This window comes from Dipodomys spectabilis, unplaced genomic scaffold (assembly GCF_019054845.1).
Source record: "Dipodomys spectabilis isolate Male_0828 unplaced genomic scaffold, ASM1905484v1 ptg000053l, whole genome shotgun sequence".
Lineage (NCBI taxonomy): Eukaryota > Metazoa > Chordata > Mammalia > Rodentia > Heteromyidae > Dipodomys > Dipodomys spectabilis.
The window spans coordinates 13,848,064-13,920,152 of NW_024870730.1; the positions used below are offsets into that span (position 1 = coordinate 13,848,064).

At 39.3% G+C, this 72,089-nt stretch overlaps 1 protein-coding gene across 1 annotated transcript; it reads left to right on the forward strand.

Moving 5' to 3' along the window:
* Window positions 1–37,889: 37,889 nt before the first annotated feature.
* Window positions 37,890–60,570, forward strand: Cnr1 (cannabinoid receptor 1). The gene is made up of 2 exons (XM_042679508.1): window positions 37,890–38,420; window positions 58,974–60,570. Exon 2 carries the CDS (start codon window positions 59,036–59,038, stop codon window positions 60,449–60,451), a length of 1,416 nt encoding a protein of 471 aa, XP_042535442.1. The 5' UTR covers window positions 37,890–38,420; window positions 58,974–59,035; the 3' UTR covers window positions 60,452–60,570.
* Window positions 60,571–72,089: the final 11,519 nt, after the last annotated feature.

The following is a 72,089-nucleotide window of genomic DNA, read 5'->3' on the forward strand; positions in this document are numbered from 1 at the left end:
AGACAAGCAGTTTAAACAGATCAAAGAAATAAAATAGTGTAGATCATGAAAGTCAATGTAAGACATGAAAAAAGATTTCAATAATGTTACAGAAATCCTCGGGGGAAAATCCAACTAAAAGGGAGTCTGGAGGAAGATGGAAGAGGAGAATCTGGGGGCTAAACAAGCTCTCATGTAAAAACCAGTTTTAGTGTTCCAGTGAAAAGTCCAAGGCTAGAGAATCATACCAAGTGTGCCATAATAGTACAGAGAGTTTGGCCAGAGAAGAAAAATCCAGGCAACTTAATTAAGGAGACAGATTTGAGCACTCACTGGTGTCCATGCTGGTGGCAGCAACAGCTGCTGTTGCAGCCGCCATATCAACAGAGAAAGCCAGGGAATCATTGTTTTTTTGCTTTACTTAATTGCTGTTCTGTTCATCCCTGGATATACCTGTCTTCGATTATTAGACTTTATTAGAGGCAATGTGCCAGTGGATTCTACTACCCACCAGCAAGGATCAGAAATAATCCTGCTGACCACAGACAGTCACAGACCATGGACAGCCAGGAAACTAAGGGAAAGGCATGAGTACCACACAAGACATCATCACTCCTTCTCAAGGAGCAGCAGTGGGAAAGTAGCACCTCCCCCACCATCAGAGAAGAACTACATCTTTGATATTGACAAAGACGAGGTCAGAGCAGCTAGCCCGAAACTCAGGCAATGGAAAAGACAATAGGAGCCATTCAACAGGACAAAGGAACCTGACCTGCAGGGCTCAGCTCCACCTTGAGGGAAAGTTGCCCTTCCCAGGCAAAGGAAGCTCCATCCATGGAAGAGTGACTTTCTTCACTGTCCCACCATACTGTAGCACAGGCAGCAGACCCAGCTTCAGAAGGGGTAAAAGAAAAACAATTGGAAACTCAGTAAACGTAAATCCTGAGAATGGCTCCAGGCTGGGCAGTGTGAGTTTCTCAGGAACTAGCCCCTTAGGGAAAAGCTACTGGTTGCAGACAGGCCTCAGCCCTACCCACAACCTAGCCCCATCACAGCAACTCCAAGCTAGAGGAAACATACATCTCCCTCTTTTGTGATACTCAAACCAGATCACCCTCAAACTTACCTAGCCTGGGAGAATGGTCATAAAGTCCCTGGTAAGGCAGAGATTGTCATTCTGCCTATTCAAACTGATTTTAAAAAACCAGTCAAGCTACAGGAAAACCAAACACCACAAGCAAACCAGAGCTCCACCAAGAGACTGGTTATAGACACAGGGAGACACAAGATTCCCTCTCCTCTCAAGACAAATGAAGAACTCTTTTTTCTATGTATTTTTAATTTTTTTTAAAATTTGATTTCTATTTTTTTCATCATTTTAATTTTAGGGTTTTTTTGTTTAATTCTCTTTTTACTTTTTTTCCTTTTGGTTCTTGTTTTTTTGCTTTACTTAATTGCTGTTCTGTTCATCCCTGGATATATACCCATTTTCAATTATTAGACTTTTTCTTTCATTTTGTGCATACTTAATTCAGATATTGATTACTCAATTAAAAAAATTTCAGCCATAACTCCTTTAATTATAGTATTATTTCTTTAAGCTTATATAATTTTTAAGTGTTCCAGTTTTTAATTCTTAATTTTTCATTTTTCATTATCTCTCCTTTCCTTCTATCCTTTTCCTCTCCCTAAATTTAGGTCTTTGGTTATATTCCCTCTTTCCTTTTCCCTTCCCACATTCCTCTAACCTTATTTTCTCCTCACAATTCTCCCTAAACCTATTAATTTCTGGTCTGCTGACTCCTCCTTTGATTTTTGTAGTCCATTGATCCCTAGTTGTTTGTTCTTGAACTAGATTGTATCTGTAGAGCTAGATTGTATCTGTATTCATTTTGACTATGTCAAACAACCTGTGCAATTACCAGGGCTCTGGTTGATGCTAGCCTTAAAATACTGTTCTAGCATGGAATTGGTTTTGCTTTCATACCCAAATGGGCAGAACAAGCTGGAGAAACACAAGAAAAATGACAAGTCCAGGTATCTCAACTCCCACTCATGATAATCAGGCAACAGAGCAGTTAATGAATAATCTAGAGGAGAGTTCCCAAAATGCTCTACAAACACTTCTGGTAAACATGCTGAATGAAAAGATTGAAAGCCTGCAAAGGACTCTGTATGAGCATGATAGGGAAATCCATGAACTTGATGAGGCTAAACAAAGATTAATACAGGAATTTTGTGAGCAAGAGGAGGCTAATCGAATATTAATAGAGGAATTGCATGAGTGGGATGAGAATAAACAAAGATTAATACAGGCATTCATGGAATCTACAAACAAAAAGTTGGAGGAATCCATGAAGGCCACAAAGGGAATGCTGAATGAAGCCCAACAGAAGGAAAAGGAGTCCAATGAAATTATAACCAACCAACTAAAGGATTTGAGAATGAACACTGAAAACCAAATTAAAGAGGTAAAGAAGTCCATACAAAATCTAAAACAAGCTCCATCAAATAACTTGAAGCCATCAAATCTGACCAATTAGAAGGAAAGGAAATAAAATGTCTTGACAGTAGATCTTGAAGAATGATTGAATGTCTTGAAGAAGATCGACTCTCTGGAATTGAAGACAGCCTAGACATTATAGAGAAAGAACATATAAGTATTCAAGAAAATTCAAAGAAATATGATAGATCTATGCAACATTTAGACAACACCATCAGAAGGCCTAATCCAAGGCTAATGGGTGTAGAGGAGGGCCTAGAGACAGAAATTAAAGATGTAAGAAAGTTATTAAACAGGATTCTAGCAGAGAACTTCTGAAACTTGCAAAAAGATAGGCCCATTCAAATACAAGAAGCCTTTATTTTTATATTTTTTATTGTAAAGATACTGTACATAGGAGTTACAGTTACATGAGTAAGGTAATGAGTACATTTCCTATCGAGCATTGTTACCTCCTCCTTTGTTTTTCCCCTACCATCCCTTCCATCCTCACCTCCCCAAATTCCTCCCAATACCCCCCGCCCATGCCTGAAGTTGTAAAGTTCATTTTCAACATAGTGTCTTGTACATCTCATTGTTACAAAGGGTCAACCCAAATTAGAGAAGTGTATATACAAGACTCAGGACACTGGAAACAAATATAGTGAAAACAGTGGTTGTACCATGGGGGAGGAACATACCAAAGAAACTGAAAAATCACATAATACATTACAAATAGGTTAAAAACAATAGCAAGAAAGAAAAAACGACTTGTGTCCCTATCTTGGGGTTCATTTCACGCAACATCATCTCATATGGTCATATGTACATAGCTTTTGACCTCCTAGACATATGCTAATTACTGCACATAAAGGAAACCATGGGAACTATGTTTCTTTGGGCCTGGCTTAATATAATTTTTTTCCAAGTCTTTCCATTTCCTAACAAATAGGAGGATGCCATTCTTTCTGATGGAGGCACAGAATTCCACTATATATATATATCTCACATTTTTCTTGATCCATTCTTTAATGAGGGGCATCTGAGTTGGTGTCATATCTTAGCTATGGTAAATAATATTGCGATAGACATAGCTGTGCTGGTAGCCTTAGTATGGCCTTGTTTGTGATTGTTTGGATAAATGCCCAAAAGTGGAATTTCTGGGTCATAGGGGAGCTCTATATGGAGTCTTTTGAGGAACCTCCACATTGCTTTCCAGAGTGTTTGAACAAGTTTATACAAGTTGAGCATTTCTTCATGTGTCCATTGACCATTCTTATTTCCTTTTCAGAAAAGTCTCTCTTTAAATCTTTAGCCCACTTACTTATTGGGCAGTTGTTTCTTTGAAGATTTGCTGTTGGGAGATTTAATTTTTTTCACTTCGAAGTATATTTTAGATATGAGACCCTTGTCCGTTGTATGGTTAGTGAATATCTTCTCCCAATCCGTTGGCTTTCTATTCACCTTGCTAGCTATGGACTTTGCCTTGCAGAAGCTCTGCAGTTTCATGAAATCCCATTTGTCCAGTCTTTCTTTGATTTGTTGTTTCTAGGTCTTTATTAAGAAAATTTTGACCTGCTCCAAGGAGACCTAAGGTTTCTCCTATTCCTTCCTATAATGTTTTTGGGGTGTCTGCTTTGACTTCGAGGTCTTTGATCCATTTGGAGTTGATTCTGGTGCAGGGTGATATATAAGGATCTAGATTTAGTTTTCTACAGGTGTTTAACCAATTTTGCCAGCACCATTTACTGAAGAGGGTGTCTTTCTGCCACTGTATTTTTTAGCTCTCTTATCAAAGATTAGGTGGCTTTAGATTTGTGGGTTCATTTCTGAGTCTTCAGTTCTATTCCATTGGTTCTCAGGTCTGTTCTTGTGCCAGTACCAAGCTATTTTGATTGCTATGGACAAGAAGTCTTTAGAACCCCAAATAGACCAGACCAGAACAGGACATCTCACCATCACATTGTAATCTGTACAGAATCAATTGAGACCAAGGAAAGGCTCTTTACAGCTGTCGGAGAAAAAAAGATCAATCACATATAAAGGGAAACCAATCAGAATAACTTCAGATTTCTCAGCAGAGGCCATGAAAGCAAGAAGAGCCTGGAATGATGTATGACATGCTCGAAAGACAAACAACTACCAACCAAGAATACTGTACACAGCTAAACTCTCCTTTATAACAGAAGGACAAAAAAACACCTTGTTGGGTGTTGGTGGTTCACGCCTGTAATTATAGCCACTCAGGAGGCTGAGATCTGAGGATTGTGGTTCAAAGCCAGTCTGGGCAAGAAAGACCGTGAAACTCTTGTCTCCAATAAACCACCAGAAAACCAGAAGTGGCGCTGTAGATCAAGTGGTAGAACGCTAGCCTTGAGCTGAAGAGCTGAGGGACAGTGCTCAGGCCTAGAGTTCAAGCCCTACAACCAACAAAAAATAAACAAACAAACAAAAAGAACACCTTGCACAGCAAAGAAAAAGTGAAACAATATATCGCCACCAAACCAGCCCTACACTTTTGTATCTTACACACAGAAAACCAACAAGAGCACAATAAAGGCCAAGAACCGCACCCAAACTGAGAATCCAAGAATCATAGGAAGAACCCCGTTGGCACAGCCCCCAAGAAGGTGGATTACATAGCAGGAACTACCAAAAACCTCTCAGTCCTAATTCTCAATATGAATGGACTTAACTCTCCAATTAAGGACATAGATTGTCTAGTTGAATAAAAAAAAAAAAGATCCTTCAATCTGCTGCCTTTAAGAGACATACTTTGCCCACAAAAACATATTCTGAAAGTGAAACACTAGAATCAAATCTACCAAGCAAACTACCCTCATAAACAGTGGGAGTTGCAATATGAATATCAGATAAAATAGACTTCAAATTAAAATTAGTGAGAAGAGATAGAGAAGGTCATTACATACTAATTAAGGGATCTCTCCTTCAGAATATTACAATTCTAAATATCTATTTATCTAATAGCAGAGCGCACAAATTTATCCAAGAAACACTACTTTCCCTCAAATCTCAAATAGATCCAAAGACAATTGTTGGGGCGTTTAACACACCAATATCCTTGCTGGATAGATCAACCGGGCAAAAACTCAATAGAGAAACCTTGGATCCAATCAACTGCATAGATCAACTAGATTTAACAGACATCTACCTAATATTTCACCCAGTAGCATCAGAATACATGTTCTTCTCAGCAGCACACAGAACATCCTCCAAAATAGACCAATTTTAGGTCATTAAGCAAATTTGTCTAAATTCAGAAACATTGAAATTAGGCCCTGCATTTTCTCAAACCACAAGAGAATAAAATTAGAATTCAACACCAAAAGCTACCAAAGAAAATCCTGTAACACACTGAGGCTGAACAACACACTTTTGACCCACTAGTAGGTCATGGAAGAGATAAGAAAGGAAATTCAAATGTTCATGAAATTTAACAAAAATGTACACACAAATTACTAGTTCTTCCAGGAGACAGCAAGGCAGTACTCAGCGGCAAGTTTATAGCTCTGAGTTCCTACATCAACAAATTGCAGATGTCTGAAACCAACAATTTAACAAGGTACCTGAAGTTACTTGAAAAAGAACAAGCTAAACCCCAATCTAATAGATGGAAATAAATAATTAACATTAAATCAGAATTAATTGAATTAGAGTCCAAAATTAACAAAATTAACAGACATTTAGCAAATTTTATCAGAAAGAGAACACACTCAAATAAACAAACTCAGAGATGAGAATACAAACCATCACAGAAACAACCCAGATTCAGAACATTATAAGGGAATACTTCTTAAACCTGTATATTAATAAATTTGAGAATCTGGAATAAATGGAAGAATCTCTAGCAAATATTGACATGCCCAAACTAAACCAAGATGAGTTCAACCAACTTCACAGACCCATATCAAGCATCAAAATAGAAACAGCAATTAAGAGACCTCCCACTGAAGAAAAGCCCAAGACTGCATGGATTTACAGCTGAATCCTACAAAGCCTTCAAAGCAGAACTCACACCAATACCCCTGCAACTCTTCAATGAATTTGAAAGTGAAATTTCACTACCAAACTCCTTCTATGAAGCCATCATAACCCTTATCCCAAAACCAGGCAAGGACTTATCAAAGAAAGAGTACTATAACCTCATTTCTTTGATAAATATTGAAGTAAAACTTCTCAACAAAATTTTGGACAATTGAGTTCAGCAACTCATCAAAAAAATCATACACCATGAACAAACAGGATTCATTTCAAGGCTGCAAAACTGGTTCAATATATGCAAATCAATGACTATAATTCATCACATCAACAAGAGCAAGAATAAGAACCACATGATTATCTCAATAGATGTAGAAAAAGCATTTGATGAGATCTAACACCCCTTATGATGAAAGCTCTGGAAAAAGTAGGAATCCATGGACCATTCCTCAATATAATAAAGGCCAGCATAATACTAAATGGCAAAAAGCTAAAGCCATTTCCTCTAAATTCAGGAACGAGACAAGGATGTCTATTCTCTCCACTTTTCTTCAATGCCTAATTACAGCAACCCCAAGATAGGGACACAAGAGGTTTTATCCTTGTTGCTGTTGTTTTTAAATGTACTTATAATGTATTGTGTAATTTTTTTTTGTTTCTTTTGTATGCTCTCCTCCCATGGTATAAGGGAAACCAGGGGACCTATGTTCTTTTGGGCCTGGCTTACTGAACTTAAAGACTTTTTTCAAATCTTTTCATTTCCTAACAAATGTATTTGATTCCAGTGCCCTGCATCACGTATATACATTTTTCTAATTTGGGGAGGGGAAGGGAAATAACAAAATGCTGAAATAAGAATACAGATTGACCCATTGTAACAATGAGATGTACAAGACACTATGTTGAAAATTAACTTAACAGGTTTGTGGGGGGAGGGAGAAGCTGGGGGGGGTGGGGAAGAAAGGGATGGTAGGAGAAAAACAAAGAGAGGGTTACAATGCTCGATAGGAAATGTACTCATCATCTTACTCATGTAACTGTAACCCCTTTGTACAGTATCTTTACAGTAAAAATATATATTAAAAAATAAAAAATATAGAACTGAATTCCTAGAGATGAAAAATATAATGGAAAGCCTCTCTAGCAGAGCAGTGAAGTAGATGATAGAATTTCAGAGATTTAAGGTAGAGTAGGCAGAGCAGAAGAAAATTCAGAAGAAAGATTAAAGAAATATGGATGGAATGGAGTTTTATGAATGGAATTTAAAAAACAACAACAACAACTTGGGCTGGGAAGGTGGCTCAGTGGTAGAGCACTTGTCTTGCATGCATGAGGCCCTGGGTTCGATTCCTCAGCACCACATAAGCAAAAAGAAAAAAAGCCGGAAAGTGGTGCTGTGGCTCAAGTGGAAGAGGGCTAGCCTTGAGCTGAAGAGCTGAGGGACAGTGCCCAGGCCCAGAGTTCAGGCCCCACGACCGGACCCAAAAACAAAAACTCTAGGATGCTATTAAAAGACCAAATAAAATGTAGGTATTGAGAAAGTGAGGCAGTGGTAGGTAAGAGGATTGGAACTCTTTTCCATAAATCTCAGATAACCTCTGAAATTTGACAAAGAAAACTCATCCAGGTACTACTGGTTTTTATTTTTATTCATTTCATTTAAAAATTATCTTTAAGTAGTTGTTCAAAAGTTTCAATTCAACATGCACAGATACAATGATTGTCTTGATAAAAGATGTCAAATTACTCTTGAAAATTTCAGTGACCTCAAATAAAGAGGAGACGGGAGAATGCAGTCAATAATTCAGTGTATTATACTACAAAATTAGGAGTAGTAAGGGGAGGGGTGAGATAGGAGGGATGGGTGAGCACGTTGTAGAAAGAGGCAACATTGACCTAGGTATTTTGCATTCATGAGCTGCTTATCAGAGCTCCATGAGAAAGTCAGAGGTTGTACATGGGTGCCTTATGTACAGCTGTTGACTACCTTAGTGATTTTCCAGTGTTTCTGCACATTATTCAGGGGACCTCAGTATTAAATCTTAAGCAGTTCCACAAGTGTTTGGAATACTATGTTAAGATTTCTGTTCTATTATAAGATATATGCAAATATTCCATTAAGAAAAGAACATTTCAGTGACAAAAATTTCCCATTTAATTTGTTAATTAATTAATTAGACATCAAGTGTTACCTCTGCCTAGGCTGACCTTGAACTCAACATCCCCTTGCCTTTACCTCTTGAAGAGGGGGAATGCAGACATTTGCTTCGATCTCTGGCTTAGCTCCGGATATTCTGGATATTAATCTTTCTTCATATGAATTTCTCCATTCTGTCACTTATTTTTTCATTCTGGTAATTGTTTCTTTTGATGTGCAGCTGATATTTAATCTAAAGCAATTCCATTTGTTAATACTTGCTGTTACTTCCTGAGCTATTAGAGTCCTATTCAGAAAAGCCATTGCCTATACTCATAGCTTCAAATGTTTTCTCTATGTTTCCTATAGTAGTTTCAAAGTTTCTCCCCTTACATTAAGATCTTTAATCCATTTTAAATTGACTTTTGTTCAGGATGAGAGATAGGACCAAATTTTAGTCTTCTACATGTGAATATCCAGTTTTCCTGGCACTATTTGTTGAAGACATATGTTTTTAGTTCCTTGGTGGAGAATCAGATGGCTGCAGATATGTGGGTTTGTTTTAAATCCTCTATTCTATTTCACTACCCTATAAACTACAAAAAGCCCTGTATTTTTGGTGGATATTTTAGAGATGGAATCTACTGAACTTTCCTGCTTGGTTGGACCTCTACCCACAATTTTGTAGATCTCAGTCTCCTTAGTAGTGAGGATTACACGCATGAGCCATTAGTGTCCAGCCAAGCCCATTTTTGTGCTAGTAGTATGCTGTTTATTACCAGGGTTCTATAGTATAATTTGAAATCAGACATTATGAAACTTCTGGCATTGATGTTTTTGCCAGGTTTGCTTTGACCATTCAGAAACTTTTTTGCTTTTATGTGCAATTGTTTTGATTGTTAGTAACCAGGATAGACTCTGGACACTATGATAGAAGTTGTTGCTCAGGACAGAAGATGTGAGAAAATCTGAGAACTCTATTTAGTAAGTTATAACAGAAATCTTGCCATGTTTTCCTTCCTTAATGTTTGCTAAAATCTAGGTTCAATTCGGAGTTTCCTTATGCTGCGAAACACTTTCAATTGGTAGTTTTCTCAGAGACATTGCAAAACTAATATCTGTCAGACAATATCAGAGTGACACCTCATGAATATTTAAATATCATTTGAGACTCTCCTTCTGCATTTGCTGGTTTTAAATTGGGTAAGAAAGCTGTGTTAGACCTACAGTTAAAACAACACAGTGATCTATTGTTGGTTTAAAAGTTCTTCTTATACAGTTAAAACTGTGGTGCTGCCTTTCTTCATACTAAGAATTTCACTTTAGCTATGTTCTGTTTTGCCCTATGTAAGTTAATTTAAAAATGACACGTTCCTGCCCTTTCCTGTGTTATGTGCCTTAGGAAGACTTTTGGTCAAATTTAATCAAGTTCTCCTCTGTTACAGCTTCCTTTTTTTTACCTCTATGATGCATCTCAAGTTCCTTGTCTACAAAAGTTGCTGCTGTAGCCATCTGCACTCTGGTCACGTTTTCCTTTCTGGTTTGGGAAGTAAAATCCTGAGCCTTAGCGGATCCAGTGTGGGGGCGGAAGGAGACGACACTCCAATGCCAGCTTAGCTAATTCCTTAGAGAAGGCAATGACACAAACTTACAACTGGGTCCCAGCCTTGGTATGTAGAATGCCTTCCACTTTCCATGTTTGTTTGACAGTTTCCAATTCTTCAGCTCTGTTTATTTTGCCAGTACTTGCATACAGGGAAGGAGATCTATCAGCCACAACCACATGAGATCATCACATTCGATTTCTCCAATTCTTTCTGCTGTACCTAAATTTGTGACTAGTTTTCACTAGAATGCCACTATGTGGCTTAGTATGTCCTAATAGTCAACTTTCTGTGCTCCTTAATAAGAAATTGTTGGGCCCTGAAGACACAGCGCATGTGAAGTGGATATAGGTCCCCTATAAAGCAAGTCTAGCAAGAGGAAGGAAAACAATGGAAACTCAAGGCATAAATATACATTATAAGTATAATATACATTATAAGTTATTATTATTATAAGTTACCTCTAGGGTGTTCTTGAGAAGGCATGGATGTAGAAGAATGACAGGAGAAAGGTGGGAGATGCCGGAGAACAAGATATAGCGGGTTTCACACAAGAGTGAATAGTCAACTAGTGTGGAACAAAATCCAGCAGTTATCACTCTCTATATGTGCGACCTTGAATACGTCATTTGATCCTTCCAATTCTTAATTTTATCATCCACAAAATAGATAATAATGTCCTCAGCTCTAAACATACAGCGATTGGACTAACATGTAAAACCTCTGGCACAAAGAAAGTGCTTAGTAAATATTAACTATTACTTATTACTATTCAGCTGAAGTGTGAAGGCCAAGTAGGGTGGATACCATGCTTACAGTCTAGAGGTAAAACATCTCAAGACAGAACAGTAGTTTCAAAGATGGTGATCTTATAGCATCTATCAGAAGACCAATGTTGCTAGAACTGCATGAGTGAGGGAGTCAGCTGGAATATGTGGTGGGTGGTACCATATGGTTGCTGTGGGCTTTCTCCAGCCGTACTTAGCTGTATGAGTGCCAGCCCAGAGAAAACAGATGCTGGATTCCTCCTAAACTGGTTTCCCCCCCTACAAAGTAGGAAATAAAGGACGAGGATTTTGAGAGCATATGTAAGAGAAGGATTATAATGACAGAAAACCTAAGGTAGAGAACGTGAAAGATAACTGAAACTAACAAATAGACAAAAAAAAAAAAAAAAAAGGAAATTCATTAGTGACATCAGATTTACAGGAAAATTGTTTCTACCACATTTGAATAAAGGACTTAGAAACATAGGAATTTAAGGTAGAAAAGTAAAGTCTCTAAGATTCACTGTTTTAGAGTAGTTTCATCCCTGGAAAGACAAAGGTGTAACTCTCAGATCATATGGCTGAAAAGAGATGATAATCAAAGTAATTGATGGAATAGAAGGATAAAGAACAGAGGGACTAGTATCTTTGAGTTACACTCATGCATCCTACCATTAACCAATAAAGTGGCTTTGTGCAAATTAGAAAAAGGTACCCATTTCTCATCCCCTTCCAGAAGTTGCCAAATTTTCTATGCAAATCAGTGATCTCCCCATCACTGAGCAGCCCTCTGGCTAGCACAGCTCTACCTGTGTTGAATTGAGCATGGCGGTGGGAGTCAGGGTGAAGATGAAGGTGTCCCAGGAACTAAGGTTGGCAGAAATTGATGGAAAATGACCAGAGGTTATTGGTTGAGAGTTAAGAGGAGCCCAGTGGGAGAAACCTTAGAGCTTTGATAAGATGGAGGAGGAATCATGGTGTAGAAACAAGAAGAGGGTGCAGTAAGAGGACCAAGCCTACCTGTGTGATACTTATGAAACCAGCAGGCTCTCTTCAGAAGTGAAATGGCAGGTTCTTCAATGGCTCAAATATTTTCTCCTCCACAAAGTATTTCCTGGTTTTTCTCAACTGGGAATATTTTTTTCTTCCCTAAAATCTCTGTCAAATAATCGATATATCTTTTACCACCATATGTTTTACTATTATTTTTATTTTTTTATTTTTTTGGGTCCAGTCATGGGGCCTGAACTCAGCCTGAGTGCTGTCCCTCAGCTCTTCAGCTCAAGGCTAGCGCTCTACCACTTGAGCCACAGCACCACTTCCAGCTTTTTTTCTTTTTGCTTATGTGGTACTGAGGAATCGAACCCAGGGCCTCAGGCATGCAAGGCAAGCGCTCTACCACTGAGCCAACTTCCCAGCCCTGTTTTACTATTTTAACTATAACTCATTTTGATAGGTTCTTATCTACTTTAGCCAAATGTTACTTAAGGGTCAAATTCTGTTTGGTACCTCTTTCCATCTACTATAATGCTACCTTCATTTATTTAGTTGTAAAAGGGATTTAATAAATGTTAAGTGAATGAATAAAAAATACTTTTAGTCAAAATAATTGCTCATGTTTTTGAACTAGTTGCATGTATATTTGATCTACAATCACTACAAGTGTAAACTTTTGGGTACATGAATACAAAATATTGTATTCACAGGCATTGTCTTTTATATCTTATCAGAGTTATCCTTTCCTTTGTAGCTTTCTTTTTCTGACAGCAACCATTTCATATTCATTAATAATTGCATTAAAAGAATCCTCTTATATCTTCCCTTTTTATTAAGCACAAACCATTTTCTCTTTTAAATGACTATTCTACACAACAATTACTGGGAATTGACGGATTTCCTTTAGCTTTTAAAGATATCTTATTGTTTTGAATATTTAGAAATCCCATGTTATTTTGCCATTTAATTCAATTACACATTCTGAATTTATAAAAATTTGGAATAGTGACATTCATCTTGTTTTGAGGATAGTGGAATATATGAATAAGTATTTGGGAAACCATGACATTGAGAACTTAATTGTTTGATATTGTTAGATTAGTCTTCAACATGATGATGATACAGCATACATACATGTTGGCACAGTAGAAGAAAAGTTCACAGGTTTCTTCTTTGGTTTCTTAAGAAATAACATTTGGTCTGTAAAACATAAAAAAAAAAAAGACTTCCAGTTTTTAAATAAATGATGCTCAAAAAATGGAAATGCACACGCACAAAGGTTCAGACACAGGGCTTCCATCTGTCAAAACTATCTCATAAACCAGGCACTAGCTACTCAGGAGACTGAGATGTGAGGATCACAGTCCAAAACTGGCCTGGGCAGGAAAGATCATAAGACTTTTATCTCTAATTGACCACCAAAAATCTAGAAGAGCTATGGCTCAAGTGGTAGAGTGCTAGTCATGTGTAAAATGTCCCAGGGACAGAGCTCAGGACTCTGGGTCAAGCCCCAGGACCACCCACCCTGCTCCACAAAAAAAAAAAAAAAAAAAAAAAATCCTAACTCAAAATAGATTATTGACTTAGATACACCTGAGTATGGAGGACACATTTCAGATATAACACAAGAGGCATGATCTACGAAAAAATTAATAAGCTGGATTTCTTTTTTGTGGGGGGCTGGGAGGGATCAGTTGTGGGCCTTGAACTCTACCACTTGAGCCACAGCGCCACTTCTGGTTTTCTGGTGGTTAATTGGAGATAAGAGTCTGAGGGACTATTCTGCCTGGGCTCACTTTGAACCATGATCCTCCGATCTCAGCTTCCTGAGTAGCTCTTTGGATTTTATTAGAAGTAAAAATTTCTTCCTGTGAAAGTTGTCAAGAGAAGACAAGACAGCCCGGCGCCTGTGGCTCACGCCTGTAATCCTAGCTATTCAGGAGGCTGAGATCTGAGGATCACGGTTCAAAGCCAGCCTGGGCAGGAAAGTCCATGAAACTCTTATCTCCAATAAACCACCAGAAAACCGGAAGTGGTGTTGTAGCTCAAGTGGAAGAGCGCTAGCCTTGAGCTGAAGAGTGCAGGGACAGTGCTCAAGCCCAGAGTTCAAGCCCCACGACCGACCAAAAAAAAAAAAAAAAAAAAGACAAGACATAGACTAGAAGAAAAGGCATTCAGAAAACATAAACAAAAAACTATTTCTGAAATATATACCTAACTTGTAAAACTCAACAAGAAAACAATTGGATTAAAGAATGGTAAGTGACATTAAAAGACACTACACTAAAGGTAATACGTGAATAACAACCACAAAAATATTCCACTTCTGGCATGACTAGGAGATTACAAAAGTAGTGAGACACCACTGCACACCTATTAGAATGGCCATCATTTAGAACACAAACAGCACCAAAGGCTGATAAAGATGTGGAGCAATTGAAATTCAGTGGTTTAAAGAGAGGTTGGCAGTTTTTTACAGAACTAATCAAACTCCAATTATACTACCCAGCAATTGAACTCCTTGGTTTTTATTTACTCAAATGAGTTGAAATTTTAGGTCCACACACAAAACTCTGCACGTGAATTTATGTGGCCATTTTCTGGTCATGTCAAAGTTGGGAGGCAACTAGGATGTCCTTTAATAGGTAAACAAATAAATTGTAGCATACTCAGAAATTGGAATATTATTCAGCACTAAATAGAAATCATCAAGCCATGAAAAAATATGGAGTAACCTTAAATGAAAAAAAGCCAATCTGAAAATGCTGCCTAATTCTAACTATATGACACTCTAGAAAAAGAAGAGCTATGGAGACAACAGTAAAATAAAAATGAAGAGGATGACTAAGTGGAGCACAGAAGATTTTTTAGGGCAGCGAAATTTTTCTGTGTGATACTATAATGGTAGATTCATGTCATGCAGATTTTCCCAAATCTATAGAATGTCTGACACTAAGTGTAAAAGCTGATGTAAACTATGGACTTTGGTTGATTATGATGTGTCATTGATTGTAACAAACATATCACTCTGTTGGGCAACGTTGACAGTGCGGGAGGTTGTGCATATGTGAGAATAGATCTCTGTTCTTTGATTTTGCTGTGAAGCAAACTGTTCTAAAAAATAAGTCTTTTCTTTTTAAAATTCTCCTAGTGTTCAAAATAAGATTGTTTTCTATGTATGATGTTACTGGCTCTTCTTGATTTGACCTTAATCTTTCTATCCTATTTTATCTCCTATCATATCTCTCTATAACACCATTAGTCCATGTATCCCACTCATCCATGCATGTATGCATGTTTCTACCTATCCATTCTATCATCCATTTACCTACTTACATGCCTAGCCAACCATCTACTCATCCATCCATCATCCATCTATCCATGCAACCATTCCATCTATCCATGTATTAATTCATAGGCATCCACACATTCACCCATCCATGCATCCATCCATCCATCTGTTCACCCACCTACCTATTCATCTACTCACCCACCCATCCAGCCACCCATTCATACATGCATCTACACATCCATACATAAATGCATCCACCCTCCCATCCATGTGCCCACTCATATGCCCATCCAACCATCCACTCACCCATCCACCATCCATCTTGCCATCCATCCATCCACCCACTCACCCACCCATCCATTCATGCATTGGTCATTCATTCTTCCACCTTCCCATTCATCCATTCACTTACACACCCATCCAACTATCTACCCACCCATCCACTATTCATCCATCCACCTACCCATTCACCATCCATCTATCCATCCATTCATCCACTTGCCACTCACCCACACATCATCTATCCATCCATCCATCCATTTATCACCTACAAAATATTTACTTAGATTCTATATTACCAGATATTGCTAAGTACTATGGCACAACAGAGAAAAGACAGGTGCTATTATAATATTTATAAAAGGAAGTTATCATCATTGATCTTTTATTTTCAGATTTTGAACACTTGAGGGTAGAGATTTTATCTTCCCTTCCAATATGATAGGCACTCAAATAAAGCTTGTGGTTAGCCATGTGAATAAATAACTACTTAAATAATGTTTTCCATTATGACACTGAAATTTTAAATTTAGTTGCATATTTACGTTTCCATCTAAATCTTTCTTTGAAGACATAAATAACTGAGTATTTATTAAATGCTCATGCATTATTAGATTATTTCCTTGCTACTTGGTAGCTCCTGAGTAACAATTCAGCTAGACAGTTTGTTATTGCTTCAAGCCTTTGGAGCAGTGGAGAAGTGCTTCTTTCTCCAATTACTTGTGTTCACAGTGACTGCCAGAAGTCTTGGAAGAAGAAATAGAACTTCAGTAAGAGCTTGATTTTGACTGTTTACAAATTAAGTGAGCAAAGATTTCTGAGTCATTCCTATTCCAGATCATCTTAATTGGTCATCTTCGTACTTCTTTTTTATTTTATTTTTTTCTTTTAGGTGTTGGGGGTTGAACCCAGGGCCTCATGTATTCTAGCACATGATTTATCACTGAGCTACTTTTCCAGCCTCTATCTATTTTTTTAGCTTCATATGGATGTGTAAGAAAACAAAAGAGAGTAAAACTTTTTAAAATAAAAACTATATTGGAGTTTGAACTTAGAGCTTATATTTGCTAGTGCTCTATCACTTGAACCATACTCCCCAATTTTTCAAATAAAGTTTTATGTTTTTGCCCAGGCAAGTATGAACTGTGATCTCCCTATTTATGCTTCCTTTGTATCTAGTCTGACAGGCATGTATTTACTGGTTGAGATGGGATCTTGTGCATTTTTTGCTTGGGCTGGACTTGAACCATCATCCTTCTAACCGCAGCCTACTGAATATCTGGAATTACAGGCATGAGTCACTGCAACTAGATGACTAAAATTATATTTTTAAAAATCTTCATATATAGAAAATCTACTTGAGAAAGCAAAATAGAGAATCTTCAGGAACAAGCACCCTGTATCAATAATAATTAATACTTGGCCTGGTATGTTTATCTAAATCCCTACCCACATTTCCTCCGTCTCTCTCTCTCTCTCTCTCTCTCTCTCTCTCTCTCTCTCTCTCTCTCTCTCTCTGCTCACCACTTGGATTAATCAGAGCAAATTTAATCTGTAAATACACATATATATAGTGGTTTAAATCAACATTAAGTAAATTTAATAAATAACTGGTTGATAAGTCTCAAATTTCATTAATTTTGTAAGAGTTCTGTTTCCTTTGAAATTTATTTGTTAAAAAATAACCCTAATGAAATAAGAATGGCCAATAAACACATGAAGAAATGCTCAACTTCTCTAGCCTTAAAAGAAATGCAAATCAAAACAACATTGAGATTCCACCTCACCCCAGTCGGAATGGCTATAATCAAGAAATCTAGCAACAACAGATACTGGAGGGGATGTGGCCAAAAGGGAACCCTACTGCACTGTTGGTGGGAATGTAAACTTATTCAACCACTTTGGAAAGCAGTGTGGAAGTTCCTCAAAAGACTCCACATAGAGCTCCCCTACGACCCAGCAATCCCACTTTTGGGCATTTACCCAAACAATCACAAACAAGGCTACCAGCACAACTATGTGTATCGCAGCATTATCCACCATAGCTAAGATATGGCACCAACCCAGATGGCCCTCAGTAGATGGATGGATCAAGAAAATGTGGTATATATACACAATGGAATTCTATGCCTCCATCAGAAAGAATGGCATCCCCCTCAATTGTCAGGTAATGGAAAAACTTGGAAAAAATTATATTAAGTGAAGTAACCCAGGCCCAAAGAAACATAGTTCTCATGGTTTCTCTTATATGCAATAACTAGTATATGTCTAGGACAAGCAGGAGAGGTCAAAAGCTATGTACATATGATCATATAAGATGATGTTAAGCGAAATGAACCCCAAGATAGGGACACAAGTGGTATTTTCTTTCTTGCTATTGTTTTAAATGTATTTGTAATATACTATGTGATTTTTCTGTTTCTTTGGTATGTTCCTCCCCCCACGGTATAACCACTGTTTTCACCATATTTGTTTCCAGTTCCCTGCATTTTGTATATACACTTCTCTAATTTGGGGAGGGGAAGGGAAAAAAATGCTTAAATAGGGATACAGGTTGACCCATTGTAACAATAATATGTACAAGACACTATGTTGAAAATGAACTTTACAACTTTGGAGGGGGTGGAGGGGGGTGGTGAAGGGGGGTAGTTGTGAAGCTGGGAGGGACGGGATAGTAGGGGAAAAACAAAGGAGGAAGCAACAAAGCTTGATAGGAAATGTATTCATTACCTTACTCATGTAACTGTAACCCCTCTGTCCAGTATTTTTACAATAAAAAACATACAAAAAACCCTAATGATATATGTCATATAATTATACATAATATTAATTATATTATAAGTATATGTATTTGTCTTGAATAATTTCTAAATTTTTCCAGTTGTATCCACATCTTGAAGATGGGTTGTATCAATCAATGTGGAGTAGTTGAACATATTTCCTATCCATTGGTAGCTATAGATATACAGGCCAATTAGATCTGGATAAATTTTTTGCAGGAATAGTTCAGGTTTAGTGAAGTACATTTTCACCAATAGCTACATACGGTTCGGTTATTTTCACTTTTTGTGATGGTAGTAGCTCAGGATAATCATTGTGTAGATCCATTATTTCATTAGGGAAGGAAGACAAGTCATTACTGTGTCTTGGGATTTAGTGTCCTTTAGAAACCCACATGGTAAAGCCTTGGTCACAAGCCTGTGGTACTATTGAACTTTGAGGAAATAGTACATCATAGAAGGAAGTTAAATCATTGGGAGCATGACCTTGAAGAGGATCCCCAACTCTTTTTTTGTTTCTTGGTTACCATAAGGTGAGCAGGTTCTCTTATGACAATGTACTTCCTACCATGTAACAAGCCCAAAGCAACAGGGACACTGATCATGGACTGTAACCTATGAAACTGTGAGTTAAACTTTTCCTAGCTAGGCACCAGTGGCTCACACCTCTAATCCTAGCTACTCAGATCTGAGTGTCACAGTTCAAAGCCAGCCTGAGCAGGGAAGTCCATTAGACTCTTCTCTCCAATAAACTACTCAAAACAAAACAAAACAAAAAACCCAGAGTGGTAGAGTGCTAGCCTTGAGTAAAATAAGCTTAGGGACAGTGCCCAGACCAGGAGATCAAGCCCCAAGCCTGGCAAAAAGCTAAAAGTAAAAAATAAAAAATAAATAAACCTTTCCTTTTTTAAAGTAGAGTAGTTCATATATTTTTGCCTTAGTAACAGAAATCTAACACAGTAAGATTCTATTTTCTTTCTACAAATATTGGTTCGAATTCTGTAAAAAGAAGTTTCCCCTCTTCAAACATTTGCCTATCTTGTGCTGTAGCTCATACTGAGAAATCGGGAAAAAAATGTTTTACTCTTTCCCCTATGTTCCATTTCTTGAAATAATAAGTTGATTCCTTCATATTTTCCAAAGTTGACTGATGTTCTTTTCTTTCCAATGAGTTTTTAGTTTAGTTTAGTATGATGCCACTTAAAACACTCTGAGTATTTAATTCAGTGTCCTTCGTAAGACATATACAATTCAGAGAATAGTTTTGTTTTTTTGTGGGGTTGTTTTGCTTTAAAATTATTATCACACAAAAGTTATGTATATGTACATAAAATTCCAGTGTCCGTTTTATCTTTGAATATTTGGATGTCTATTTTGGAAAGACATGTTTTCAGAAAGAGAAAAAAGTTATTTTCTATACAATACTCTGCATTCTTAATATTCTTATCTCCTTGTTTTGCTTCAGAATAAAATAGGTAGATTAATTTCTAACTATCAGACTTCCTAGGTATTTTAGATTGGTATCAAGTAAAATGTTTTTAGACAATCTTGTCCTTTTCTTTACTATTTTATCACATCCTGTGCATTAAGATTTCTGGGTCTATATTTTTTTCAGCATTTTCATCTGTACTAAATGGATGAGAGCAGAGTGAAACAGAAATAGCTTTACCCCCAAGTCAATTTCCCATACATTCTAATTCAGGAGTGTGGAGGAGAGACAAATTATGAAGTCCCTATTTTTGTCACAGTCTCTTACTCCTCACTATTACCTCTTCATCTCTGAGAGATTTTTATCCTGTCATTAAAAGGACTGCCAGCAATGTGCTCTGATATTTCGGAATTGGCTTCATAACTATGGAGAACACATACACATTTCCCCTCCAGCAAGATGATGAAAAAGTCCTTAAGTGATCTAAAAGGAGTCCAGTCACCAAGTTTTGTGCCAGCCATCGCCATTTCTATGGGCTTTGATGTTACCTGCCTCCTGAGACAAAGATACTGAGAACTGAGATGGATTGAACTTTACCCTTAAGCAAAGATAAAGGAGGTGTGGGTAGTACATGTATGGACAGTCTGGTAGGAAAAGTGGGCCTTTGTTGGTGTCACACCTAGGCTGGAGGGCTGGGAAAGCTGGAACACCTGGAATGACACATTGAAAGTCTGATATTGGAACTCTTGCAAAATATCTTCATAGAAAAATACCATCCTTCCCTGTTAGCCATCAATTTAAGTAGGATTTACTTCAAATGCACTACTAAATTTCACTGCAGGATATAGGGATTTAGGACTAAACAACATAGTTGAAGAAAAGAAAAATCACAGGTAAAATGGTGGTGGTTCCATCAGTTCTTTGGGTCCAAGTCTAAAAACAATGCAGAAGCCTGGGTACAGCTGCTTGATGGTTCACTTTCAGACCATAAGCTCTTCCAAAATGTACAACTTCATTTACAGTTCAAGGGATGTTGTTTGTTTGGTTGTTTGTTTTGTGTGTTTTTTGTTTTGTTGTTGTTCTTGTTTTTGGAGGATATAGATAGGAGTCATTGAGCTCTGAAAATCTGCCTGCTCAAGACCTGATCTCCCCAGGAAAACATACTCACTCACTCACACACACACTTACACAAACACAAACGCACACACACTTTCATAAACTATTTCAGAGGAGCATGTGCCTCTTCCCCATGTTACTCCATTTCTATTTTCTGACCCCGTCTATTGCTTAATTTCTTGCCTTTGAGCTCCTTCCTGATGCTAGAAGCTTAAAGTCCTTCCAGAATGAATTGAGCCTGGAACTGATCCAGGCTGGCTTCTAGACACTGAAAAGCCTGGCTAGTGGCTGTGGACTTTTGTGCCTGCTCTGAAATACTACTCTGGCTTGCTTTAGAACTTACTATCTTTGAAGTATGCTGTGATCCTAACCTGTCCCCTCCCTCCTCTTGTCTCAACTCTGTAGAAACCTCCAGCTCTGGGACAGACATAGCATTCAGCTCACCACCCCCACCTTTATGTCCAACAGCTCCAGTGGGAAGCCGCAGTAATGACACCTTAATGACAATTCCACTCTTTGCTCACAGATTTTAAAGCACTCAAGACTATTTCATTTACATTTTAATGGGAGAATCATTAGTTCCTTGATGGAGAGATTTTAGCTCTTCAATTCATGGCATTTTTTTACTTAACAGTAGGAAACATTTTATCACAAGTCTAGACAAAGAAGATAAAATATGACTTAATGGCTCCATTTATGCATATCTTTCATTACAGACTACTTTGTCTTCAGAAGTACAATGAAGCACCTCACATTATTTTCTTGAAAATAAATCAAATCAGTGTATTTTTTTATTCAATAGTTCACAAAAGTAACAATGTATGAGAGCTAAGATCTGTATAGGAAACTCCAAAGCCCTATTGTATTTTTTCTTTTATAAAGAAAATAATAGAATATTGATTAAAATTTCATTGAATAAACATACCATAAACATCTACAACAATAAAATTTAGTTATAAATTTAATTATAAATATTATAAAAATCTTTTTCCAGAGGTAAAGCAACTTTGAATAATTTTAATTAATTATTGACCTGAATTTCAGGCAATTATGTAGTTTATTACCTAGTACTTCTGTGTGATTATTTGCTTTCCAGCCCTGCTTTTTTTGTTGTTTCTTTGTATGTTCGGAATCAAGTCTATAGCTTTAAGTATCATGTTTAAAGCCACTATTGTGACACAACTGAAACAGTAAGGCAGACTTTATTGGGTTCATTGTATCAGGTGTAGGGCCTGCTTCACTGGAGTTTTGCAGTAAAGTAGAGGAGGTTTTGAAGAAATATTCCCTTTGTGATTTTATTTACATTTCTTGGGAACTAAATGGAGGTAGTGAGTTGGTTCTTGTATTACAGTAAGACCTAAAAGTGAAAATATACAGAAGATAAAGTGGAGCTAGTCAAGTTAGTGATTGTCTGTGTGGGACACTTTTGAGACTATGAATTTGATGGGGCTCAGAACCTGCTATCCCAAAACAGAGCCAGACACTGAGAAAATGCAACAAAAGACAAGGATGTCTTTTGCCTTTCCATTTGGAAGCAAGATTGTAAAACCTGAAAAAAATATTCTATCCCTAGCATCACAAAAGAACAACAACAAAAATCAAGTTTCTGACCTTCCTCTAGAATAAATAATAGGTCATTAAAGCATCCCCAGAGCTCCCACAACACAGAAACACAGAGTAATACCTAAACAACTTTTGCTAGGTTTTCCTCTAATTTATCACAACTCAGAATCATATTCCTCTTGTTTAATCCCACTTCTGTACAACTAACAGTTGCTCAAGCTTAGCCTAGTAGTACAGAGGTTTTCCAATTTCTCTGGGTTTTCATTTTTTAAGGCCTCCAGTGTCATATAAAACTTAGTAAGTGTGCATGATTATCTCTTACTACTCTGCCTTGTGCTATAGAGGTGTCCATGACAAAACCAGAGAGAAAAGAATCTTTTCTTCTTTAGTTCTCAATAACAGGATATTAACATGGAATTTCTTAGAAACTATTCAGAATTCCTCTAAAGATCACAGCACAGTTTTGAGGACAAGATGACCTGAAAATGAAGAGCAGCCCAGCAGCTCAGACCTTTGTCAATATGGAAGTGGGATGGGAAAGTTCATGCCTAGGCTGCAGGCAGCCCTACATTCAATCCCATGATCCCTTTTGCCCTCTCCAAAAGAAATGGAAGTGAATATGGTTTAACTTTTGGTGTCCTCAGGGCCAGCTCTATCACGGATGGTCAGCAAGATTTTCTTAAGTTCCCTGTGACATTTTTTTCTAAGTCTACACATTAGGATTTTTAAAAACTAAGCTTTTTAAAATCACGGTTCCTTAATGCCTGTTGAGTGACAACCTGGTGGAGTGCTCAGCAGATCTTTTTTTCCAGTATTTCTCCTTAGCTGCTTTGCCTGCTTAACAGCAAGTCATCCCTTGGACTGGGTTATTCTCTTAGGGCACCTGTGCCTCTGCTTTCACAGCCATGAGACCAAAAGCCCACCAAACGAGTGGAGAAATGACTTCCAAAGGAAAACATCCAAACTGGAGAAAAATTTTGCCTGAACTTTCCTTATCAGACAAGGAAGTAGGGTTATGAGAGGCAGCTGTTACAAAAACACATTTGGAAATGCGATACTGAGGACTAGAACAATCAATCAATCAATACAATACAATAAGCCTACTAGAACCTTCCATCCTTTGGAGCCCTACCCTCTGCCCCATATGTGGGTTGATATGCAAACATCTATGCCTAACTGTTCCAGAGTTACTCTCTATAGAACGTTCCTGAAGGTATAATAGTGCCTCTTCTATTTTTCTATTGTTATTTAATTCATGGATTCCCTCTAACCATAGAACCTATGTTGGTAGAGAAATTTTCCCTCTCAGCATTGTTACAAATTGATTTTAACATAACAGTGAGAGAGCAGCAACTGTCTAATTCTTGTTAAATCTTCAAGAAGATTCCCTAAGCTAATGCTTCTCCTCGACTTTTCGATCATTTTGACTTCATTCACACATGAACAACAAATTAATTAGAGAATCCATGAAATATAGTCTTTATTCCTCCACCTAGCCCAGTGTTAATTGGATGTTTCTCAGTTGAACTAGTTCTTTGATCCTTGGTTGATTACCAATTATTCTCCTTATCCCAGTTCCCATCTCACTTTCTAAGTGTATTCTGTGTTTTTCTGCCCTGCTCTTATCCTTCTCCAAAAGTTCACTTGTGTACTTCTGCTGGTGCCTCTGCTAGGGGTACCTGGTTGGGTTCTGCCAATGAGAGGTACCAGTAGGACTTGAAAGAAAGACCGGGAAAGAGGCCATTTTCCCCCTATTAAGTGCACATCACTGATAGTAGCTGAATCCTTTGCAACTTTAGAAGACATACAGAGCTCGAATTCCAGGGTTCTAGCTTGTGAGTGAAGGACTGACCCCCCCACCCTATTGTCCCAGGCCCATACAGAGTCTGGGAAAAATCCCAAGTATGTGCAAACTTCCACCTGAGCCCAGCTGTAAACATCCCATTGTGGGTCCAACTAAAAAGCCCCCCACCTCCCTTGACTTAGTGGCTTTTTTTTTTATCAACCCCTGCTTCCTTACTCAGACCTCATATAAAAAACTAGCTCCTGTCCCAGCTCTCTGGCACAACCTCCAAACCCAGGGGAAGGTCTGTGCCCTGGCTGTTCCTCAATAAACAATCTTCCCCTGTTGATTATCAAGTCTGGCCTATTCCTCCATTTTCTCCTCCATTTTCCCAACAGTGAGGTTCTTCCTACTTCCTCTGCCATTCTTCCAACCTAGGAGGCATCCACAGCTCCAATTTGTGGGTACCTTACTTAACTTATTTGCACTTCCAATTCACTCTGTAAATACAATCTCCTAGTTTTTCATTGAGCTACCAGAGATGGTTCCTGTTTCCTGGGGGATCCTAACTGACACAGAAGGTAACTGGATGACTGTTGTTGGTTTTGTGTATATACTGGGGTAGAGACATGTGAAAATGTCTAGGATTAGTGCATTTCCTTAATAAATACAAGAAGTTTATTAAGTTGACCTACAAGTACCTTCTGACATTTGTATGAGGATATTTTTCACACTTTTAATGTTTAGATGGTTAGATGGAATTTCCTTGAGTTAGCCAAATTTTCTTCCAATAACATTGATTTATGTTTCTGGTCCATGTATTGTTTCCTCTCAGGAACTCTGTATTTTTTGGAGGGGTCTTCACAATCTTCCCCCTAAATTCATGTGTTTTATTATCTCTACCATTAGTCCAATCTTTTAACCATTTCTTTTATGTCCTGGTAAAGTTTTGAAAATTTTTTATAATTGACTTTTTTCAATATTCCCCATCTATAGGCTGTTTCCATCTCTGTTTTAAATTTGACAGTCTTGTTTTTCAAATTCAAGCAATCCTTTATTACTTCACATTTTCATAATGGTTTAATCAAGTTACATAAATGCAATTCTCTCTTGAATCTTAATGAGAAAACAAACTAGTTATTTTTTTCAAGACAGACTACTGAAAAATGGCTATTCTCTAGTTACATTATTTTCTACCCCAAGGTGTTTAGGGCTTGGGTTCACAAATATATTTAGAGACAATGTGATTTTAGTGTTTACCCATCATTCAAATGATACAATATACTTCTCAGTGCTTGCTTATAATTAACTAAAACTTGACTGGGTTCTTTCAAAGGCTGGCATCTACAAATGCTTCTTTCAGAGGGACCAGGATTAATTTGGATTATATAAAGGGAGAAAGATTTCAAAAGGTAGTTTTTGCATCCAATGGGAGGAGTTAAAATGACTTGGAGCCTAAATTGCTCCCAGAAACCAAGATTTATTCTTCTTTGTACAATATTTGGGGGTTTCTGGTTTTGTTCTTTTTTTAAAAAAAAAGTTAGGTGAGTGGATGAACAAATGAATGAGTTCAGAGTTCTAGAGTTTTTGTCACTGAAATAAGTTTTTCTATATTAAGAAAAAAATCAAACTTTTAAATATTCATTATTTTAACACACTGTCAACTCAACAAAATTGTAGGTTTAGAGAACAGATTAATTTTATGTTTTTAAGTCCTGAGTGTCATTTTTATTAAAATGGCATTGTTTTCTAAGTTCTGAATCAACACTCTTTTTCCTTGTACTTAGAACAAATATGCAGATGAGTCATCTGAATTGCAAATAGGCCATGGGAAACAAGATGGTGTCAGGAAAAGAGCAAACCCATTTACTGAGGGCAGACCAAAGTCCTATTTCCATCTTTTCAGCTATGTGACTTGCACATATCATTTAAATTAAGTCTTAGTTTCCTTATCTGAAATAAATCTGCTTTATCTATTTCCAAAGAAATAGATGGTAACCATGAAGCACTATAGAAATCTTAATGTGTTTATTATTATAGCTTCATGCTTTAATTTTAAACAAGATGCTTTTTGAGTTAAAAGACAAATATAGGAAAGATTCAGTAATGCAAGAAGAAAGTTAAATGACCTCTGACTGCACAGGGCAGAAGAACAAAAGTTTAACTAAAGAAGCAGAAGTTGAGGAAGTAGTCAAGCCATTGACCTTCAGAATAACTCACAGCAATAGACCCCTGAAGTCAGGAAAGCACTCTTCCAAAATACATCCAAAAGGGAATAAACAGACTATTTTATATTGACCAAAGAGTAGCAATCATACCAAATCTATCCCCAGGATAAACTTTATTTCACCAACAAACATGTTACTCTGTGTGTGTGTGTGTGTGTGTGTGTGTGTGCGCGCGCTCGCTTGTGCTAGTACTAGGGCTTGAACTCAGGGTGTGGGCAATGTCCCTTAACATTTTTGCTCAAGGCTGGTGCTATACCATTTGAGCTTTACCTCCACTTTCACCCTTTTTGTGATTAATTGGAGGTAAGAAATCTCATAGACTTTCCTACCCAAGGCTGGCTTTGAACCATGATCATCAGATCTCAATCTCCTGAGTAGTTAGGATTACAGGTATGAGTCACTGGTGCTTGGTCCTATTTGCCTTTTGAAGCTCTATTGATATTTCCTTTGCTTTTCCCCCCTTTTTCTTTTCTGTTGTAATGGGTTTCATTATGACATTTTCATACACATATAATATACTTGGGTCATATTCACCGTCCATTATCCTGTCTCATCCTCTTTTCCCAGTCTTGCTGGTCTCCTTCCTCTTCCCAAACATTCTCTGGAAGGGATTTGTCACAGAATGTCCGAACTCATTAATGCCATCCATACTTTTGAGAACTGACTGGGCACTAATTTTACGTGCTAGGACTGAAATCATGAGTTAAGCATACTGGTCGCTACACTCACGTGGTTTGTATTCTGGACCATAAAGCTAGTGATTTAGCAATGAAAGTAAAATTTTAAATTCTTTTTTAAGTTTTAAGTTTTGTTGTAACATTATAGATAGTCAGTACTTCGCAACAATTCTATATGTGAAAATGAAATTAAACTCAGAAAATGGTGACAAATCATCTTAGAAGAAAACGACACTAGAAAATAGTTTAATGGGCTATGGACTAATATTTTAGTTATGTAATTTACCACAGTGTCTGTTTGTCCTAAAATATGGAAGTCTGAGGCTGTTGTTAGCATACTATATGCTAAACCATACTAGCTTGCACTTATACTCTCTTCTCATACCTAAAACTGCAAAACATCACCAGGTATAGTGCATAGAAATGAGTAAGGATATTGTTTTTACTCTTTCTTTTGGTGGTAGTTTGGAAGTTGCTTTCTCCTAGAAACAGAGCTCTATCCCTTCATAGTATCCTGGGCAGTACTAATCTACCTGGGCTATATTCTTTCTCTAAGGATATTGGGTAAGATTTGAGTAACTCTTTATCTGCGTGGTCTAGGGTTCAGAGGGGCAGGTGAGAACTTCAATAGCAAGTCAAGAGGACCCTGAGAAGCCACGGCTCCATGAGCCAGCATGGCCCATCTGGATGAGGAAATGTACTGTTCTCTAGAATAGGGTTTCAATCCTGTCACACACACACACACACACACACACACACACACACACACACACACATCTTTCTATAACAAATATTTTGTAATGTAATCCTAAGTGAAATAGAATTGGTAGGACATACAATTCACTCCACACATGCTTTTTAAAAAAATCAATAGCATTCTCTAAATAAAATATATGAAGTGAACTAAAAGGAAAGTAATTTATACACTACTGACTTCATCATTGTAAGCTTAGGCATAGCAGTGGCATGGCCAAATTAGACAAGAGAATCACAGTGAATCCACTAGTTATAAATATAGACTGAAAAGATATGCTTGTTGAGGGCTTAAATATCACAGTGATGCCATTTTCTAAAAATGTTTAACTCTTAATTTTATTCTGGTTGTATTACTGAAAAATTCAATGTATGTTAAGGTTTAAACCAAGAAATATGACCCCTGAATTTTAGATCTATGTGTAAAATATGGTTAGGCTCTGGGCCTTCACCAAGCAAATACACATCAGAATATTCGTAAATTGTACAAAAGACAGGATAGGGTTGTTTTTGGGGTGCTGTGTGTGTGTGTGTGTGTGTGTGTGTGTAACTAGCCTGCACATTGCATCGTATCTAATATCCTTACCACTTATTTCACTTACCAAGGACAGGAATCACAGAATACCTTCTCCTACACATTTACAAAGTCCCTGGGAGGTGTTACTAATTCCTGTAAGACCTTTAAACTAGTCCAGTGCTGTCCTACAGATGGGACCCGAGTGAGTTTTCACTTGAATCCAGCATATTTAAACTAGTTGACCAAATCTATTTAAAGGAGTTGGTATACAATTGATATTTTCTTTCAATATCTGAAATGCAGAAAACTTGGACTCCAAAATTTTATTCCTAGGAATTCATCCAACCATTATGTATATATAAAAACAAAGCAGAGTTGTAAGCTAGGGGTATTGGATGGGTACATTGACTTTCTATCACATTGGTTTTTCTTTATAATGAGCCTCTTATTGCTTATTAAGATTTGGTTTTGGGGGGTTTTGCTTTGTTTTCAGTTGTGGGGCTTGAACTCAGGGCCTAGGCATTGTCCCTGACCTCTTTTGCTCAAGGCTAGCACTCTACCATTTTGATCCACAGCTCCACCTCCAGTTTTCTAGGAGTTAATTGGAGATAAAAGTCTCATGGACTTTCCTGCCCAGGGTAATTTTGAATCATGATCCTCAGATCTCAACCTCCTGAATAGGTAGGATTACAGGCATGAGCCCCCAGGGCCTGGCTTAAGATTAATTTTTTAAAGCTACTTTTGCTCAAAAGTAATAAATAGGGCTGAAAATGATGTCACCTTGAGATTTGAACCCGTATCTTACTTAAAAGGTTACCTAGTCAACTAAGCACACTAGCCCTAACATATGATTGTCACTAATGGCTGTAATTTTCATTTGTATGGTGTTTAATCATTTTGGAAATGCAATAAAATTAAATGTCCACTTTTTGTCGTATGTTCTAACTTGCAGGGATATTCATAGATTAGTCAATTTATCTGAGGTCCTTTAGAGAATAAATGAATAGCCAAGGGCCCATCCTAGCAGAATAAGTGAGGAATTCTTCAAAGTCAGACCCTTGGGGCTGTCTTGTGAGAGCTAAGCACCGTTATCGCTTCATATTAGGCCAAATGTCAGGTCACAGATTTCACATGCCATCTGAAGTTTCTCATTTTTAGCATTTAAGGAACCCTAAGAGATATAAATATTCTGGAAAAGCCTTCCTTACTTCTTATTTTTCCCCCATTTATTTTCTTTCTGTTTCTGTTTTTTTCTTCTGTATCCTAACACATGAGTTTCTTATTAACAAAAACCCTAGCTAGTAGCAAAAAAAAAAAAAAAAGAGGAAAGAGAGCTTTCTCTAAAAGTTGACAGAGGAGAAAAGACTCTAGAGTTCCAGAGGTACTGCTTTTACATTGATTATCTTCATAACACATCATAATAGAAAACTTAGGCCTACACACTTTGTGTGTGTGTTTGTGCTGGTCTTAAGGCTTGAACTCAGAGCACTGTCCCTGAGCTTTTATGATCTGGGTTAGTGCTCTACCAGATGAGCCACAGCTCTACTTCCAACTTTATTTATTTAAATTTTGGTAGTTAATTGGAGATAAGAGTCTCATGGGCTTTCCTGCCTGGGCTGGCTTTGAACCGTGATCCTCAGATCTCAGCCTCCTGAGTAGCCAGGATTACAGACCTGAAGAGTTTTTAAAAATGGCATTTACTAATGGTTAATTCCCCTGTTCTTTAATAACTTCAATAATACAAAACTGTCACCTTAATTTCTACAATGTTGTGCTAAGTTGTGGAAAATCATGAATAGCTTCTAAATTAACTTCCCACATGAGCTTTTGTTCTTAGAGTTAGTTTTCTGAAACCTTAAAATCACACAGAATACAGAGGTTGACTTAACACTATTTCATTCATTTTCTACATAGGGAAAATAGGAATTAGGCAGCCTTAACAGCCCTATCAATATCATACATTTTTCAGATTCTTACATGTAAACAATGTCCCTTTAGTTAAAACATAACTTCCAGCAGACAACAGATGATAGCATGTATTTGCTAACCACAGATAGATCAGTATCTTAGTTCCTTCAGGCTGCTATAACAAAATACCTTCAACTGGGTAATTTATAAACATCTATTCATTTCGACAGTTCTGGAAGCTGATCGAGGTGGGAAGGGGAGTGCATGCTGTTTTTTGATAGGGCAGAAGAAGTAAAACACAACTCTCAACTTTTATAAAGGAATTGTTCAAACTCTTGGGGAAGAACACTCATGACTCAATCACTTCCTAAAAGTACTCACCTATTAATGACATCACATTGTGGGGAGGGGCCAGCTAGGTTTCAGCATGTGAATTTTGAGAGGACATGAATATTGGAAACATAGCAATCAGTCAATTTCCAATCTTAAAAAAGAATGTAATCACCATTACATCAATCCAGTAATTCTTTTTTAAGACGCTTCACTTGGTTATCAGTATACTGCATCTTCTTCTCAGTTCCTTCCACACAAAACCAATGCCACTAAAGTGCTAAGCCTCACAGTTTACTTACTGTTCTTTCTTGAAATCAGCACAATAATTAAAACATCCTATGTAATTTGATACACTGAGAAATCAGCGGACCACTAAGTCAAGTAACAATTTATTACTGGTAATAAAACCATGGCTTTGAATTTTTCCTTCAGCTTTCCCCAATGTATTCCAACCTTTATGATCTTATTAGACACTTCCAAAGCTGTGTAAGAGGACAGATTAGCGTTAGTTCTATCTCACAGAATAGAAAAGAGAGGTCTAGAAATGGGGAAAGCCTGAGGCATCCATGGTGAATCTGAGGAGGTAGATAAAAGCACTATCTCTAGATTGTCTAGTCCCAAATCTCTCTGATATCTATCTTAATCAAAGATTTCTTTAAACCCCAAATTAGAAAACCATCTGATACATTCAATTGTTTGATAAGACCTGAGCTGTACCTGTTTCTTTAACGACAGATACAACAAAGCAATGAACCCAAGGACCAATCACACACCCCATTGGCTTTTGCCAATTCTCATTTTTACTGGCAGCTGCACTTCAAGGAAAATCTAGCGAACTGCAGGGAGTAGGTAATGGGGGGCATCTCAAGGTATCAGTACATCCAGACCACTGCGCAAAGCAGACAATCTACAGCATTGGTTCAGAATGAGAGAGACAGAGAAAAAATCACAGCTGAGCCCCCAAGAAACCCTCAAACGGCAGCACTTATGTTTACCAATCAGCTGACTGTCCTCTGGCTTGAGAATTAAAATGCCTTGGGCCATACTGTGGTCCTTTCCATTTATTTAATGCAGTCATTGCAAAGTGGAAGTCAGGAAAAATAAAAACGGCTATCATAGATTGAGACCCTGTGTTCTGGATGCCAGGCTGAGAGTTTTATGTCTATTATTTTCCTTATTCCTCATTTCTCAGGATGGTTATTTCTTTTTCAGTTTTAAGTTCTGCCAGAAGTTGAAACAAACCATGAAGAACACTAGGGAGAGAGTTTACTCCGAAGGAGAATTAACTGGGTACATGTGGCTCACGCTTGTAATCCTCGCTAATCAGGAGGCTGAGATGTGAGGATCATAATTTGAACACAGCCTGGACAAAAATGTCCCTAAGACTCTTATCTCCAATTAACCAGTAAAAGGCTAGAGCAGAAGTGGAAGTGGAAATGTGGTTAAGTGGCATAGCATCAACCTTGAGCAAAAAAAAAAAAAAGCCAAGTAAGAGTGCTAGTCAATTCAGTACCAACACCAAAAAAAGAAAAAGAAAAGAAAAGAAAAAAGACAAAGAATAAAGAAAAGAAAAGGAAACCAAGTAGCTCCATAAAAAGCACATATTTTTGATCCTCTATATCTATTATTTGCTGTATTTTGACATTACAATTGTGCAGTCTGCCCTGTGAAAAAATTAAAACAAATAATATATAATGTTTTCAGCCTCCTGAATTAGTATTCTGATGACTAGTTTGTAAGTTTAATCAAAGGGAACAAAAGCTTTATTATTAACCTGTTTCCTCACACCCCATTGTTTTATACTATGTGCTTGTTTATTATCTGCTAGACCATTCTCTTCATATGACTTGAAAGGAAAGGATGATCCATCTCCTTATTACCGATCCTTTGCTGGGTGACACGACACAAAACAAAACATATGAACAAAGAAAAAAATTCCTTCCTGTCATTTCCCTGCTGCTGCTCAGCTGGGATGTTCAAGATTGAGATTTAATGAAAGAAGGTGAGAAGGTGGAGGGATTAAAAAAATAAAGTCCTAATGAGCATGTATTTAGTTGTACAGAGAGATCACTAAGAAGTGACCCTGTCTTTGTTTATTCAAACCTAATACAACACAGCATCCCTCAAGGTCAAAGAAGCCCAGCGCCCTTCTTCCCTCCCTCATTCCTTCACTTTCTATCCTGGCAACCAGCTTTTCCACTTGGAGCTGACTCATCAAGTTTAATTTCTGATGGTGAAGTGAGAATCTTCTCCTTCATCATCAACTTGTGGTTCTTGAGAAGCATGTAGGAGTGGTACAGGGGGTTCTTTAGGTTTCTTGCATTACTGGAGGAGCGTCATAGGAGCAAAGATGTGAAATCTCACACTGACAGAGTCCTGCCTGGCAAGTCTGCAGAAATACTGGCACTTACCCCATCAATGGAGAGCACAAAGCAGAGGCTCTGCAAAACCGAATGCTCTCATGCTTCAAAGGAGAGCCAATAGCAGCTGTTGAAACTCTAAAGCAATGCTCTGAATGAGAATGAAATCATGTAGTCATAATATCATTCCAAAAACATCTTTAATCAGTGAGTGTTACAGGCCTGTGGTGGGAGCATCACATGGAAAATGTCAAATCAACTCCAAGGGCCAGACTTGGGCCAAAGCCCCCAAACTGTCAAACAGAGTAACATTTTGGCTTTACTATTTCCTGAACTAGGGGATTATTACCTACCCATTCAGTGAGTGGGAAAGAGGTGTTACAAAAACCATGACCAGTCAAAGAAGAAACTTTGGCCGGGCGCCGGTGGCTCATGCCTGTAATCCTAGCTACTCAGGTGGCTGAGATCTAAGGATCACAGTTCAAAGCCAGCCCAGGCAGAAAAGTCCGTGAGACTCTTATCTCCAATAAACCATTAGAAAACTGGAAGTGGCGCTATGGCTCAAGCGGTACAGCACTCACCTTGAGCTGAAGAGCTGAGGGATAGCACCCAAGCCCAGGGTTCAAGCCCCATGACCGACAAAGAACCCCCCCCCCCAAAAAAAAAAAAAAGAAAAAACAAAGAAGAAACTTTGGAGAATGGGTCAGCTTTCTCATAGAGGCAGAACACTTCTCAGTGTTCTGTGTCCACTCTAACTATGAACATATTGGCTACTGTGAATTGAGACCTTCCTTTGAAGAGGAAATAGGCAGCGTTAACTGTGCTCTCATCTTCTATGTTTCAGAGTGAATAACCTAAATTACACAGAACAGCAGTAAATTGGCTCATCATAGCCCTGTTCTAATTTTAAAAGGATAAAGATCTAAAAAATAAAAGAGCCTAGCACTGAAGGAACTAGTGAAGCCAGTTAATGGGCTGCCATGTTCTTTCCCAAAAAGGTCATAGGTTCTAATTCGATCTAGATTTGTAGTGATCAACGATTTGTTTTAAATGATATATGTGTCCTCAATGGAATGTTCCTAATAAGGACACTGAACTCTTGCCTTTGATTCTTGCTGACTCTCACAGATGTACAGGAGACAGGCAGCCACATGTAGGAAGTAAATCATTCCTTCCCATATAAAAGTGATCCTTACAAAGTCTACCTAGGAGCATGGTGCCTGTGTAATGTCTGCTACCTGTCTCTCTCCCAGTTTCCCCAAGCCCAGAGGGAAACAGTGCAGTCCTTTTGTGGCTATCAGTCCATGTCCTGATGAGCTTAGGCTTGGGACAGATGACATTTGAAAGACATACATACACACCCACAAAAACAGCACTTTCCAAACAACAAAGCATTCACATTCCATTCAACAAAGCATTCACATACAGCAATAAAGTATCAGGTCACAAGTCAAATTGTGACTCTATTACTGAGCATTATCCCTGAGCTCTAAATGGAAAGTCAGTACAATTCACCAGCTGTCAGGATCTCACTCCATCGAAATGATAGAATATTAAGCATAACAGTTATCGTTGCTGGAGTTATTTCTTGATTTGATTCTTAATGATTGAGTGGGTCTACGGGTCACTGTAGACAATCAACAGATTTTTAGCCATTCAGATCCTAGGTTTCTGCTTGGGTTTTCATAGGATACAGTGAAAAGATCCACCATTTGGTAGTGGATACAAGAGGGGGAAAAATAACAATAAACTTCCCAGGTAGAGCTAGTAGCTAACAATTTACTATAGGATACACTTAATTACAGATATGATACAATCAGATAAAAGCTTAAAATGCTCTAATGCTTTTTCTTGATTAATTATAAAGGTGATGTGCCGAGGGGTTAGCATTTCACAAGTCAAGTAATGAGTACATTTTTATTTTGGACGATGTCACCCCTCCCTTAGCTCCCTTCCATTCCCACCCACAAGTTCATTTTCCACACAGAGTCCAGTACCACTGCTACTCACCTTTTGTCCCCCCACCCCAAGGACAGACAAAGCACAAGACAATTCCACTTCCTGGAGTTCAATTAAAAAATATTTTCTATGATCAGAGGCATTGTGTCTTTGTGTTTCTTCCCTAAGAGCATCTTCCTTTGGGAAGTAGTTTAGCTAAGCTTTGTATTTTGATATGTTTTAGTGTCATTTACGCTATTTTTAAGGACTCCTATTTTTCTTCAGAGTTTCTAATGGATACTGTTATGTTCTAAGGCTAAAAAGAAGATTTAGGATGATTTTTAAGATGCACATAAGCTGTCAGTATCCCTAATAGGAATGAGAATTCTATTGCTCCTCTTTATGAAAAAGAAAGTTGATGTTGGCTGAGTTGAACGACACGATTTCCATGAAGCATCTTCCACAGATTGTAAGTGGTTCACGCCTTCAGATTTGATATCAACCAGCACGAGGTAGATTGATGTGTAGGAGAATGACATATAAGGGGTGCTACCAGGCTATGTCAGGTGGTATGCCTGGATGATGATAAACAGCTGTGTCACCCAAGTGCAGACTCACCCTGGCTAGGGGTGGTGGTGAAATCTTATGGTCTGACAGTTCCCAGGATCCACTCCCTAGATTGTCCTGTGACGGAAAGATGTCTCCATCACACTGAAAGCAAAAGCTGCTAGATCTTTCCTTTCAATTACCAGCTGTCTCTTGGACTCATGCTGCCAGGTGGAGCAGGGACTTGGCAGTCACTTCTTGTGACAACCTGGGAGGCCCCCAGGAAGGCAAAGCTTTACAAATGTTTCCTTCTGCTAGGGATTTGAGGTGAGGGTAAAAACCTAACAAACATGAACCTTGAAGGAAAAAGGCAAAGAAGTTGAAGTCCTTACCCTCTCTTTAAAGCTCCAGAGAGCTGATTTTTTTTTTTTTTTTTTTTTAGTAGAGATGGGCTACAGATGGTAAAGTAGAGTTCTCACAGATTTCCAGTCCCAACAGGATTCCCACATCTCTCCTCCCATCTCTCAATCATGTTTCCAATTGTGTATGGGTCAGATCTATCTGTCTGTCTGTCTGTCTATCAATCATCTGTTCATCCTACCTAGAATGAATATGTAACACATATAGAAATCTATATACAAATATACATATACATGAATAGTTTGTGTGTGTGTGTGTGTGTGTGTGTGTGTGTGTACATGCTTCTGCATGCACTCCTTCTCAAGTGGCCATTTCCTTCATGGGAAAGCGAGACTTTCTTGGCCCTAAAGCAGTCTAAGAGGATTTTGGAAGACCCCAATGCCCAGCAGGAGGCTAAGTGTTGGCCTGATGTGTCCAAGGCAGAGTGCAAGCTTTCTTTCCTCCGGGGGACCTTGAACTCCCCACTCTGCAGCTTGCTGTTCACCAATGTTCCTTCTTTCCTGGAGAAGCTCCATTAGCCTGATTCAGAATGCCACCTGGCCCTAAATACGGGGCCCAGACATTGCTATTCCTGTCGGGCTGCGGGTAGGGGCTGGAGGGCAATGGAGATGGGTCAAAGTGGGCGGCAAGGGAAGCAGTCTGGGCTAGACTTCGTTGAATCCCAACAAGGTGCCCGCAATCACGAACGCGCATGGAAGGAACGTAGCGCCCATGGCGGGGTCTCTGCGAACAAGGCGATGTGGCTCCATCAGGTGGAACCAGGCGGTCCTTCCAGACCCAACTCAAGAGAAATAAAGATGTCTAAATAAGCACGACCGCCGCCACGAGCGGCTTGGGTCCCGGGAGGGAGGGAGAGAGGAGGGGCGCTTTCTCGGCCGAAGCCGCTGCGGGGGGGCTTGTTTGGAGATTCGCAGTTCTCCATGATAAATGTAAAGAGCAATTAAGGTCTGATCCGTGCGCACGGGAGGCAGACGGCGGCTGATAGTGGAACCAATTAACGAGCATGTCCCCTAATTCCTGCCGCGGCCGCCCGGAGCACCACGCATCCCTGGGCGCTCGTGGCAGCCGCCCCCAAATCCTAGGAGCCCCCCTCTCTCGGCCCTGGAGGAGAGGGGCGTCCTCCTCTAGCGAGAAGGTGCGGGGAGCGGGGCCCCGGGGGGCTGGGGAGGGGGCGCGCCGGGCCCGGGGGGGGGGCGCCGAGCCAGCCGCCCACGGAGCCCAACTGTTTTGCCGCCAGGGATCGGAGGGTGGGGTTCGCCGGAGTGGTCGCGCGGGGCCGGGGCGGCGGCTGGAGAAGGCGCCCCGCGTGGGGCTGGGTGGTGCCCCGTGGGCGGAGGACAGGTGGCCGCGCGCAGCCAGGTATCAAATGGCTCAGGGGCTGCGCGACGCGGCGCGGTCCCAAGGCTTCGCTCGGCCCCGGGGCCCGGCTCCGTGCTTCCCGCGGTGGGGAGGCGGGGGCGGCCTGTGGCTGAGGCCGGAGGGGGACGGGGCGAAGCTGCACCCTGGGCCCCCGCGTGTCCCAGCAGGCTTCTCCCCTCGCGATCCCCTTCCCCTTCTGGCCCACCCGGCTGTCCCAGACGTGACCTCCGCGCAACGTGTCTGGAGCTGCGCCGGGCGGGGCGCGCGTGATGAATGGCCCTGAGGTCGGGGGCGGCGCCGGCACGAGCCCCCTTTGGGGCTGGATAGGGTGTGCGGGTATCTGGGCGGAGAGTGGGGTCGTGGCCGCGGGGGGTCCCCCGGGAGTGTGGGGGGGGGCGCTGCGCCGAGGCGAGTCCCCTCGGGCCCCGGGGCCAGCGGCGCGGCGGGGGGCCCCGCGCCAGCAAAGTTTGGAGCCGAGGGCGCCGCGCGCTGCTCCCTCCCCGCGCGGTTTCCCCGGCGGAGTCGGTGCCGCCGCCGCTGCCAGGGCAGGACAAAGGCTCATTAACACGTGATGGGACCGCGCTTCATAAATGGGACCGGAGCGAGAGGGAGCCAGAGACAGAACGCGAGAGCGAGCGGAGGGAGAGGCAGGGACCGCACCGGCTGGGCGAGGCGTCGCGCGCTCGGGCTGGTGGAGACGACGGGCGGCCCCGCGCCGGGCCAGGCGGGGCGATCGCGAGGACTCAGCGCACAGCCCCGGCCAGGGGCGAGGTTCGCGGGCTGTCACAGCCGAGGGGGCGCCAGTCCCCCGTCGCTGTCGCGTGCTGGGGGCCGGGGACGTCAGCGCGCGGACCGACTGACTTACTGACCGACCGCCCGGAGGCGCACCCTGCTCCACCCTACCCCGGGCGCCGGCGCCGCCGCCCCGCCCTCCCCGCCCTCCCCGCCCGCTAACCCCCGGCCGCCCCTTCCTCCTCCACCACTTCGCCGCCTCGGTCTCTTCGGGGCTCCCGTGGCGCCGGTGCCGTCCTCTGGCCCTAGCCGGGCGTCTTGGCTCCCAGCAGATCTCTCCCTAGAGTCAGGGGGGACATTTCGTTCTAGCGGAGGAGGAGCCCCTGTGCGGGGGCTAGAGGTGCCCGGGGAGCTTCTACCCAGAGGACCGGGGGATGCGAAGGGTAAGACCCGACAGAGTTGCCTTTGGAAATACTTTTACCACCTCCCGCCCCATCGGGTACTGACCAGCGTGATCCCCAAGTGTCCTTCATTGGAGTTCTTGTTCCAGGAGAGCGAATCGTGCGTGGCTGTTTACTTAGCTGGATAGCCCTAGCCTGTTAACTGTTGTCTCTGCTGCTTCTGGAGGTTTCTACCATTTACTATTTATTGAATGTGTGTGCACCTGGCTCTCTGTATGCTGATGTCTGTTTGTAGAAAAATGTGTAATTGTGCATGCTTGAAAAGCAGGCGCTGGAGTTGTTGCCTGATGTCAGCCACTAAGTCTTCCCAGGGAAATACATTAATCTGCATCAAGCCTAGAAACTAAAGTAAAACGTTAAATGTCACGTAAAGAAATGGATGTCAAAAAATAAACTTGGGATATAGAAAAGGGTAGCTACAGAAGCCCTCGGAGGAAAAACAAATGTGCATAGTACTTAATGCTTATGTTTGCATGCTGATAGAAGCATTTGACTCAGAGCTAGCCATTAGATGAATAAAGTTGACGTTGTGTTTTTTTTTTAAAGGTATTTCTTGTTGAGGCTCACGGATCACAAATGGATCCCCTCTCAGATGTAAATAATTACGTGATAGACAGGAAAGGCTGCCCTTTGGTCATTTGAAAGTTTAAAAGCATGCACGCAGGCTTCTGATTTTAACAGGTCATTTAATCTCTCAAAGGTTTTAAGTTGAAGGAATACACGAAGAAAAAAATTAGTGACCTATTAATCAGTTTGTATCTCATCTTAAAATTGTTTTCCAAATAAGAGCTATTCTTGCCTTTGTTTATTTCTCCACATGTTAAGCCTTCTTGGGCATTTAATCCAATAAGAGATTAGAACAGATTTACTGGCTTTAAAGGTGTTTGAAAGATATCTCTATGGGTCCAATAACTTCTCATTTTTATTACCAAGTGACTATCTTTTGAACAATAGAGGAAATGCAATTTCTAGGAGGAAACTCAGTGGGCATTGGGTATCAGTGGGGTCGCAAATGACATCAATCTCTTTTGCAGAATATTGAGAAGCTCAGAGCAACCAACCTTTAAGGTTTCCATAGGACTTTATCTGATTTAAAGTGTTGCTTTTCTAATCCTACCCTCTCCACAGTTTGCAAGGAAAAGATGTACTGATTGATTTTTCCTCTGCCCCCCCCCCATCTTCCTCCCCCCACCCCTTCCCGGTACTCCTTCCTTCCCTCTGCTCTCTAATTCAGTTTAAAATCAGTTTTATCAAAGGAAAAGGCCCTGACTACTTTCTTAAATGAGAGAAATAATTTTCTGATTAGCTTCATACATGAACAGAATGCATGAACCTCCAGAATGTTAAACAGTACATACTGCAAGCAGTTATTTGCAGGACACCAGCAAATACCATAGTTGGACAAGAGGTTTGATGGTGCTAAGGTTTATATAAACTAATGCATTTTAGGCTATCAGGAGAACTTACTGTAAATGGACTCTTTTTGTTTCAAAGATGTCTCCCACTCCAAGCTTGGAGCTCCCTTGGCTGAGGTATGTATCTAGTATCTGAGGGGTAGAAGTCTCATTGTGTTCTTAAGTCTGCATGAAGGTAAAATAATGCCACAGGGTGGAAATGCTTAATTCTGACCTTTCAAAATAAAATTACTATGCTTGCATACTCATTGTTAGGAAGGCAAATCAGAGATTCATACCTCTGAATTTTAATAGCATCAGTATATGTGTATATAAATGAATGTTGTGACTAGAACTTTAATTAAGTCATAAGTGATATGATTTAATCTGGTGTGTAAAGTTTTTAATTCTGGTGAAAAATTAGATCTCACATCAGGAGTCGTGCCTGGCTTTGTTTGTTATTCAGTGTTTTCTATCTTTTTCTGTTCCCCTTCTCCCTGTGGACTCTGTTCCTCTCTGTATGCCTGTGAGATTGCGTTTCTCTAATAAGCCTTGCTGCAGGATCAGTGTGTTCTTTTTGGCATTTCAAAATGTTAAAATAGTGAAATTGTTAAATGTTACCACCAAGAAACTGCCAGGAATGAAATTCTCCAAAGGAACCACTGTATGTGTGGCATATTGCAGCCTTCCTAAAGAAAACTCTTTTGAGTAGGTTTACCTATGCTCTCAGAAAGGCAGCAACCCCATTGATTGTGTTGATGAGTGTTTAGTATGCAGTGTCACTTATTAATTACTAAGGCAAAGCCGGAGGAACTCTCTCAAAACAATCATATGACATCCTTCTTTGCGGGAAATGTAGACAGACTTCTTGGTTATCTTGTGTGTTGGTTGGCCTTTGGAATTAGGATTGGAATACTATGTAAGAATAAACTATTATGAGATAGAACTTGTAACTGCAGCGTAGAGTCCAGCACACTTACCAAATGTTTTGTCGCAGAAAACAGTTGGCCCAATAAAGGGATTATTTCCCACAACTGGCTATCCAGGAATGCTTCAAGAAAAAAAAAGAGTAGCAAATTGAATTTTCAAATACCTAACAACACATAATTAGTAAGATGAGATTTGGTTATAGCTTCTTGAACTTTGTTAGTAAGATGGGACTGTCCTTTAGGTTACTGCCTGTTCTTCTTGGGGTAATTATGTTAGCTCACTTGCATAAAGAACACAGATGAGAGTTTGAATTCCCTGAGAAAAAGGATGCCATGTCTTCCCCAGTGTAAGTCTGTCTCTTCTATTTTGGTATTCATCATTTTCTAATTGAACTGACAAAATAGAGTGAAATAAGCCTATGAGTTTAAATAATTTATAATTCTGCTTTTGACTGTGAACCTGAACCCAACATTGTTTGAAAAATTATATGAGGATCCAGTTTACATATTGCACATCTATATTTGTACAAATAGCCAGCTCCACTGGTTTTTCTCTTACTGATTAAAGATTGGTAGGTACCAAAGAATAGGAGGAAATAAAAATTAATGGATGTGTTTTGTATTGACCAATTTTTAGCTAATATTCTAGTTCCACTCTGAATCTCTAGTTCTTTCTTAATCTTATGCTCATAAACATGTTAACTTTGTGTTATAACTGCATGGGTACTGTTTGCGGGGTGGGAGCAGATTGACATTCAACATTTTGCCATTGAATTGCTATTGAGTGCCTTGATGAACATTCAGTTTATTTATCTGTATATCCTTAAATTAGATTAAATTCTGTGTAACAGATCAACTCAGATTACTCCATAATATTTTCTGGAGTAAAAGAAACTTTTATCATCCAGACTGTCTGTACTTCAAATCATATGCTACATAATTTTAGACAAATGAATGCATAAATACACTTTTAGAAACATGCCTGAGCAAACTTGTTCAATGATGTAGATCATGACCAAAATACAAATTTAGACATGATTGCCTTTTAATATCTTTAAACACATATCATTCTGATTTTTATTGAACACTATGAAGTTGGAGAAATGTCCAAGTTCAAAGCAACTGTGCAGATGGACACCGAAGACTCGAGGCAAAGGAAGCATTCACCTTGAATCAAAACAAGGCTGTTCTTGTTTTCCAGGATAGTGGGAATCTGTTCCAGTCCTATGTGTTCTAAAGATCTTGCAAATATGCCAGGATGAGTATCACCACATTTGATGATAATTTTATCGAAACACTGATTGCTTTAAGACAGCTTTTACTAATCTTGCTAATTATTTGCTTAGGAAATTAGGACTGTACCATTTGGAAGAAAACATAGGATGTTATTATCAGATCATAAGATGCATAATACGAGAGTTACATTTATCTTATATATAATCCATTTTACTGCTATTACAAGGAAGTTCACTATCAGAAATTTGTGAGAGGGAGAAAAGGAGGGTTATTTTTCATACGTTCCATCTCCTCTCTGGCTACTATTTGAATTGTTTGAAGTTAGATGAACTAAGCTTAACCACATGGACAGTAGGAATATTTATGATCTATCAGTCACAACAGGTCAAAGCCATTACATAATCAGTGTGGCTACTTCTAGTTATTGATATAAAATATCTACTAAAAGCTTTCCTGGGTCATATTTCTTCACTGTGAACAGGTGCTTCATGGTCAAATAAAGTACATTATCTTGTAATGGGCAGTTAGTTGCATGTACAAGCATATTCTTAAGCTAGTTTTCATTGATAGTTTTATGTTGAAAGTATTTGTCATATAGATTGCTAATCAATAATGTTGGGATAGCTTCTAATTTAAAAGATGCATTTGAACAGGTTAATTAAACAGGGTAGTGACCACTGATTTCTTGAGGTGCATAATTGAGTGTGTGTATGGGGTTTGGAAACAAATTGTTTACCTCTCAACCCTGAAGAAATGGACCTTGCAAAAGCACTTGTTCTGGTGGGGAGGGGGGTACTATGAGTTCTATTTTGGCCCTCACTAGAGAAGTTTCCACACCTGTATTTTAGGAAAGCTTTCAGAGTTTTGATTTCTTTGTTTTGTTTTTGTTTGGTTTTTTTCAAATAAGTGAATTGACACTGGATAGATGGAAATCATTGATTTTTAGCAACTTTCATTAAAAATAAAAACTACTGTGCTACTGCATCATATTCTGTATTTTTAATTAATTTCCTAAAGGTGATGTTGCATTTTTTTAATGTAAGAAGAGATTTAAATTCCTTCCCAAATGTCAAGTACTTTTTTCCTAGCAGCACAGTATTTTATTAATTAATGTCCCATTTCCCCCATATATTTGGATTCTTAGTTGGTTAGAGTTTTAATTCAGTGAATAGATTTGATATTGTTGGCTTGATTTTTTTTAACTTCAGAAGATAAATATTGTTTCCGAAATTTGATAATGTAATATCATTTTTTCCTACTAGCAAATCCTATGCTATTGCTTTTTTTAAAGAAAAGCAGAGGCATTTTTCAAAGATGTGCCAAGCAATCTGTTGTGGTAGTTTAATATACTGACAAATGCTTTCACAAGCTGCGTATGTCCATAGTATATTTAAATGTAATTAAAAATATGATATAATTAGGAAATCAAGTTTCTCAAGACTTGCATTTAAATAGGAGGGGGCTTTTTTCAACATTTTTGCATTCTTTTACATCTCACTTTCAGAGAAGAAAATTGTAATGAATATGCATTTTACAAATTGAGTTGAGTTTTAAGGGGTGCTGTATCCAAATTGGTAATATAGTGTAATAAAAATCCATTCTCAAACTCAATCTCATTGATCACTAAACATTTAGGTGACATGGCTTTGTCATTCATATTTGTTTTTAATTTAGCTGAAATTTGAAACTAAATTTATTCCTTTACAGAAAGATTTGATTTAAAGTGACTGTGACCTGAGTATGTTGGTTTATCCACATGATGGCTGGTTACATGGACAAAGTTTTGGATTCATTTCAGTGGATTGCTGACCAAAACTTACACATACTTTCTCTAGTTTTTGTATTAGTAATAAGTAAGTGTATATAGAGAGAGCAAAAGGAAAACTAGAGAATGTCACACATAATTAAGCAAAAAAAAAAAAAAAAAGATTATCCAAAGAATTCTTCATGTCTGCATATGTGGGAATTTGACTTCGGAAGATACCCAACTACTTTTGGAAATGACATCTAACTTCGTTCTTATTAACCAAAAAAGGGGAAATATTTGTGTGGGTTTTAGTCCTCTATGGTAATCTATCAGTAATTTGTGATCTGTTTTCTTTGAAATGGGGAAAGAACAGCTTGTCCAGAGTCATTACTTTTGCCTTTTTTCTGTTATGTTAGGCTCAGGGGATTCTTTCCAGAGTTGTGGGAAGAAATGTCTTAGCAGTCTTACAAAACTTTACATAAACTTTGTAAATGGAAGTAAGAGAAAATGGTGCAGGTTTCTTATCAATGTATCATGTCAGTACATAAAAATATGTTGAAATCACTTTCCTTAGCTGGACAAAATACATAACTAAGTTTTCTGGGTGTGTATGTGGTGGGGAGGGGAGTCTACAGAAGTCTTGAGTTGTAGAACAAAAAACCTTTAGAGATCCTCACTCTTCATGATTATTTTCAGGCTGGATGAGTGTTATTGACTCCAGTCAAACAAGAATGTCCTGATTTGAAAGGTCCTCCTGTGGGAGAATCCTTTGCCAAGAGCGGGCTCACTTAGCAATCATTTGAGTGAACCAAAATCTCATGGAATCTTACTTCTTCCAATTGAAACTCAGTTCTTCTTAAAAGCTAATCCTTCACCTCTCCATTTTGTTGGTTCTGTTTTTGTGTGTGTGTGTGTGTCAGTCATGGAGCTTGAACTCTGGGCCTGGGCGCTGTCCCAGAGCTCTTCAGCTCAAGGCTAGCACTCTACCACCTGAGTCACAGTGCCACTTCCAGCTTTTTCTGTTTTTGTGGTGCTAAGGAATCAAACCCAGGGCCTCATGTGTGCAAGGCAAGCAATCTACCACTGAGTCACCTTCCCAGGCCGGTCTCTGTAACCTTTAACAATGGTTCTTAAATTTCAGAATGTGACAGAATCTCCTGGAGGCCTTATTCACTCAGATGTTTCCCAGCTTCAGTATTAATGATTTCATACATCTGAGCTAGAGCCTGGGAGCTAGGTTGCTTGAATCCCCTGTAAGAGCCACTGACTGGCCTGTAGACCTACCCCACATACACTGACATACCACCAGGTGACTCGTGAGATTATTTTTCGAACTGTGCTCTACACTTTCCAGCTCATTCCCATGCATTTTATTTCCTACTTCTTTTTCTTCAAGATACTTTTTCCTAATGTTTTTAGCTCCAGGTCTGTTTGGATTCTTCATAATTGTGTTATATGAACCATAGGATGAATCTGACCTTAGATGCGCACAACAGAACTACTTCATGCATCTAATTTGCATGTTTCTAAATCAAAACTACATTTTCAAAGTACAGTTTGCATTGCTACCAGAGCCTGGTACTTACATTCCTGTGTGTATGTAATTCTTCGCACTTTCACAGTATATTTTTCTGTTTGTGTCTTACATTGTTAGTGTGTACTGAAAAATTCCTAAATATTTAAAATAGGTACTGCATAAGGGCCTAGTTTTGCAAAGAATGTTTGAGGAAAATACTAGATTGAAAAATGATAAAAATGTATTGAAAATTATTCCACTGAGAGAATGAGAGAAAGGAGACTGAATTATTTAGAAAGCCACTATGTCCTCAATTGGTATGAATATTTGAACTAATATTCAATTTCTCATATGATGTATTTTGAGTTAGTCCCCATAACAATATAACATAATTTTCCATTCTTTTTCCTGTGTTGATGATTTTTATATTTGCAAATTGGAAAGCCAAATATTTCATAAAATTGATTTCTAGTTCCTGAGACTTTCTGTCTTGCTTTCAGGCTTTCTTGACATAAACATATTTGTTTTTGGTAGAACTAGTTTTCTTTACTCATTTATATTACTTTCTTGAGGCAGAATTCTAAATATTCACAATTAATTTTGTCAATATATTAAATTTTCTCAATGCTCCTTTGCCTCAGAAAACTAATTAGAAATTTAGTTTTTGTAGGCAGTAGTAATGACCCATTTTAAACCTCCATGACATATTTTCTTATTTATATTTAATTAGTTCAGTTGTAAAATTCATAAATTGTTGTAGCAGGAGGAGAAGTTGCTCAACCACAGCAAGAACTATGTCCAGTGATTGGAATAACAAATTGATTCCTGAGGGCTTTATGAAATCCACTCCATCTAGTGGTTGAATTTTTAGATAACTTTTTTGATAAAGTGTTTTGAAAACATATTTGTAAATGGAGACACCTATTTGAGAAAGATCAATGTATAACATGTACTTAGGTGAGGAAAAGTTTCATTATAACAAAAATTTTGCATGTTGTCTTTAGAGGTCTGTCATCGGTGTATATTTAGGCTTCATTCAAGGTTGTGCATTTCATAGAGATGGTCATATGTATTATTGCTATCTAGTTAATTTTATAGTTCATATACTTACCCAGTTCATAGTACTCACCAGTAGATAAGATCAGAACAAATTGTGACAACTTAGTCTTTGCCCATAAAATGTTAATTTCCTACCCCCATCAATGTAACTTGCATTTGCTACTGAGAGAAAAAGGTCTTTGAGTAAATCATAACTGATAGATTTTGTGTTATTTTGTCATTTGGGCATTTTATCAGATGGATATTTTTTGATACTCAGACAGCTTCAGTGCCTTCATGATCACCTGGATTTATGCCAAGAAAATAAGCATACTTAAAAGTTATTCTATACAACAAGTTGCTGATGCTCAGTAACATTCTTTTAGCAAGCAATACCTATTCTTTGCCAAGCAGAGGACCTGCAAAGCCATGAAAGACCTGTCCCAGCTCTGAGAATGTTTGTGGTCTGGAGGGTTTAGACACAAGAGAGACCAAGAGAAGCAACTACAAAACTGCAAGCATTGCCCATTGCATCTCCTGGGAGAAGTTCTCAAGGCATGGCCCATACTCTGTGATGATTAAAATATCCCTATTACATGTTTTCAAATCCTATTCTTTAATCTATGAGGAGGTTGGCAGATGGGTGGTCTTTATTGGATAGCATGAGATAGGATGAAGAATCCTTCCTCTTGCTCCTTTTACCCAACACATATTTGAATATAATGGTTAATGCTTAGTGTTAGCAGAATACATACCTGTTAGACACGAGGAAAATAAGAATCACTCATCTGTTGGACCCTGACTGAGATTTACAAATCTTTCTACTTTGATTCCAGCCCAGAATTTAGGAATTGGCCTTGGGAATTTCCTCTGGGCCTAAGCAAAATACTATGCCCAGAATGGAAACTTGAGTGATTCCAGGGATGTTCCATGTAGCTAATGCAGGTTTTCAACCTTTGTTTACTAGCAACCATGGCATCTTATTCATATTCTGACATGAAAAGGTGATATAAAGGTGTCAGACATTGAAGGTGCTCTCTTCACTTTTCACGGGTATTATAGAAAGGTGTCATTACTGTGCATAGTCTTTGTAATTTTCTAATGAAAGCAAAGGAAAAAAAAAACATAATGAACAGGAACCAACCCATCTTCCCTAATTCAAAAAAAGTAGTGTCATGGGCTAGCGGCTCATACCTGTAATCCTAGCTACACAGGAAGCTAAGAAATGGAGGATTAAGGTCTAACACTGGTCTAGGCTGAAAAGTCTGGGAGTCTCCCACAAGGCCATGAGTTCAAACTCTAGTACCACCAAAACAGTTAGTGATGAAGCTGACTTTGATTTTATTAATTTGCCAACAATGACTGCAAACAAGGTGCTAATTTGATTAGGCCTTACAGCTTACAACTGACTGCTATACTTTGTCCCTGTAGATGAGGGGCACAGATGTTCTGTAAGTCATATGGACAATCCTTTCAGATTTTATTTGTTCAGTGCACAAAATTATCATGTAGTATTTATGATTCCCCTTTTCCTTGAGCCAACTTTCCCTCTTCCTAGCAGTGAGAAAGGGTATTTTATTTAATGGATCTCAGGGCAAAGAGCAGGGGTTCTGAGTTAATACAAACTGGACGGAAGCAGCAGTTCTGTTACTCATTGGAGATCTGAGGCAGAACATTTTTACCTCTCTCAGCCTCAGTTCTTCTCTCATGTGGAAAAGGATTCTCATAAACTCTACCTCATATAACTATGGAAAGAAATATAAAAACCATAATAAAGGAAATAAAGCATACATTTATCCTGATGCCTAGAACACAATTAAATGTTCAGATATTTCTTAGATGTATGTTTTCAAGTATTGAGCATTTCTTTAATATGTATTTGTTCAACCAAATTTCAGATTTGAAGCTGGAGAAATAGACTCTGCTTTTAGTCAGACCTAATTTGTAGGTTTATTGATTCCAAAGGAAAATACCCCTTTGTCAATAGATGCGGGGGGCAGGGGGGGGGGGGAAGAAACAATGAAGCTATGGTGCACAATTGGACATCATGTAATATACATTTAACCATTGCTGTGGAGAACTTCATAAGGAACTGCAAAGAAACAATGTCTTGTTACTGAGCTCTACATGTTTTATGAACCAGAGCAATGTGTTGCTTTCTGCTGTTTGAGGGTATTGCTATGTAGTTCAGACTGGCCTTGAACCCTTGATTTTCTTACCTCAGTCTGTTCAGTGCTGGCATTACAGGCCATTAATGCTCACTTTGGTTTCTACCTTTAATGACCAAGACTCATGTGCAAGCTAATCTTATGAAATATTTGACCATAACTTTTATTGAATCATAAACTTGGCATATTCTCTGAAGGCTGCTTCTACTGCTACCTTTCCCCCCAGATGGTAGAAAAGGTATCTCTCAAGGAAAAGGCCAAAATCACTTGGTAGGAGACAACAGCTAAATAGTGAAACAAAATTATATGGTAGATGGAAATTTTTAGTCAACAAATCATATCACTTACATTATTAATTCACCTTTGTGACACCCTGCTTGTTAACACCATCACAAAATAGTGCTTAAGCCTATGTAATTTTGAAGCCTGAAATATTTTGAGCCCTAAAATTAAAATTTAATAGGCTTTTAAATGTTAAATAATAAGGCTATTTCATATTGAATTTGGAAAACAAAACAGCCTCATAAATGCTTATTGTCCTTAGTTCATACTAATTGACACATTTTTTAAGAAAAAAATCCAGCGGTCCCTTCTATTGTTAGTAAATAACAGACCAGAGAAAATGGTACATTTAATAACTTCTGGAGTTTTTTTGTTAGCAAATATAAGTAGAGCTGAAGCTTTTAAAGTCAGCCAAGCATTACCAAGATAATGGAATTTTCTTTCATATGTAGGGAAAGGAGCTGACATTAATGCAAGAAAGAAAGATTACGTATTTTTGCCTGAATTATTAGGATAATTAAGTAAGTCCTTTATTTTACTTTGGTTCAAAAATGATGGGGGATGACCAAACTATTTTAATAATTTCAAACCAAGATTTAGAAGACTTACAGCCATTCTAGCTGATATGGAAGCATTGTTTGTCTATTATGCTGTTTGCCCATGAGATCTGCCATGTCTGTTGCAGACATGACAGACATAATGTAGTTACAAGCATCAACTAAGATTTTCCTTACTAACTATACAGAAATACATTAACGAAGTATTGAGGTTTATTAAATTAGTAGGGACCAGACTTGTTCCCAGAAATGTATGAAGAGCAGGAAATGCATTCACTGAACTGTCATTCTATTTGAGCCCTTCATAGTAAGGCTCTTTCTTGAAGTCAGACAAACAGAATACAGATCAACAAAGTAGGAAAAACTGCAGAGTAAAGCAAAGACCTAGAATTACTGCAGGTCATATCTTGGGCCCCCATTAGTTCGTGTACTCTGGGCTTGGCAGTGCTGCTTTAAAGCATTTTTAAATGTAGAATATTATTCAATTGTGGCTTGCTGATATAATCTACAACTTTATCAGGAGCATCGGTCCTTTGGATACTTCTATAGCATTTTCTGGTTTCTAGTACTTTACATTCTGTTGCTTGTCAGCCTACTATTTATGTCCCTAAAGAGCTACACAGGCCAGACTACAAGGATTTTGACTCCATGTGCAGCAGGGACAGCTAACTAAATTATTGAAATATCCTTCCAAAATAAAATAGATCTTCACTAGGGCAATGGAAATTCTAATAACTGCTGTTAAATTATACTGATACAGGAATTGCTCTGTTTAAAGCCTTGTGTTCATGATGCACTCTGTGATCAAGCTAATCAGAAACAAGGATGCAATTTGTTTGCTTTTGTTTGTTTATGAGACAGGGTATTGCTATGAAGCTCAGACTGGCCTCGAACTCACAATCCTCCCGCCTCAGGCTCCCAGTTGCTGGGATGATAGACATGTGCCACTACAGCTGCCTTCAACATGGGTATTTTATATTCTTAATGGTTGTGTCAATAAGGATTTGGACTCTGGAAAACTAAAAAAGAACATACAAATCTATGCTGTTACCATACTCATAGAATTCCTTTGATGATACCATAGCCTGCTTATTGATCTTATGTGTTTTTTTCCTGAAGGAGGAAGAAAGAGGCAATTTTCATAAGCCAGGTGGACAAAAATAGCAGATGATACTATTTTAAGAAATTATTTTCCTTACAATAATAGACTCAATGCATTAAAATACTTTATTCTTACTATAAAAGCATGGCTTACACCTTAAGTTGGTTATATGTTGGTTATTAATTTAAAAGCAAAATTCTAAGACGATATCCTTAGATGTCATTCCATTCATTACTGTAACTGTAATAAAAAATCAACTGCTTCTTTAATAGGTGCACCTATGAATCTTGCTAGAAATTTCCAATTATATTTTCCCATTAGCAAACAAAAACAAAATTAATCGTACCAACATCCCCCAAAGCTGAAGCTAGATTACTAATGAACTCTCAAAAAAGAAACCACTCTCCATGCAAAAAATAATAAGGTGGAAATTACTGCAATAATCCAAATGTAGAAATAAAAGCAAGAATTGCTAAAATGCAGAAAACAGTTCTCTTGCCATAGTGCTATTAACTGCTCAAATAACTCAAGCACAGTACTCTTTTGACATTGCTAAGATCCTCCAACTATATAAAGCCAGGTTGTTTTAAACTGTATTCTTTAATTAAAGTTGACTTGTGTTGGACAGAAATTACATCTCCTAACCTTACACCATGTTGTGGCTTAGATTTTTTTTTTTTTTGATCAGTCGTGGGGCTTGGACTCTGGGCCTGGGCGCTGTCCCACGACTCTTCAGCTCAAGGCTAGCACTCTACCACTTGAGCCATAACTCCACTTCTGGCTTTTTCTGCTTATGTGGTGAATGCAAAGCAAGCACACTGCCACTGAGCCACCAGCCACCTTCCCAGCCCTTGGCTTAGATTTTAACAAGCTGGTTTGTTTTAAGGAAAAGGGTTGGTTGCATTAAAGTGGGAAATTGGTTTTGCATTTGTGGTAATCTTCCTATAGAACAAACAAGAGTACAGTTTTACATTAGTGAAATAGTGAAATGGTGATCTTTTGTCTTCCTTTGAAGAAGCTTCATCAGTCTCCCAAAAACTGACAATGATATTAATTCTTGGGGACCTGCCACTATACAGATTTATCCAGACGTAGTAGAAATTAGTGTTTGTTGCTATTGACAAAATGCCTTAGTTTCTGTTTTTAAGAGCCTAGAAGATTTGAAAATAAGATGAAAATGGCTTTGATATAGTTACTGTTAATCCTTAAAACAGTGCATGAAGTTTAAAAGCAGAGATTCTGGTATATTGCATCCATTCATGTACAAATCCCCAGCTTCTGGATCATTTCCTTACTAATGGCCTCCATTTTATCTGTGAAGTGAGTATGACCAATAAGCGCCTGACAGGTTACCATGTCAGTTGAATGATTGATGTTTGTTAATTTCTCAAGTACTGGACTGCACTAGACATTCAACAAAAGATGCTCCTCTGTTACCATCTATGTATCCTGTAGGTGCTTCATGCTTTTAGTGCTAAGACAAAAATGAAATTGAATCAGCAGCCAATGATCAAATTAAGGTACTGCATTTTCTTGAGATATAATAATTGCATAGGCTATCATTATTAGCATATATGTTATATTCTTGAAATATAATTAGTATGGAGAATATGGAAAAGAGCCCTAATGCTAGGTTATGATGACAAAAATATTTATTGAGGAGTTTTGTGCCAGATACAGTACCAAGTTCTCTATGTGTATTTATTTTCATTTAATTTTCAGAACAGTTCTGTGATTTAGGTCTCATCATCATCATCATCATCATCATCATCATCATCATCACCGTCATCTTTGTCTCTTTTGCAAATGAAACTGATACTTAGATTAACTTCCTGGCTGAGTATGGGCTGACCCTAGTCTTGGTCTGCTAACTCCTGATTCAGTGTTCTGTCCTTTGACTAGTGCTCTGGCTGCCTGAAACTGTAGGGAAACAAAAGGATATGGTCACACCCTTGTCTTAGTATACGCAAGGAGTATATCTTAAAGGTTAAGAAAGAGCAGGAAAGCTAGACCTGCACTATCCAGTGTGGTAGCCACTCGCTTCATTAGGCACTTGAAATAGGTAGGGCTCCATCCCCAGTTTTACCACCTATTAGATGTGCTAATGGCAAATTACCCTCTCTGTGCCTTTCATTGGAAAATGAGCATAATAACAGCAACTCCCTCATAGGACCATTATAAGAATAAGCAATTGATAGGTGTGAAAGGCTCAGAGTGCTACCTGTCCCTAATAAGCTCTACATGTGCTTAACTGGGAGAGAGCCGCAAGTCTTAAGAGGTACTCCTGATTGTAGAGGCCCAGAAGGAGGAGGTGTCACAGTAAGTCCAAGGTAAGAGCTTAGCTGACAAGAAAGGCTGATCACAATACTGAAAGCAACGTGAAGAATAAAGTAGGCAGAGGTAATTCATTGCAGCATTATTTGTAATAACCGATGGCAAACATTTAACCCTCCCATCAGTAGGTGGCTGGTCACCTTCCTCTAACAGATCCTTCGGAACCCTGTCAGATGAAGAGGGAGGGTTTTGTGCATGACGTGGCACTGACTTTGGTGTGCACTTTCAGGTGGACAAGCAAGGTGCAGAACCGTACGTACAAAGCAAGTGAGGCGCTAAACATAAATGAGAGTAAGAGATTGACTTTTCAATGTCTATATCCTTCTTTTTTCTTGTGTTTTTTATTTTCACCCCCCTTGTTTCCATCCTTGCTCTGAACAAGGATGTGGGCCCAGCTAAGCAGCTTCCCCTCCCATGGCATTTATTTATTTAGTTAGTTAGTTAGTTAGTTAGTTTCCAGTACTAGAGTTTGAATTCAGGGCCATGTACCCTTGCCTGGCTTTTTTTTTTTTTGCTCAAGGCTGGCTCTCGACCACTTGAGCCACAGCTCCACGTTCAGCTTTTTGGTGATGCATTGGAAATATGAGTCTCATGGACTTCTCTGTCCAGGCTGGCTTTGAATCTCCATGCTCATTTCTCAGCCTTCTCTGTCGCTAGGATTTTTCTCTTGGCTTTTGTTCTCGAGGTCCAACCTTTAGAAGGCCTGGACATTCCTCTCACTTAATTGCTGTGGTGTTTATTTTACAAACTGCTCAGCAGTCCTTGGAGGGCAGAGCAGTGGGAAGACCATCCAGGGGACAGCCTCCTTGCTGAGACAGCTTCCAGCGTCCTTTTGACTTTTGAAGACTGCAAGATAATGTTGAATACTGCAAATATAATTTTCAAAATTAGCCTGTAACTGGCATGCGTGATAGGAGTTCATAATTTGAGAGACAATGACATGGACGAGAGGCTGTGGAAAATTACCAGTAACTACTTGAAATATGAGCTTTCAAATATGGTTTTCAAGCCAGTTGTCTACTGAGTTGTCTTTCTCTCCTCTAATTTTAAGAAAAGGCAAATAAGTATGATTCAATAACTGTTTGAGTGTACTAGCTAATATGATTGAGCTGTCTTCTTACTGGGTTCAGGTTGAACATTTCTGGGGGATTCCAGATGTCTCTCCTGCTCTCAGGCTGACAAACTACCTAAATGGAGTGGCAGGGGGTGGGGGAGATATCATTCTCTGTTTGGAAACTGCATTCTAGTTGTGGAAGTAAATATTCAGACTCCTGAATAAATAATAGTATGAGTCCTTGGCAGAAGGGTAAACCAGCACAACTAGTTATGCCTGGCACAGGCTGATTGGCAAGGTCTCTGGCATTGAAGTAGCAATGGCACAGGCTTAGAAAGAGAAGTATCATAGGAAGAAGGCTTGGAAATGAGTGTTTAGATAGAGAGAGGGGCCAAAGGAAGGAGCAAGGCCAAAGGTGTGTGGTGTAGTCAGAGACTACGAGCCAAGTTTACAAAGACTAAGAGTTGACTTCTGAGATATAGCCTGTTAGTGAGATGCAAAGGGTGTGTTCTTGAAGGAATAAGAATGTGAACAAGAATAGGACAGATGGATAAATAAGCGCTCCAAACACACTTGAAACTTGGTTGAAACCATCTGAAGAGAGTTTTTTAGTAACAGAATCAGCAAGCACTGGTACCCAGCTTGGCTATTGAGCTTTTTCTTTCATATCCTTCATTTCTACATCCTCAGCAAGTGGCCTTTGTCCCTGAACCATTGTCCCAATTGGGCTGCGGTGGCATTTCATGATTCTGTGTGGTTTGTGCCCTGGAATTCCTGCCTCTTCTCAAGCAGTTAATGGCTATCATGAGCCTTGTTCTATGCCAGTGTAGAGACATTGTGCAAAGCAAACCCAAACTAAGAAGGCAAGTTCTATTTCCTGAGTGATGACAAAATACTAACTGAGGATTCAGGCTCTCTTTTGGCAGTAACTCCTTGTTGTCACTGGATCAGGAAGAAGGCCTTCAAAACCAAGGAGGTGTGAGGAGGTATTTTGGCCCACCTGTCCCAGGAGTGCAGTTCACTATGAGGTGTGGTGGTTCTGCTCTTCTCATTTGTCTCTCTAGCCACAGTTGCCTGTGTCATATAGGTCATTCTTGTATATGTAGACTAGGTGATCATTATGTAGACAGATTCATTTGGAATGCTAAGAAAGAACCTCACCTCAATAGGGCATTTTCCTAGCACAAAAAGATTTAGCCGTTCTTTAGGATAGAAATCTTGATTCAAATGGCATACTTATTTATTTCTTATTATGATGAATCCACCTTGAATAGAACTTTTTTATTCTGTTTGAAATATACGTATACCTATATGCATATTTATATGTATATATACATACACACCTATGCATATGTATGCACATATAGACATATAGATACACATATGTATGTATACCTATATATAGACATATGTATACACACATACATTTAGCCAATCAACTTATGTACAGCCCTTCTTATATCCAGACATTATCCACAGTTAAAAACTCAGGTAGATAAGGTCCCCAATAAGACCTTCAATGAGCCTATGCTCTTCTTTGTGATATGAAATGCAAAATGAGAAATATTGAAACTTTTAGTAAATGCCATGACAGAACTCTGGGGGTTTTTTTTTGTTTTTTTTTTGTTTTTGTTTGTTTTGTTTTATTTTGTTTTTGGTCATTGGGCCTGAACTCTGGGCCTGGGCGCTGTCCCTCAGCTCTTCAGTTCAAGGCTAGCACTCTACCACTTGAGCCACAGCTCCACTTCCAGCTTTTTCTGCTTATGTGGTGCTGAGGAATCAAACCCAGAGGCTCATGCATGCAAGGCAATCACTGTACCACTGAGCCACCTTCCCAGCCCCAGAACTCTGTTTTGTTATTCTGAGAGCCCCAAAGAGGATATAGGTCATCTGAACCTGGAAAGCAGGAAGTAGGGAAAGAAGTGATAACCTTATGGGAGGAGTTGACCAACAGAGGGAGAGGGGAAAAAAAAAAAAGAGTATTGAGGTTGTGGGAACAAAGGCACCAAACTGAAAAGTAATCCTTTTGGTGTTTGCTTATTCTTATTAGCATTTATTTGTTGTATCTTGTGCCCAATAATTTGATGTGTTTATGGAGGTAGAATCCATGTGCTGAGACCTAAGCGTGGAAGTAAGGGCTAGAGACACAAACAAATATACCACAGAGCAGCTTTATGGGATTTTGCCCTTGGGTGCAGAAGGTGGGAAGAGGAAAGCTTTGTGTTTAGGGAGAACAGAATGTGGAGAGGATTGGGGCAAGAGAGTGAGTATCAGAATCTGAAAGGGGCTCCATCAGGCTGATAGACAGAATCTGAAAAAGCCTGCTCTGGAAGAGGAAGCGGTTTGATCTTTAGGGTACACACTTGACATGGATAAAGGGGGTCACATAATCAGCCATCCATTTTACAGAGATCACACCAGCGGGAATGTAGCAGTGATTAGAAGAGTGAGGCCCAGAGAAAGGCAGGAACACGGGTTGGAAGGTCAGTAACCCAATTCTGTTAAGCAATCATGATGGCCTGGACATGGAGGTGGAAAAATGTACAAGGTGGGCCACCATTCCAAATTGCTTTTCCTCCTTCCTTCCTTCCTTCCTTCCTCCTTCCTTCCTTCCTTCCTTCCTTCCTTCCTTCCTTCCTTCCTTCCTTCCTTCCTTCCTTCCTCCTTCTTCCTTCCTTCCTTCCTTCCTTCCTTTCTTTCTTTCTTTCTGTCCTTCCCTCCTTCCTTCCCTCCTTCCTTCCTTCCTTCCTTTCCTTCTTCCTTCCTTTCTTTCTTTCTTTCTGTCCTTCCCTCCTTCCTTCCCTCCTTCCTTCCTTCCTTCCTTTCCTTCTTCCTTCCTTCCTTCCTTCCCTTCTTTCTTTCTTTCTTTCTTTCTTTCCTTCTCCCTTCCTTCCTTCCTTCCTTTCTTTCTTTCTTTCTTTCTTTCCTTCTTCCTTCCTTCCTTCCTTCCTTCCTTCCTTCCTTCCTTCCTTCCTTCCTTTCTTTCTTTCTTTCTTTCTTTCTTTCTTTCTTTCTTTCTTTCTTTCTTTCTTTCTGTCCTTCCCTCCTTCCTTCCCTCCTTCCTTTCCTTCTTTCCTTCTTTCTTTCTTTCTTTCTTCCTCTCTTTCTCTCTTTCTCTCACTCTTTTAAAAGACACAACGTGTGCATTTGAAAATCTTTTCTTTCACTCTGTGTCCTGTGTCTACCACATAAGTCCTAACTATATTTACATAAACATAATTCCCCTAAGAAAGCCTCCTTCAACCCTTAGACTGGTTACTGCACAGCAACTTTGCCCTTCCCAGGTGGAACTCATACACATACTAGGTGGCGTACTTCCTGTGAGCAATGAGTTCTTCTATCATGCAGCTCAGACACTAGTGTCTGATAAAGTACCTGGTGGACAGTGTGTAGTCCATAATTTATTGAAAGGGTCACACAGGAATAAATGAATTGTTGATTCAAACAGTAGAAGACCTCAAATATATCCCACGAGAGTGGTTCTCCCTTCTATCCCCAAATAGTATTATATATAAAAACAACAAATGACAACTAGTAAAATATTGGAGTTTACTTTAGTCGTGAGAGCTATCACTCTGAACTTAGATTTCTTGTAAACTAAAGAAATAAATAGCCACCTGTTAAGCATTTATATGGCTCTTAAAATTTGGTCCCCTCTTCCTAATATCATCCTTGTGTTCAGTGCCATCATTGAGAGCCTGGGTGCCAGGCCTTGACATGCTTGTCATCACAGCACTTGAGGCAGATGCTGTCTGAAGCACCCTCCATTACCATCTTCCCTGATACCAAAGACCTTGGCCTTCCCTAATCCTTAGTGCCAGTTTGGCATTTTCTGATGATTTTTTTTCTTGGTTGGCCTTGACTTTTTAGAAGTTCAGCTCAGCCACAGAGGGTCTGTGGATGAGGAACAGGAGCAAATCTCTCCATAGTTTCCACTTGTCCTTAGTTTTTTTTTTTCTTGTAATATTTTTTTAATTGTGAAAATACCGTACAGGGGGATTACAATTACATGGGCAAGGTAATGAGTACATTTCTTTTGTTTTAATTTTTTTATTGTGAAAATACTGTACAGAGAGGTTACAATTACATGGGCAAGATGAGTACATTTCTTATCAAGCATTGTAGCCTCCTCCTTTGTTTCCCCTTCCCATCCTTTCCCATCTCCCCTGCCTCCCCCCCACCCTCCCTCTCCTCCTCCCCTGCCAAAGTTGTAAAGTTCGTTTTTCGACATAACGTCTTGTACATCTCATTGTTGCAATGGGTCCACCTGTATCCCTACTTAAACAATTTGTTTTTTCCCTTCCCCTCTGCGAATTATACCAACATCAAATACAGTGAAAACAGGGATGAATGGGTCAAGAAAATGTATATATACACAATGGAATTCTATGCCTCCATCAGAAAGAATGACATTGCTCCATTTGTTAGGAAATGAAAAGATTGGAAAAATTATATTAAGAGAAGTAAGCCAGGCCCAAAGAAACATAGGTCCCATGGTTTCCCTTATTTGCAATAACTAGTATATGTCTGAGACAAGCAGAAATGATCAGATGAGTTGATGTTAGGCAAAATGAACCCCAAAATAAGGACTCAAATGTTTTTTCTTTCTTGCGATTGTTTCTAACATATTTATAAGATGATTTCTCTGTTGCTTTATATGTCCCTCCCCCACGATATAACCCCTGTTTTCACTGTCCTTAGTTCTTGTCTTTCTTCTCTACACTGTCCCGTGTCCCATACATTTTGTCTTACCTGTCTAACAAGGTGTCTTCTGGAGTAGGGATTATGTGCTCTCTGCAGCCACATCAGCACAGGATGCTGGGTGGGTGATAGTAGAGGCTGAGAGGCAAACTCTTGCTCGGAAATGCACATCTCACCCAAGAGACATTGCGTGTGATTTGGCCTATATGACCCTGTGTGTCTATTCAGGACTCACACAGTGACTTCAATCCAGAGAGCATAAGTAACAAGAGTGATGGGTCTAGTGTAGGCTTTTCCATTGCCTGGTAGTAAGGGAGGGGCTCTCATTGTGTTGACTGAGTACACAAAGGCTTGAACCATGCTCAGAAACAGAAAAGAAACTGCCTGATAGCACATGCGTGTGATGGCCACAGTGCTTCTGCTTACTGTTGTCCTGGTTTGCTCACCATTCAGCTTCTCTGTTTTCCCTCCCGGTAGGCTTCCCTCCTGCGGTCTCTTTCTCAGTCCTGTTGAGTCTGGCCTAATCAAAGACTGAGGTTATGAAGTCGATCCTAGATGGCCTTGCAGACACCACCTTCCGCACCATCACCACAGACCTCCTGTACGTGGGCTCGAATGACATCCAGTACGAAGACATCAAAGGCGACATGGCATCCAAATTAGGGTACTTCCCGCAGAAATTCCCCCTGACCTCCTTCAGGGGCAGTCCCTTCCAAGAAAAGATGACTGCAGGAGACAGTCCCCAGTTGGTCTCAGACCCAGCCAACCTTACAGAATTCTTCAACAAGTCCCTGTCGTCCTACAAGGAGAATGACGAGAACATCCAGTGTGGGGAGAACTTCATGGACATGGAGTGCTTCATGATCCTCAACCCCAGTCAGCAGCTGGCCATCGCTGTACTGTCCCTCACACTGGGCACCTTCACTGTTCTGGAGAACCTGCTCGTGCTGTGTGTCATCCTCCACTCCCGCAGCCTCCGCTGCAGGCCTTCCTACCACTTCATCGGCAGCCTGGCCGTGGCAGACCTGCTGGGGAGTGTCATATTTGTCTACAGCTTCGTTGACTTCCACGTGTTCCACCGCAAAGACAGCCCCAACGTGTTTCTGTTCAAACTGGGTGGGGTCACGGCCTCCTTCACCGCCTCTGTAGGCAGCCTGTTCCTCACCGCCATCGACAGGTACATCTCCATTCACAGGCCACTGGCCTATAAAAGGATTGTCACCAGGCCCAAGGCTGTGGTGGCTTTCTGCCTGATGTGGACCATCGCTATTGTGATTGCCGTGCTGCCTCTCCTGGGCTGGAACTGTAAGAAGCTGAAATCTGTGTGCTCAGACATTTTCCCGCTCATTGACGAAACCTACCTGATGTTCTGGATTGGGGTCACCAGTGTACTGCTGCTGTTCATCGTGTATGCGTACATGTACATCCTCTGGAAGGCTCACAGCCACGCAGTCCGCATGATTCAGCGTGGAACCCAGAAGAGCATTATAATCCACACATCAGAGGATGGCAAGGTACAGGTGACCCGGCCGGACCAGGCCCGCATGGACATTAGGCTGGCCAAGACCCTCGTCCTGATCCTGGTAGTTTTGATCATCTGCTGGGGCCCTCTGCTTGCGATCATGGTGTACGACGTCTTCGGGAAGATGAACAAGCTCATTAAGACGGTATTTGCCTTCTGCAGCATGCTCTGCCTGCTGAACTCCACCGTGAATCCTATCATCTACGCTCTGAGAAGCAAGGACCTGAGACACGCCTTCCGGAGCATGTTCCCCTCCTGTGAAGGCACCGCACAGCCCCTGGACAACAGCATGGGGGACTCGGACTGCCTGCACAAGCATGCCAACAACACGGCCAACGTCCACAGGGCTGCGGAAAGCTGCATCAAAAGCACGGTCAAGATCGCCAAGGTGACCATGTCTGTGTCCACAGACACCTCTGCCGAGGCTCTGTGAGCCCAAGGCCTCGCTGGCAGCACTGGAAAAGAAATTTCTGTCTCTCTTTCCCTCTTTCCCTTGTCACCCCCTCTCTAGTCTCTATTTCTCTCTACTTCTCTCTCTCTCTCTCTCTCTCTCTCTCTCTCTCTCTCTCTCTCTCTCTCTCTCTCTCTCTCTCCCCCCCCCCTCTCTCTCTCTCTCTCTCTGTCTCAGCTCAAAATCTAGAAGAGTGTGTTGTCTCATCGGTTATATTTTTTAAGTTTACCATGCTCAGTGAAAAAGTGACAGTCACCATGCTCATTGGTCAGTCTACTGACCTTTCAATAGTTTAGGTTCTCCAACTCTGTACTCCAGGGGTTTAACAGTAACGAAAGCTTGTTGCTTCTGCGTGTGCCATCCCTCAAAGTCTTAGTTTAATAAGAAGGAAACCTTTGGCTACACAATTTAGAGTCTAAGTACCCATAGAAAAATGCTATCAAGTGAGTAATGCCTTGGTAACCACAACTTTCATTGCTATGTGTCCGTCTAGTATCAGAGATGTCCATTTTTACAATAGCGATAGAACTAATGTAGAGCTATTTTGTAAGATGTGTTGTGTCCTGTGAGTTGTGTATCCGTGTTTACTCTGTGTTATTTCTGTCTAGTTTTAACCAAACCAAAAGGGAGACTTTGCTGTGAAAACTGGAGCACAGCAACGAGTATGTGCCAGTGAGACAATTTTGGATAAAACACTATTTGCCCAGGAGAGAACTTTAGAAACCTTTGTAGTTCTTGAGATATCTCTATTTAAAATTGACACTGAAGGAACCATGGTGTTTTATTTATTTTTTTTCTGTGAACACAAGAAGAATTTGAAGATGATATAAAGTCCTGAACTGAGTTCACTGACACTTCAAAAGTTGCTAGTCCTGTGTTTTCATGAGAGGACATTATTATCTTCTAGACTATAGCTGTTCTGTGAGGGTAATAGATTATAATTAGAAAGGAAGGAAAAAAACATATTGACTTTTTAGACTGACATCTCTGACTTTCCTTAGTTGTTAGCTATTCCTGAACCTCTTAAGACAGCATGTGTCAGTCTTCATGTATATTGTTTTCACTGTGCAGTTGCTGTTTACTTGAAGAGTATTGCATTCCTATATTCCAGGCTATAAGTAGATTTCATGCCTGGGTGGCCAAACAACAGTCTTCATTCTGTTCTTAATTGCGAAGACATATTGTCTGGATCAGTAAAATTGTACTTTGTGTGAATGTGACTGTAAATGTGTGTATGTGTGTGTTTCTATCTTGTAACTGTTGCAGCAGTGTCATAAAGTGAAAAAACTGTGACCAAGTGTAAACTCTACCACTTGCTTAACTCTTGTACATGAATTCAGTTTTGAAAGTTGAGTTCTTCCAGAAATCTTGTTGAATAACAATTCTGACTATAGCCATTCAGACAATCTATTTCCCTAAGAGATCGGGTCAAGGATTACTAAGGACTTTAAGTATTACAGAAGACCAGTGTTTACCAAGGAATCACCAGTGGCAGGAATTCCAGTAAAGGTTGATATTTCCAGTGTCACGGTAGGGATATGAGAGTGCGTGGGTTTCTCAGAACCTAATATTGATCAAGTTCATGGAGATATAAATTAAAAGGAACATAGATCTAAAAGCTCAGTACAGAAGCCGTCTTCAATTGTGCATGCAGGTAGTTTGAATCCCAATTTAAGTAGCACTATACACATCATGTTAAAGTAGGACTACCAGATCGTGGCCATGTGGCTAATGAGGCTGAATCAGACAGTGAGTGAGACAGAAAAGGGCAGGGAAGAGCAGCACACTTGGGATTGAGGCCTGGGTAACATATGCTGCTTCTGTGCTTTTCCCGGATGTCTCTGGTGACAGCCCAGCACCCAGCTTTGTCTACATGAGATGGGGATAGGAATACGTTTCTCCTCTGCTCACTTAGCAAGATATATCAAAGCATAAAGATGAGCATGGCGGAAGTGGCACTGTGGCTCAAGCAGTAGAGCACTCGCCTTGAGCTGAAGAGCTGAGGGACAGTGCCCAAGCCCAGAGTTCAAGTCCCACGACTGACAAAAAAACAAAGATGAGCATGGCATTGCTTGATTGCTTTTGATGCTCCAGCCTCATATTCCTTGGGGCATGAATACTCACAATTGGATCCCTTTTCCAACAATGAAAGAAACCATGTAAAAAGCCACTTGACCCTGACAAATTTTGCTTACAAACAGCCAGTCTCTACTTCTTACACAGGTAGAGCATGACTCTGGCTGGGCTCTGGGGCCTGAGTGGCAGGAAGTGAAATGGAAAAAAATCTACTTGGTGATTTCTACCTATCCCAGTATCCAGCCTGCTAGGGTGGTGCCCTTCTTGAGGTTGATGGCCAAGGTAGATAGTGACTTGTGGGTCAATCTGGAGTCTGCCTGCAGATTCTCTCACTTTACCTCTTGTGAAATGCAGATGAGGGCTTAGGGTGCTGCTGGAAGAGTAATATAATTGCCATGAAAGGGGAGACTGCATCAACTAAATCCTATCCAGGGTCTAGTCTCCATGTTTAGACTTGCCAGTCTTTGGTCCTGCATCATCCTGAATCTTAATCCACATCTCTGAGCTCACCAGGCAGTACCAACTCTCTTCTCACAGCTGTGAAGACTTGTTGAAGAGGAAATTCTTATTAGAGATATAAAAATAATTCCAAGATTCCTTTTTGAAACTGTATTTGTGTGAATGCCATGTAGATTTTCTAGTGCATTGTGCTTTCAAACTTAAATCACATATAATAAATTAAGGGACAATGGGGCTGACAGCACTAAACATGGTGCTTATTGATATTCTAAGAAATATCTGTGAAATATCATCATGTATATGTTATACGACCTTCATTTAAAAACATTAAAATTACTTGGATTCATTTTGACATTTCTCATATCATTTCCTAACCCGAGTGACTAAAGTGGCCTCCCCAATGAATATCCTCATTAGAATTACTGTTCATTAGTATCATTCATTTGCTAGTTCCTTAATTAGATCCATTAATTTAAATATGATTTAAATTTAAGTATTTATAAGCTCTGGCATCAGACTTGTCATGCTTTCCTCTGAGGATGATGTGCGTCTCCTCACCGAGTCTTATGCTATCACTTGTCGTTAGAAGGGGCCAAATCCTAACCTGCTCTACTGCTTCAGAATAATGATGATTCAGTCCTAGCTTAGAGTTGCATTTAGACCAGTAATGCTGTCTCCAAGAAGCTTCAGTTGGTCGTTACATATTAAATATATGTAAAAGAAATAAAACTGGGGAGACCTTGTAGAGATAAGTCTGCAATTGAGACAAGCTCCAAGCCTCTCTGGTGTTTTGAGTCAGGTTTATCTGGGATGAAATGTCAAAGAAGGTTGGTACGTTGCTAAGCCCACTCTGCAGGAAAGAGGCTCATTCACCAGAGAGGAGTCAGGCCCCTCGTGAATAGCACTCTAGTTCCTGTCCTGTTGATTCTTTCATGCCACTCCATATCCATAAAAGAGACCACCAATATCATGTGCAAAATTAGATTCCTCATACTTTTAACTGTACATTTGTATGATATTAAACAATCTCCTAAATGCTGGGCAATGGCTATTCACAATTGTCTTGCACTGGCCTGATAAAACGTTAACAATGCCTATTGTAATATAGACAAAACATTCTATCTACTGGTTTGGGCTGAATGTATGTAAATAGGTCTTTTAAAAAGTCAGATGTGTAAGCAGTGGTTTACAAATCAGTGATTTTTCAGACAGGAGATTTTCTTTCCATTGCTGTGGTATCCTAAAACCTCTCTTCATGTAAACTTATGGACTAAGTCTCCTGGGGATCAGAGTCCCCAAGAAAGAAAGCTTTTTTTCATGAAATAATAGGAATTGAGACACCAGATTATCTGGATTCTTATTTCCAGTGTTTCAAGTAGAAAACACAACTCTTTATTGTCTGTAAATCTAGTATTATTACTTTTCCTCTTAGAAGAATATTGTATTGTTAGATGTTTGTTGAGCCGGTAACATCCTTGCAACTGCTGTAATATCTTTGTTAGTAATGTGTATAATACTTTGTATACAAGTACTAGTAAGATTGTTACTAAATGTAGCTTCAGTCATTAAATTACTATAGCAAAGTAGTGCTTCTATAATATTTACGATGTATTAAGCTCACAGTATATTTTATTTTGTTGATGTAATTTAACTGTTATTTATTCAAGAGAAAACATCTTTCCATGTCTACTGTCCAAAGTTACCTGGAATCAAATAAACAGTCTAGATTATCATAAAGAATAGATGCCTTTGAATTCTTTTATTTCACAGTCTGACAGTGAAACACTAGGGATTTATATTCTAAAAGATGGTTGAACACTAATTTGTTCTCCCCAAAGCATTTATGACTTTGTTTAAAAAGTGTGGGGACAGACTGATTTAATGATTACTCATTTTCCAAGACAGAAAGCCATCATTTATATAATAGAACAAAAACAGCTGCACAGTACACCTTATTAAAGATTTTAATGATTTTGCACTAAAACCAAGTTACAATATGTTAATTACATTGAGATTGAGCCCTAGAGTTTATAAACATATATTCTGAACCACAAGACATAAAAACTTCTCAACATAGTTTGTAAAAATTCACAATGTTTCTATCTAAGAGTGAAAAATACAGTGCAGTTTAAATAGTTGTTTAAAACAAAATATGTTTACAGTTCATTTTTAAAAACAGGTCTTAAATTCCTCAAATGATAAGTATTTGAAAGTAGATAGTATTTGAAAGTAGAAAGAGAAAACCAGTTGAGGCATGCAGAAACTCCAATGTCCCCATGAATGATTCCAGAGGGAGAAATCATACCATCACCTCTAGCACATTCTTTAGTGAGATTTTCCTTGGTTGAAGGTGACACATGAAGTTATTAGCCCCACCTTGAATGACAGTGAGTGGATGCTTTAGATCATCATTGTTCCTCAACTCCTTGTCCCTGGAAGATTGATAAGGGGCATTGGGAATGGGTGCTCCTGGTTAGCTTAGAAGGTGCCAAAAATGTGTGAGGGTGGAGCTCAGAAAAATCTCAAAAGCACTGATCACTGGGCTGCTGTGGTAACCACTTCAGAGGTTTCTGAGGTATCACTGTGACAAAACACTGGAGATAATCAATTTAAAAGAAGGAAATACTTACTGTGGCTCATAGATTTCAGTCCATGGTTGCTTGGCTCTGTTGCTTTGTCTGGTGGTAACAAAGTTCACATTGGCAGAGATGCCTGTTTACTTCATGGCAGCTGAAATGCAAAAGAAGACAGGAAAGATCCAGGATCCCAGTGACCTCACTTTTTCCAATAAGTCCTCCCTATTGGGTGATGGGAGAAGCTTTTGGAGATACAACCTTTCCCAGTCATGTCTCAGGCTCCTGCACTTTTAAGGGAGATTCAAAATACAAATTCTAACTGGGTTATGTCAAGTAATGAAGCTGTGGGGTTTCAGGATACCTAGTTCCCCATAACATATGCAATGGGAAAAGGAAAGATAGGAGAGCACTGATAAATCAGAAGAGTAACTACAACATTACAATTCTAGTCTTAGATTAGGAGAAGTACAGTATTTTATTGCCTTGCTTTGTACTATAGTGCATCATTTCATTGCTTTTGAACATAGGTAGTGAAATATCTGTAGAGCAAACAATTTTTCTCTTAACATGAATGTAGGTGACTAATATAGCACTTTAGGTATTTATTTTAATAATAATATGCATTGTTTATTATCCTGGTCCATCTGAAATCAGTCATATGTCCCTTACCTCATGAGAATGAGGAGGAATGTCAAAAATTCTCAACTTTGATGGGCAGAGGCAGTTATCATGCTGGAATGAACACTGGAGGAGGAATTATTAGACCCAGATGTCTGGGTCACTCGTTTTCCAGTTGTTTGGACTCAGACAGCCACAAAACCTGATATTTTTTTTGCTTGCAAAAATTCCAGCTCTGAAAATGTTGAGAAAATAGAAAATGTTTTCCAGAGTTTAATACTTGTGAAGGACTACACAAATATAAAGGGCTAGAAATAATCCACATTTGAATTCTTCATTTTATCTTATTTAGTTGATGTCTACACCAGCTTGGAAGCTAATACTTAAGAATAAAACATCCTTTCAAAGTGGGGGAAATGATTTCATGAATATATTATTAACTGTGTGTTACAGAGGGGGAAAAGTGCTTAGTAAAGTCCCAGAACTAAGCGTAGAACCCAAGCCATTTGAACCACAAAGCCTATATTCTTTTTTTTCCTTTTGTATTGAGAAACAGAATGGGTCATCAAAAAATCATGGAGCTGCAAATAAAATTAAGTCTTCACATTAGATACTTAACAGATGATTTGAACAGCAAAAGAATCAGCTATCACAATGGAAATTATTCTGAAGAGTGAGTAGAATATTATTTAGAGAATGGGTCTTATATATTCCAGTATTGTAAAAATTATTAGAAGGTCTTCAGGGAGAAGGAAGATGAGATTAGAACAAAATCTTGCAAAGGAGAATGTGAAAGAAAGATTTAAACACTAAAATCCTTTTTTTACGCTCACACTTAAGATATTATCAACAACATACTGAGTCCTGACAATTCCTGAAGAGAAATTTCATAAACGACATCAGCTGAATATGGATGGGAGGCATCTAGAGTTTTCTAAGATACCTACACTAACTCTGAAACTGAAAAATGTTATATGAAAGTAGATTTAAAAGTCAGGTATACATGTGAAATCCCAGATACTGGGGAGGTGAATTAGGAATAAATTAGAGGTCACCTGGGGCCACTTAGCAACATCTTGTGTCAAAATAAAGCTAAAGAAGCCAGGAACTGGTGGCTGATGCCTGTAATCCTAGCTACTCAGGAGGCTGAGATCTGAGGATCATGGTTCAAAGCCAGCCTGGAAATTACATGAGACCCTTATCTCCAATTAACCAGCCAAAGGCTGGAAGTAGAGATGTGGTTCTGTTAAGGCAGTGCAGATTAGCAGAGATCAATACCGCATTTTAAAGAGGATCAAGGAGTTTATTGCAAGTGACCCAAATCAGGCTAGTGCCAGAAAGAAATTTGGATCCTGAAAGAGGAGAAACCCTTAGTTTTTTACAAGTTGGTTAACACAAAATAGGTATTAGTTAGTCATGCAAAAGGTCAGGCAGCTGACATAAATTTCTGGCCAGAGAGTCAATTCCTTTCTAGTCCATATTCTTATATATATTAATGATAGATCCATTCATTTACCCATCCATTCATTTACCCATCTATTCATACATGCATGCATCACTTAAAGCCATGTATTCCATGAGTATTTATTGCAAACTGCCCAGGTGCTAGCAAATTTAAAGATAAAAAATAGCCTCATACACTACAGAATAGCCTAGGATTTTATCGTATATTTCTATGTATGTAAGCTCAAAGAAGCGAAGTTATTTTGACCAAGTTCACAAGGACAATTAATTGTAAGTTCCATCTGCTGACCTGAGACCCAGAACTTGGAACTTTAAATTCTGAATCATTCCATCACATCACATTGCAAGGAGGTATGAGGAGTGAATAGGTTCATGTCTCTAGCCAGATACTAATATTTTCTTTCCTTCATTTTCTAGACAATGACAGTTCAGAAACTTTATTAAATCTATCCTGGGTGTCAAAATAAATTTCTGATGTTTTTTAATTACTTGCTGATATGAATTGTCACTCATTTTGGGTAGCCAAAAGAGTGGCTGAGAAGAAATTTGAATTATAACCAAAGCCACACACTATAGGCACAGTCCTGGTTCTAACTACAGTGGGTGTTTCTTTCCAGTCTTATGGCCCTTTCCTGGGTGAAAGATTTCACTTCAATTTGCTTAATTAAAAAGACAGACTTACCTTTAAAAAAATTTGTACAAAACATAACGCATCTGGAAAGTAACACTCTATCGTGGTCAATGAAATGTAACTTGCTAAAACTGTGCCATGCAAATTAGCAACTGAGAACCTGCCTTGTAGTTGGCACAGATAACAGAATTTACCTTATCTATTTTGAGCTGCATCATTAGTTGTTTTTTTTTTTGGGGGGGTCCGGTCGTGGGCCTGAACTCTGGGCCTGGGCGCTGTCCCTCAGCTCTTCAGCTCAAGGCTAGCACTCTACCACTTGAGCCACAGCACCACTTCCGGCTTTTTTCTTTTTGTTTATGTGGTGCTGAGGAATCGATCCCAAGGACCTCATGCATGCAAGGCAAGCGCTCTACCACTGAGACACCTTCCCAGCTCCCTGCATCATTATTTTTTACTCTTCTCACTGTGAAATATTATTACCCCCATTTGACAGTTGCCTGCTTGAAGTCAGACAGCTAGCTACTAAGTGTTAAATTTGCTCTGAACTGCTAGATTACTGAGTTGATATCCTTAAGTTCATTCCCATTTAGTTAGCTGTTCTGTGCATTTATCCTATTTAATTCAATATCTACCATAATAAATCATAACATGACAAGATTAATAGGAAAAGACAAACACTTTCAACAGATAATCTCAATAAAGTACAACCAGTGCTAAAATGGAGAGGTCAATGGTGAACCCAGAAAGGAAACAATTAACTGACATAGGAAGAAAGGGTGATATTGGGCCGAATAGTGAAAACCAAAAGAGATCTAGCTTGAGAAAAAAAGAAAAGGGAAATAAAATGACCAGGAGTGAAACAAGAATTGAATGAGGGAACAGGTGAGAGATATAAGAAAGTACAATACCCTGCTACTTTGCCAAAGTTTTGAATCAGCTTGAGTAATTTGGGAGTGGAGTCTATGGGATTCTTTAAATACAAGGTCATGTCATCTGCAAAGAGGGAGAATTTTACTTCTTCTTTCCCTATTTGGGTCCCCTTTATGTTTGCATCTTGTCTTATTGCTGTAGCGAGGCATTCTAATACTAGATTGAAGAGAAGTGGAGAGAGTGGACATCCTTGTCTTGTTCCTGAGTTAAGAGGAAATGGCTTTAAGAGGAAATGCTGGCTGTAAGTTTGTCATATACAGCCTTTATTGTATTGAGGAATGTTCCATGGATTCCTAATTTTTCCAAAACCTTCATCATAAAGGGGTGTTGGATCTTGCCAAAGGCTTGGAAAAAATTATATTAAGTGAAGTAAGCCAAGCCCAAAGAAACATAGGTCCCATGGTTTCCCTTATTTGCAATATCTAGTATATGTCTGAGTCAAGCAGAAAAGGTCAGATAAGGTGATGTTAGGGAAATGAACCCTAAGATATGTATTCAAATGTTTTTTTTTCTTTCATGCGATTGTTTCTAACGCATTTATAAGATTATTTCTTTGTTGCTTTGTATGTCCCTCCCCCACAGTATAACCCGTGCTTTCACTGTATTTGATGGTATAATTTGTGGAGGGGAAGGGGAAAAACAAGTCGTTTAAACAGGGATACAGGTGGACCCATTGCAACAATGAGATGTACAAGTAGTTATGTCCAAAATGAACTTTACAAGTTTGGTGGGGGGGGGGGGCGAGGAGGATTGGGAGAGGGGGTAAGGGGAGGATGGGAAGGGATAGGAAGGGGAAACAAAGGAGGAGGCTACAATGATTGATAAGAAATGTACTCATTATCTTGCCCATGTAATTGTAACTCCTCTGTACAGTATTTTCACAATAAAAAAAAAAAAAAGAAAGCACAATACATCTAGTGAATGACACCTCATCTCATGTGGCCAGGTGTGGTATCTAAAGAACAAGGATGAAGGCCAGAGGACAGATAGCCAGGGGCTGTAGACGCTGAGATTCAGTTGTCTGGGTACACCAGCATTTCAATCTACAGAATATTCATAAAATTAGCCAAAAATGTAGAAGTATCAGTAGCTCTTCTCCAGTTCAGCTAACTCAAACACATTCTTACAAAGTATTGTGGGGTGAGCAGAGAAGGGGTGGGGACGGAAGGAGGGAGGGAAGAAGGGAGGGAGACAAACAGAGAGGGAGGAAGAGAAAAACTTCCTACATAGCTTACTAGATCTTTCCAGGGTTGAAGTAGGGGCTCTGTATCCTTTTCTTCATTAGCTAGCCATGTATTTTCCCTCTCCATGGCATTATTGTCACTGCAAGAAAAGGCATTATTCACTTGCAACAGAGGGACATCAATTACTTCCCCAAACAGAGCAGTCATCAGTCACAAAGTGTTCTTGGCCATTATTCACCTGGGCTGGGGCAAACCCTCTGATCTCAGGATGACAGGGACCTTATTGAACACCAGCCCTTGGGGCCTCCAACCCTCTGCCCTCTTGCCCCCTTTGTAAATAAGATTATTGCTCTGCTACTGCCTGGTTTGCCCAAAGGGATATAGAAATCCTTTAGGGGACAAACAGATAAAGACTAACTGAGAAAATCTTCTTAAACTGTCCAAAGCAGCCTAACCTACACCTGACTCAAGGTGTAATTGTTTTATTCATTTTGAATAACATAGCCTGATTTTCAATTAGGAATTTGAGTTTATGAAAGGAAAGAAAAAAATCCAAAAGCATTTTTTAATTATGCTATAAGGAGAAGACTAAAGCTTTAAAATATTCTGGTATTCTTTTCCAAATTAATTGTGTACTGCATGATTTTTTAGGAAGATTTTGACATACATGCATTCACAAAATCTCTTTCGGTAAACTTGTGTAATTTTAAGGGAAAAGGAACTTTGCCTTTGTTCACAGAGCTTATTACTTGCCCTTATAAGCCTAAAATAATTTTTCTGGATTATTCTTCATTTAAAAATCGCTGTTTATTCCAGAAAATAATATAGCCCCCTTAGCCATTCGATTTGCCCTCTGACTGCTTGTCTTATTAAGTCTCAGTCTTTCTAACATGGGTGACCATGAGCAATCCAATATGACTATTTCCAAATGTGAATTCCTTTCCACTGATGAGGGGTGAGGAGATTTCTGCTGAAAGACATCAGAAAATAGCTTTCATTTCTTAACAACAGGACAGCCTCTGTGTATTTCATCATTATGAACTAAATATCCCTTGAACTAGGACACATATACTTCAAAATGCCACTGTCTCCCAGAAACACTCTCTTGAGAGAGAGGCGTATGATTGTGACATTTGGCAGATACAGTTCCACAAAGACCTTAGCACAAGTTATGCTCCAGAGAGCCCTCAACAGGATGGACTTCTGGAGAAGTTCCTTCTTGTAGAGCCCCAGTTCTGACAGCCATTGTGGTGTCCAAATGGAAGGTATAAAGCAGAGATCATGTGTAAAGGAAGGAGTGTGGGATATTTTTCTGAAACAGTCCCAAACATCAGCTGTCTTTAGGCTAATCGCATTATGTTCCAGAATAGGGAAATAGAAAAAGAAATATTGATTCTTTTAACTGATTATGAAAGTAAATTTTTTAACAAGATGGCCTCAGGAGATGCTTGAAGTAGAACAGGAAGTTTCTTGAGGATTTGTGGAATCAGCCTAGAGCTGACTACCCGTTGTGCTTTGGGGTTAGAAATGATCAATTCTATCATGCATTCACCATTGTCATCAGCTTCCATAGCTTCCTCCCTGGCTTTGTTGTGTAGGTCACACATGACTAGACGTTTTAAGACTGGAGAACTATCAAAGGAGCTTCTGGGTCCTTTGTTCATGATTAGGCATGTACAAAG

Coding starts and splice junctions, on each gene's coding strand:
- Cnr1 (XM_042679508.1), top strand. CDS start 59,036: ATGAAGTCGATCCTAGATGGCCTTGCAGACACCACCTTCCGCACCATC.